General features: G+C 46.9%; 2 protein-coding genes across 2 annotated transcripts in view; both read right to left on the bottom strand.

Moving 5' to 3' along the window:
* Positions 1-5,007, bottom strand: part of AIF1L (allograft inflammatory factor 1 like) — a 23,567-nt gene extending 18,560 nt beyond the window's left edge. Inside the window, exons 1-3 of the mRNA XM_063144743.1 lie at positions 4,924-5,007; positions 4,237-4,721; positions 3,806-3,867 (exon numbers count right to left, since the gene is read on the bottom strand). Of these exons, the coding sequence (XP_063000813.1) occupies positions 3,806-3,867; positions 4,237-4,267 (93 nt within the window). The 5' untranslated portion in view covers positions 4,268-4,721; positions 4,924-5,007. The remainder of the gene's footprint in view (positions 1-3,805; positions 3,868-4,236; positions 4,722-4,923) is intronic.
* A 6,256-nt stretch (positions 5,008-11,263) lies between these two features.
* LAMC3 (laminin subunit gamma 3) lies at positions 11,264-59,321 on the bottom strand. Its single transcript, XM_063144717.1, has 28 exons — positions 58,910-59,321; positions 52,510-52,814; positions 51,692-51,822; positions 45,651-45,817; positions 45,050-45,238; positions 42,973-43,090; positions 41,852-41,950; positions 40,792-40,928; positions 37,341-37,457; positions 36,182-36,386; positions 35,015-35,127; positions 33,261-33,479; positions 30,949-31,137; positions 29,504-29,749; positions 27,813-27,966; positions 27,337-27,479; positions 25,864-26,042; positions 24,168-24,312; positions 22,334-22,539; positions 21,870-21,946; positions 20,115-20,249; positions 19,003-19,147; positions 18,117-18,269; positions 17,182-17,284; positions 16,088-16,287; positions 15,139-15,285; positions 13,908-14,007; positions 11,264-11,639 (listed from the first exon to the last, which is right to left on the bottom strand). Exons 1-28 carry the CDS (start codon positions 59,280-59,282, stop codon positions 11,389-11,391), a joined length of 4,746 nt encoding a protein of 1,581 aa, XP_063000787.1. The 5' UTR covers positions 59,283-59,321; the 3' UTR covers positions 11,264-11,388.
* Between the last annotated feature and the right edge of the window lie 11,991 nt (positions 59,322-71,312).

Here is a 71,312-nt window from a genome sequence, read left to right as displayed (position 1 = left end):
AGATAAGGAGGGTAGGAGGCTGCAGACAGGAAGGGGGGGGAACCACAAGAGGCCTTGAAGTACCATGTGTGAGGATGGGAGCATAGGTTGCTTTTTCCTTTTTTGGCCTGGCAGGCAGCTGTTAAAGACTCACAGAATCTCTTCCAGCAAAAATGAGCCACGTGTAATGCTTATTTGTAGTTTTGCAAATAATTGGGTATCCTTGAGCCTGCTGGTACTTCCCTGTTGGGCATGGATGGTGCTTGGTTTATTTTATTATTATTATTTTGGCTGCTTGGCAATCCATTTTTGTAGCATGATGTTCATACAGTCATAGAACAGTAGAGTTGGAAGGGGCCTATAAGGCCATCGAGTCCAACCCCCTGCTCAATGCAGGAATCCACCCGAAAGTATCCCTGACAGATGGTTGTCCAGCTGCCTCTTGAAGGCCTCTAGTGTGGGAGAGCCCACCACCTCCCTAGGTCACTGGTTCCATTGTTGTATTGCTCTAACAGTCAGTTTTTTGTATGTTCATTGTTTGCATGGAATAAATGATGAAGCTAAGGATAGAACAGAACAGAATCTGGGGTGTTAGTACTGGCAAGACCGGTTTCAGATCTCTGCACAGCAGAGAGAGAAAGAAGTCACCCAATGTCACAGAGGGAGAGATGAGAAAGGAAGCGGGGCATTCCACCAGCCTCACTATAAGAGACTTCATTTTTCCTCTTCCTTCCCCATCGCTTTCTCCTTGTGTGCCGTGTCTTTTTAGATTAATGTAATAAATAAATAAGTAAGTAAGGTGGTCTGGAGTGACGCGGCTGGATTTCTCAATGGGCAGACTGGACTATGGACATCAAAAGGAAAGAAACCTCATCTAACACAGCCTTCTGGCAGCCAGAAGGGAAAACCTTCTGGTTTTGGATTCCAAGTCCCATCCACCCCAACTAGAATGGCCAATGGCCCCTAGCTTTCTTTTGGCAATAAAATAAATAAAATAAACCCACTCCCCAATTAAAACTAGCCGCCCTAGAGCTGTAAATGCCCTGGCGAGAGGCACACAGCAAAAATATCCAGAAAACGCCAGAGAGACACTGCAGAAATCATGAGCGTGCTACATCTGAACCAGAAATGGGTGGGAATGAGACGCTGAGAACATTCAGAGATTCGAAAGCAGGTTTTCCCACCCCTGGAGGGGGTTGACACCCAAATGCGAGCTGCTGTTGATGAGTTTTTAAGAACGACGGTGGGTATTTGGAAATCAGCTTGCATTGCATCAGCAAGAGATTTTAGCAGCAGCTGCTGCTAGTGGCAAAGAATAAAAAACAGGAGAAAAGGAGAAACATTTCCCATTGTCTCCAAAACAAGTCGCTTTGCATTCTGCATTTTAAAACATGTGCGGAGTAAGAATCCTGAGCACGCTCAGTGTTTCTGGGGTCAAACAGGGACCAGAGTCTCCACCCGGACCCACCTACACAAAATCATAACCTTCTACTCCCACATCAGTGCACGCTGCCTGCATTCCTCTGGCTACTTTCCAGATGGCAGTTTATGTCTTGTAAGTGGTAATAAGCCTCCACGACCTTCTAAGAGTAGAAACTTAGTAGGTGCAGTTGATACGGAAAATCTCGCCTGCTCAAAAGCTTCACGCTGCTACATTTCGCTGGGGTGGGGTGGTTCTGAATAAGGCATGGGAGCAGGGTTAGGAGAAAAAAGGTGGCAACTGTAATAGTAAAATCAGAAATAAACACCCGTGAGGCCGCAAGGCTGTGAGGCCAGGTCTACACCAAGCAGGCTATAACATGGGGTGACCGTAAGAAAAGGAGGACAGGGCTCCTGTATCTTTAACAGCTGCACGGAAAAGGGGGATTTCAGCAGGTGTTATTTGTAGGCATGCCGCACCTGGTGAAATCCCCTCTTCATCACAACAGTGAAAGCTGAAGGAGCCCTGCCCTCTTTTGTATCTGGTCAAGCTAGGCAGAGCTCCTGCAGCTTTCACTGTTGTGATGAAGAGGGACTTTCACCAGGTGCTGCATGCAGACAAATGACGCCTGCTGAAATCCCCCTTTTCCGTGCAACTGTTAAAGATACAGGAGCCCTGTCCTCCTTTCCATAGGGTCACCCTACCCTAGATGGTCCAGGGGAAGGGGCGTGGCTTTCTGGGGAACCCCGGCGGAGCAATTTGGAATACCAGGAAGGCTGGATAGGATCCATACTTCCTGTGTTCCTCTATTCCCATGTAATAGAGCTTTTTTCCCCCACTGTAGGCAGTTTGGTATCTGGAAACAGAGGTGGGAATTTGCACATGGGGGTGGGATGGTTTCTCTGGAGCTCTGTCAGGGAATTAGTAGGGCAGAGGTTCACCTCCAAGTGCTAGAATGCCCCCCCCCGGCCCGGTTTCCATTAGTAGCACCCTTTCACAATGGCTACGGCTGTCAAAGGTGCAAAAACTCCATACCATTTTGAAACCGACGTGAAACCGGCTTTTGAAACCGACGTGACGTTGACTATGTTACTTTCATTTCATTTGCCCTCTTTTATCCCCTCCCTACATTTGATTTATGACCGGATTTCCCAGCCCAGTAACTTCTGGATGTATTTTTTTTTATTTATCTGTCTGTCTATCTATCTTCTATTTATTTATTAAAACATTTGTATCCCGCCCTATGTCACTGGGATCTCAGGGCGGCGTACAGAATTAAATCAGAACAACGCAAAACAATAGATATACACAGCTCAACATGTATGAAAGCATTAACGAATTAAAACCAGTAGCAATGTTTAAAAGCGGTAAGAATTAAAACAATTCATGTTTCAATACTTAAAAGGCTGTCACACAGAGGAGGGCCAGGATCAATTCTTGATCATCCTAGAGTGCAGGACATGGAATAAGGGGCTCAAGTGACAGGAAGCCAAATTCCGGCTGGACATTAGGAAAAACTTCCTGACTGTTAGAGCAGTACGACAATGGAACCAGCTACCTAGGGAGGTTGTGGGCTCTCCCACACTAGAGGCCTTCAAGAGGCAGCTGGACAGCCATCGGTCAGGGATGCTTTAGGGTGGATTCCTGCATTGAGCAGGGGGTTGGACTCGATGGCCTTGTAGGCCTCTTCCAACTCTGCTATTCTATGATTCTATGTGCAGCCTTGGAGAATTTCAGCCTTCCAAGACTTTAATAAAAAGCCACGTTGTAACTCAGCGTTGAAATGAAGCCAGGAATGGTGCCAGTTGGGCCTCCAGGGGGAGGGCATTCCACAACCGGGGTGCCAAAACAGAGAAAGCCCTGTTGCACTATGGATTGCAGTACCATGCCTATCACCCATACCTTGTTGGGAGTTGTAGTCAAAAACGTCTGAAAAGCACCAGATTAGAGAAGGGCACATTAAATTGTGATCACACCCCCACACCCACCCACACCCACCCAGGGGACAGGAGTATGAACATTTGGAGAGCTAGTGTAGTGGCTAAGATGTTGGACTGGGAGTCGGGAGATCCGGATTCTAGTCCCCACTTGGCCATGGAAACCCACTGGGTGACTTCAGGCCAGTCACAGACCCTCAGCCCAACCTACCTCACAGGGTTGTTGTTGTGAGGATAGAAATGGAGAAGAGGATTGGGTATGCCGCCTTGGGTTCCTTGGAGGGAAAAAGGCGGAATATAAATGTAATAAATAAATAAACAAATTAGGCAATGTAGAAAAGTAAATAAAACCCCACTATTACAAGACTGAGGACCATAGTGCAGAGGGAGATTGAAAAACCAAAGCGATAACATTCATTAATCTCATCAGAAGAATTGGAGTAGAAAAGAAGTCACCATTTGCACCCACCTTGTTGATTTCCTCCAGCCGCCCTTCCTGCTTGGCTTTCAGCAATCCATAGGCTTTCCCCCCTGCGGAAAGAGAGAGTATTAAAGACACAAAAAGTAAGGTGGAAGTGTGCTCTGTGTGTGCCCAGGAGCAAGCGACAGTGGTAGGACTCGGAGGCAGGTGCCCGGGCCCCCACAATCAGGGGTAGGACTTGGGGGGCAGGTGCCCGGCCCCCCACAATCATCAGAACCAGCAGGAATGGAGGGAGGGGGGAGGCAACACACAGGGCTAGCAGACCACATTTGGAAGCGATGCGAAGTAATGCACATTACTATCTAAAGCCAGGACGGCGTGACGGTGCGGGCCTGCGTATTCCTTCAAACTACGAAGTTCAGAGTTTAAAAAATTGTCCTGCTGCTCTGCTGCGCCGCTGTGCCGGTGCATTGACCTACCTTGATATGTGTTGTTGAGCATCAGGGACATGTTGGAGGCGCCGGTGGGGAGGCCGGGGAAGGGGGTCTTGGAAAAAAGCAGACCCCCGTGCCGCGCTTCTCTCCGGCTCAGCCCGAAGTGGAGAGCGAGGGAGGGAACAGCACTGGTGCGCTCCGGCTGCGAAGTCAGCTCAGCTCCTCTTCAATGGAGCCCATTCATGAACTCCCCAGCGTCCGGCTCTCAGATCCCTCTACTGGAAGAGGCTGAAGAATGCAACCAGTCAGCACCCCGGAGAAGGGCCTCAACCTGTTGCAAAGCGCGGCTGGCAGAGTTAACCCCTTCCTCGGTTATGCACAGAATCTGCTCCTGGTTTTGCTTCTGCATGGGGTTGCCAGCTGGCCAGAGAAAGCTGCCTGGCTCGCTCCTGTGCTTTTGACAGCAGCTTGAGCAGGGCAAATTATTTCTGTATTTATTGCATTTCTATACCGCTCGATCGCTGAAGCTCCTGGACCGAGATCCAAGGAGGGGCAGATTTGGGGGAAGAGAAAACAAATGTTAGTTGTGTGTTTTGTAACTGAAGTAATTCTCATGACATTCTAAACAGGTGCAGTGTGTTTCCCCCCCTTAAACAGGTGCAGTGGGTTCCCCCCCACCTAAAATTACCTACCTGCCACATGGTGTTTTTTCTCTCTCCTAAAATTACCTACCCAGTGATTTCTCTGGTCCTCTTAGGTTCATGTTTCGATGAAGTGGGGATTTTGTAAGGCATTTCGGGAGACAAAGTTGTGCCATGTTTGGAAACGGTTGAACAAGGAAATTAAAGATTAACACCGAGTTAATTTTTTTAATGAGCGCTGGCGTTTGTGCATGAAAAGGCAAGCCATCCGGGAGCAAACCAGGACTAAACGAAGCCTCTAGGAATATTCACATTTAATGAAATTAAGAAGCGATTTTTTAAAAAAGAAATCAACACACTCGGGCTGCAATCCTATACATACTTGCCTGAGAGTAAGTTCCATAGAATACGATGGGGTTTACTTCTGAGTAGACGTGGATCTGATTGTGCTGTTAATGGAAAGAGATGGGCCCTCCCCACTTTCCCAATGAAACCTTCTCCTGCTTTATCTGTGGCTAGGCGTCACTTGTTCAGGGACCCAACATGGCTCTCAGCTCGGGTTGCCAACTTTTGAACTGGTCCCTGCAGCTGCGCCTTTAAGAACAGTTTGGTGGCAGGAATTTAGTTCCATGCCATGCAGGGCTTCAATGGATCTCCTCTGCTTTTCGAACAATTCTTAAGGGCCCCTTTCGCTTGTTGGTGATTTGTTTTTGACGGGATGGATTCCAAGCACCTGTTTTGGAAGCGACTTCTGGTAGCCCTCAGGTCCTCCCAGGTCTGTGTTTCCGTAGGTCGTTACTCATGAATCAGAAAACAAAAACAAAAAAAGGAAACGCATCACGAAAAAAAGAGAAAATGCATCAATGAAAAAGAGGAATTGCATCACCAAAAAGGGGGACCGAAAAGGGCAGTGATCCAACCCACAGGTGCTAATTGGAGTATCGGGAATTGTGTGTTTTTAAAGTCCTGGATCAGGGAACCACCATTTAAATTTTCCACCATGCCCCGGTTTAAAGGAAATTGCACTCTGCACGTGTTCATAGCCCAGATTCTTTCTCTTTTATTAGCCAAGCCTGGCCACCAGCAAGCACTAAGCCACTGCATTATTGTTTTCAGTGTATTCTTGTTTTCACATGCACTCTCTTCCAATGACCCCCACCCAGCTCAGCCCAAGCCAAGGTGCTGAATCACCATTTGGAAGCCCCAAACCTCCCATTCTTCAGTGACCTCCCTCTGGCGTCTCAGCCAGGACAATGAGGCCGTGCTCTCCACCCAGCCTGGCTCATACATTAACACGGCCTCTAGTGGCTGAGTCACCGCCTTCCTCTGGCTCCTTTCAGGGGACTCCTGTTCCTCCGATCTGGACAATGGTGCAACTAGATAAGTTTAGACCCTGGACTAAATGAATTTATGGTATGTGTGTGTGCATTAAGTGGCCAGGTGCATTACTTCAGTGACGGAACACACATAACCCCTCCTGCCACCATACCATGCTGTCTAACTGCATCTACGTGCCTCATACATTAGAGCAGAAGTGTTGGATGCAGTAGAGCAGTGAATCTGGTCTGGGTTTCGGTGAGAACCGGTCAGAACCAGCTATCCAAGGTGCTTCCATTGGAGTTTTGGCTGCTTCGGACTGAAATCTGGAGCGAATTCACCGCCCCATTCCCATCAGAGCCACCAGCCGCCACTGGCTAGACCAGACTAGAATGCCAATTAGGTTACACAGCCCTCCATTTGAGTGACCCCCGCTCTGAAAAAAGCCCCTCTGTTTGTCAGCCCTGAATAATAATAATAATAATAATAATAATAATAATGATGTTCTGAATACATGCAATTTTACTTTTAAACTTGCTTCAAATCGGGCACCACCACCACGATGCTAAACATGTTTTTTTGGGAACGGACACCATTTTGTTGCAGAAACGGGTTATGTATTTTAAACGTTAGAAAAAAGAGTAGACCAAGCCGCTGTAGCCATGTACGTGCCTGGCCACCTGCTCCCCCTTCCCACAACTGTAAACTGTTTGTACAAAATGAGGAAGAAAGAAAGAATTCTGCAGGGTCCGGGGCCCACCCCGGTGAGCTGTGCCTGGCCAGGTATGGAATCAGCGTCCTTCCCCCCCCCCCCCACACTGCTCCATCAGCATTTTGCCACTGCTCTCTGCATAGTCATTTCCCAGAATGCCCTGGGACAATTCTTCAGCAAGGCATTGTGGGGAATTAAAAGGAATGGGCAGCTCCCAGTCCCGGCCGGCTGTCTCCCTCTCCCCTGGGACAAGCATCAGAGCCAAAGGGGCAGCCTCCCTGCCTACTAATCCATGTGGGACACAACCCTCCAGGGCATTTCTCTTACGCATGCCCTGTCGAAATGAACGCAAGCCCGGGATTTCAAAGAGGCAGAGCAGGGAAACTTGCTGCCGGAGGATCGTGGTCCATAGGTCTCGTCTGTGGGTCTTCTGTACAATGGTCCTTTTGAGCTCATCCCAAGAACCAGGGGGCTTATGATGGGGATACCTGATGCCCCTACATCAGGGATGGGCAGAACTTTTGGCCTACAATGTCCATGATCCTTCCCCATTGGCTAAGCATCATGGGAGTTGTAGGCAAAAAGCAAAAGACATCTGGAAGTCCGCCACAATGGCTCACCCTCCCCACCCTCCCCAAATCAGATTTTAGAATGCAGAGAGCTGAAAAATCCTGGCAGCATTCCAGCCAAAGGTCACTGCTGGAAGAGGAGGAGCGTGACCTTGGGTTCTCCAAAGCTGGGGACACAAGGAGTGATCTAGCCGGATTCCAGAGCATTAGCAATTTCCTTGGGGGAGGCCCAACGTAACCGAGAAGACACATATCAGCACACTGGAATCCGTTTGCCGGATAATCTGCTTTACCGCCATTTGTTTGTTTTGCTCTGCAACACTGTTTGTTTTTTTGGAAAGCTGCCCTTGGAACGGAGGAAAAGCAGAAGTAGGAAGGTGCAACCGCAGGCTTTGCTCCGTGAGGCATTGCATGGAAGTTCTATTTTGTGTGTGTGTGTGTGTTGGAGTTTTGCCCAAACCATGAAATGCCAGCGGTCCAGTTGTCCGAGGTCTTAGGTGCCCTTTTGCCTAATCTCAAAGCTCTTGCGGTAGATTGTAGTACCCAGAATCAAGTCATATGGGCCATGCAATGGGTGGAGAACCCACAGCTCTACAAAGAGTAGGAACACAGGAACCTGCCTTATGCGGGGTCACACCAGTGGTCCATCCAGGCCACGGCTCTTGAACCAGTCGGGAAGAGTTCTCGGAGTCCGCTTTCCTGCAGTGGGACGGGCCAAAGGCAAAAGGAAGTGCCGGGCAGGGCAAAATGAGCAAAAATGCTGGCATATTTCAGCTTGGAGCTCTTACGGCCTGTCACTAAACCTTAGGAGAGGCATTTCAACCTTTCAGAATAGAGGGCAAAATGCACTAAAGGTAGAAAACCACTAAACAGTTGGTGGTCAGAGAAAGAACTAGGGAGGAGAGAGGGCCTTCTGAGCTGTGGAGGTCCATTTTTGGTCCCTGGGCCAGAGCTCGTGCAACCCTGGAGTAGATAGTAAACCTAGATGGACAGTAGATAATAGACAGACACATAACCTAATCTTCTGCTCTTTCTCTTTCTCCTTCCATACTTCTTCTCCGTCTCCATCTCCTTCTCCTCTTTCTTCTTCCTCTCTTTCTCCTTCCATAGTTCTCCATCTCCTCCTCTTTCTTCTTCTCTTTCTCCTTCCATACTTCTTCTCCATCTCCGTCTCCTTCTCCTCTTTCTCCTTCCATATTTCTTCTCCATCTCCTCCTCTTTCTTCTTCTTCTCTTTCTCCTTCCATATTTCTTCTCCATCTCCTCCTCTTTCTTCTTCTTCTTCTCTTTCTCCTTCCATACTTCTTCTCCATCTCCGTCTCCTTCTCCTCTTTCTCCTTCCATACTTCTTCTCCATCTCCTCCTCTTTCTTCTTCTTCTCTTTCTCCTTCCATACTTCTTCTCCATCTCCGTCTCCTTCTCCTCTTTCTCCTTCCATACTTCTTCTCCATCTCCTCCTCTTTCTTCTTCTTCTCTTTCTCCTTCCATACTTCTTCTCCATCTCCTCCTCTTTCTTCTTCTTCTCTTTCTCCTTCCATACTTCTTCTCCATCTCCTCCTCTTTCTTCTTCTTCTCTTTCTCCTTCCATACTTCTTCTCCATCTCCTCCTCTTTCTTCTTCTTCTCTTTCTCCTTCCATACTTCTTCTCCATCTCCTCCTCTTTCTTCTTCTTCTCTTTCTCCTTCCATACTTCTTCTCCATCTCCTCCTCTTTCTTCTTCTTCTCTTTCTCCTTCCATACTTCTTCTCCATCTCCGTCTCCTTCTCCTCTTTCTTCTTCTTCTCTTTCTCCTTCCATACTTCTTCTCCATCTCTGTCTCCTTCTTCTCTTTCTCCTTCCATACGTCTTCTCCATGACATGCTCCTAGCATTGGACGCAGGTTCTTTTTTATTTTCTCTGCATTTTAACACTTAATTTAACTTAAATTTAAACTTTGCTGTTTTAATTCCATTTTTTAACCTATATCAATTTTTGCTGTGTGGTTTTAATCCTGGTTGTGCTTTTTATATTGTATTTTGTATTCGTGTTTTTAAATTGTTGGTTGTTTTTATGCCTTTCATGGCTTTAATTTTTGTGAACCGCCCAAAGAGCTTCGGCTATTGGGCGGTACAAAAATGTAATCAATAAATAAATAAAGCTGAAGCCCAACTCTAATATGAAACTCAATTCAGAAATGAATTGATTGGTGTTCTCCCACCAATCAGCTTTGTGGGATGACCCCTGGGTTCTTGTAATATGAGATGCGGTCCATTCGCCAATTAAAAACCAAGAGGCATCTGTCAAAAGTATTCACAACACACCGTGGTACGATCTCAAGTCCTATATTTTGTAAACCAAGACCAAACTTTCCAAAAGGATATATTTGAGAATGCTTTTCATTCAAAAGAATCTCATTGGAATAAAACCACCGGCTGGAAAATGCTTGCCCGTCGTTGCCGATGGAGTAAAAAAGCCAGCTTGAGGCCGACAGCGCTAGATGGTTGTTCTGCCAGCAAATGCCAAATGGAATGTGGAAGGAGAGTTCCAAATTCCGTTCCAAGATCACCATGATGGTTTAGGAACATCTGAAGCTACCTCTATACAGCCCATTATTGTCCACACTGACTGGCAGAAAGGGCTCTCCGGAGTTTCAGGGGGTCTTTTTTCCTACCCTACCTGGAGATGATGGAAATCGAACCTGGGATCTTCTCAGGGGCTCCACCTCTGAGCTACATGAAATGTTTGAACATAGCAAGGATGGGAAAAGAGTGGCAAACGTTGTGTATAGAAGACTGTTTCTGCAAAGCGGTGGAATCACTTTCAACACACACACACACACACACACACACACACACACACACACACACACAGAGAGTTCTGTGTCATTAGCTCTGATCCAACGAGTCAGTATCTTTACAACAGTGGTGTAGGTGATAGAGAAAGTGCCAGTCTTGAAGCCCCCCCCTCTCTTTTCCTTATTCCATCTGCTCCTACATAGCCAATTAATGGGGGCACTGAAATGGCCTAGATCAGGTTGTGATGAGTATCTGGGTCCAGTCAATTTCACACCACTGGTCTAGTCAATTTCCAGCTATGGGCAACTGCACGTTTTCTTTTCCCTCCTAAACAGGTTACATGTACTTTGTTTGTTAAGAAAAGCTTAATAAAAAAAACCTTTCCCACACTTCTGAGCCATAGGAGTTGGAGGGATGTATGTTACCTGCCGTGGACGCCTGTCCACTAGATGCCTACAACAGTTGCACCAAAACCATGTTTATTTCAGTAAGTGCAAATAACAGTACTGGGGAACTAGTTTCCCTTCTTCTACAGATCTTCATTTGAAGTTCTGTGAACAACTACAAAAGCACTTTTAGCCACAGGATCCAAAAACTGTGTGCAGAAAAGCCACAGGGTTCAGCTTCCTGAGAATCTTAACTTTTAATTTTGTTTAAAGTTTCTAGTCCTTATTAGCTGGAGGAGGGGGGAAGCCTGAAAAGGAGTCTGGACAATGACTGCTGAGTTGGGGTTAGGTTTCCAGGCAGGGATTTTTGTTAACAATGTGGGTTAACCCCCACAGTGTCTAAAGCTATTATCTGTACACAGCCAAAATGGTGTAATAATAATAATATCTCGATCTGCCAGCCCGTAACTCTTTTCGCAGTGCCGGTCACAGGAACATCTCCTAAAAGGGAGGGTCACTACTTTGCGCGGCCATTACGCCCACTCTACTTCATGTACCCATCGCACTGAGGCAGTGGAGGCTGGTGACTCTAATATCAGTGGGTCGGTGAATCCGCTCTGGGTTTTCAATCAGAACTTTCAAGGAGCTCTCCAAGGTGCTCCTTCAGAGTTCTGATTGGTTCTGAATGAAACTCCGAGCGGATTCACGGACCCACTGACATGGGAGTCACCAGCCTCCACTGCGCTTCGATCTTCGGTCTTTTGGACGGACCGAGCTCTGGACGGCTTGACCGGCTGCTTCACTTCCAGCTTGAGCATCCTTCGGGCAAGGTCCGGAGAATCGCCTCCAGGTTTTGCTTGTCACTCCGGATTTCCTCCAGGTCCGTCTCGAAGGCCTCGATCCGCTGCTGCTGCTGCTCAGCCTCCTCTTGCAAGGTGCTCAGCTTCTGCCCGAGGTCCCCAGACCCCGAAAGACGCACCTGTAAGCGCTCCAGCTGGACTCGGCCCGCGTCCAGCACAGCCTCCGACTGGGTAGCTTCATCCAGGTTGCCTGGGGGGAAATAAAATGCGTGCCTTATACTTGATGTGCGGGTACACCACTGCAATGGCATCCCCAGGTCCAACCTCCACAAAATGTGATTGCATATAGTTTTGTGAAGCTTTGAGGCCTATAGAAGCAAAGTAAAAAAAAGTCAGGCCTTAGAGGCCTGGATTTTTCTGTTGGGAGGAGGTGTATTGGGTCCAGGTTATCTGAAAGACCGTAATCTCCCATACGATTTGATTTGATTTATTACATTTATACACCGCCCCATAGCCGAAGCTCTCTGGGCGGTTTACAAAAGTTAAAAACAGAGAACTTTAAAAAGTATACAAAATTTAAAAACATCAAAAACATAAACAGTATAAAAACAACGGTATCCATTTAAAAACAACAGTTCTGGGCTCTGCCCTTGCTCTGAGATCTTCTGGGGAGGCCTTTCTCTCAGTCCCACCAACATCCCTGGAACGCCTGATGGGTCCATGGGACAGGGCCTTCTCGGTGGCTGTTCCAAGCCTCTGGAACTCCCTTCCCAGGGAGGCTAGGTTGGCTCCCTCTGTGCTACAGTTTCGGAGGCAGGCAAAAAACTTTTTTGTTTTGTTTTAGCGGGCTTTTGGAACTACGCTGAACCTGTGTTAATGTCCTGGATTCCCCCTCCTAATCTGTTACTGTTTTTTTTTATAATAATAATAATAATAATAATAATAATAATAATAATAATAATAATAATAATATATTTTTAATTTTACTGCAGGGTTAATTTTATTTTAACTTTTGTAAATTTATATGCATATGTTTTAATTGTACATGTTTTAATCTTGCAAACCGCCTTGGGTCCCAGTACTGGGAAAAAGGCAGGATATAAATAATAATAATAATAATAATAATAATAATAATAATAATATTGCTGAGATCACACACTCCCATCATTTGGCAACTTTTGTAACTTCCACGGGTTACTGATTGCAACACCCAGATGAACGTTCACTCTTTGGTTTTTAAAATCCCTTCTTTTCTTTTCTTTTTAAAAAAATAGGGGTGGGGAAGGAAAAGGAAAGAAAGTAGCAGTGATCGATTTTAAAAGTGAAGGCTTCCCTCTAGTGGTTGTGACTGGAAGTGCTGAGAATTCCGCAACGAAACTGCTGGCGGCTTCTGGGTCACACAGAGCTCCTAGTGCTCTCAATCCAGAAAAACTTTGTGCATGTGATACTGGGAATGAGATTGAGAAGGGGGCATACTGCAGCAGGTGAGCTAGCCAGAACCGGGTTTTTACATGCTCAATGTGTACACGCTAAGTTCAGAACAAGACCGGGAGACAAGCATACACACTGTGCAATTCTAACCACTCACTCTAGATCTCCTTGCCAGAAAATAGAGAGTCATAATATTAATACACATTGTCAGGGTTCCTTCTATGACTTTGACTCCCCGAGCAACTCTTTCAGGATCCATGGCTCCTTAAGAGGCTTTAGTTGTGGAGTGGATGACACTTCAGACACTTGTGGCATAACACAACAGTTTGCTAGTAAAGTAAAACAAGCAAATCACAACTCAGGCCACAGCTAGACCTAAGGTTTATCCTGGGATCATCCAGGGTTCGCCCCTGCCTGAGCACTGAATCCCCTGTGTGTCACCTAGATGAACAGGTTTGACCCCTGGACGATCCAGGGATAAACCTTAGGTCTATGGCCTCAGTCAATAGAACTGAGTGATACAAAGGTATTAAATCAAAATAAGAGTTACACAAAAGCAAGTTCTTTTACCCTAAGCTACACCTTTCTTTCTGCTCCTTCCATAAGCTCTGGTCTTTTTCTGTTTCTGGTCTTTTTCCTGGCTGGCTCTCTCACTTTTTAATATCCACTTCCCCTAAAACAGAAACTATAGTTCCAGCTTTGAAGAAATGAAACTCACCCAGGAATGAACCTTAACTGGAGAAATGAAACTACTCTGCCTCAGGAATAACTCCTCCCAACAGAAAACTCCAAGCCTCCAGGCCTGAGTATATTACCTTGCCTCTATAGGCATCAATCGTTCACACACACACATATACATCTGACATCACAGCTTGCCTTCTTAGAAATGAGTGTTTCGTGACGGGCCGTGCCCACTGTGGCAGCCATTTTGAGAATGGGCAAGCCCCTCCCATGGCGGCCATTTTGCGAGAGCGCCCACAGCACTCTCAACATTCCAATTGTGCCCTCTGACCCAAAATGTTCGGGGACCTCTACAACACACCAATGGGGGTCGTGGGGGAGAGGGGGGAGGCGACATGTTGCTCACCTAAGTTGGCAAGCAGGTTCTTGAGAGACTCAATGTCCGTCTGCAAGGAGTGCTGCATCTCTCGGAGGCTCAAGGAGATATTGTTCACCTCCACCGTAACCTTCAACGACATGTTACATGCGTTAGTTGCGTCTAAATCGCACACAACCAGTTTGCGGCCTTGCAGATGTTTTTGAGCTTTATCACACCAGCGTTATACTGTGCAATCACTGCGAATTGCATGCAAAGGACTCAGAAGTTTTCCACCTTATAATCTGCTTTGATTGTGAAGTACTCCCAGGCATCCTGCTTTAATTGTGCTATAAAGCCAAAAGATTCGTCGTATTTAGCCCCTACTTTTTGAGCGTATCATCCGAGCCGCCGCTGGGGCGCAGGAGCAGGATTTTAAAGAAATGCTTACATCTGCGTAAGCGTTAAAGCTAAAGACACCAAAATTGGCACAGTAATAGATATTAGGAAGAGCTTTAAGCATACCCAATTTGAATTGAATTGGGTCATCCGTTGATTTTTTAACAATTTTTTTACATTCCCCCCCCCCTTAAACTCACTTCCTGGTATGCAAAGGATCGCTGTCGCCCGGTAGCAAAAACAACAACAACCGTGAAAGCTTAGCGCTACGGGGATAATCCGAGGGAAGCAGGGATGTGGGATGAAGCTCTTTGACTGCAATGGAATTATGGAATGATCTTTTGTGAACCACCTAGGGAGCTTCGGCTATTGGGCGGTATAAAAATGCAATAAATAAATAAATAAATAAATAAATAAATAAATGATCTCCCCACTCAGGCCTGCTTGGCACCAACACTGACGTCTTTTGGGCACCATTTTAAGACGGCCTTCTACTCCCAGGCATTGAATGGCTTTTAGTGGCCTACGGTGGGGGATTTATGCCAGCCATCTAAACATGCCTAGTATTTTTTTTCTGAAATGATTTTTAGTTGTGTCAGTTGTGTTTAAATGCTGGATTTTAGGCCTTATTTTATCTTGTGAATGGTTGTGAACCACCCAGAGAGCTTCCTGCATGCAAAGCGAGGGTTTTACCCCTAAGCTACGGCCATCTCCAACTGTATGGGGAATCAATCCATAGATATGCTCTCGTGTTGTCACAGCACACGATAAGGATGTAAACAAACAATAGTTCGGTGGAGAAAGAGGAGGCAGATTCAAAGAAGAACAAAAACCGGGGGGGGGGGGAGCGCCCCCTGGCTGATGGACAAGGAACGTCACTGACCATGCCGGATTTGCCAAGCTCGCTGCCTAGTTTTTCGGACTCTTGCTCCTGCCTGGAGATTTCTGCCATGGTCAGAGCTACTTGTGCCGTAAGTTTCCCAGCACGCGTCCTCTCCCGCTTGGCATCTCTCAGCATGTCCTGGGCCGCCTACAGGAGAGGAGGACAAATCACAGGTGAAAAAGGAAGGCATTAGAAAAGATTTACAAAGGTGACAGTAGCATAAATAGCTTCATTAGGGCCATCTAAATTGTCAAACTGGAGTGAGCAAAGGTTTGAATTCCTCCTTGAACGTAGCATTCCTAATCCTGATTGCCTCCTCCCTGCAGGTGACATTTGCTCAGCCTGTATATTTGTAAAGAAAGTCAAATATTACAAAACGCAGCCTCCTCCCAAAAGGAACTTCTCGCAATCCTCTTCCAAAAGGAACCTCTCACAACCTCCTTCTAAAGGAACCTCCTGCAACCTCCTCCAAAAGGAACGTCTCACAACCTCCTTCCAAAGGAACCTCTCACAACCTCCTTCCAAAAGGAACCTCCCACAACCTCCTTCCAAAGGAACCTCCCGCAACCTCCTTCCAAAAGGAGCCTCCCGCAACCTCCTTCCAAAGCAACCTCCCGCAACCTCCTTCCAAAAGGAACCTCCCGCAACCTCCTTCCAAAAGAACCTCCCGCAACCTCCTTCCAAAGGAACCTCCCGCAACCTCCTTCCAAAGGAACCTCCCGCAACCTCCTTCCAAAAGGAACCTCCCGCAACCTCCTTCCAAAAGGAACCTCCTGCAACCTTCACCCAAAGGAACCTCCCGCAACGTCCTTCCAAAAGGAACCTCCCTCAATCCCCTTTAAAACCCGGATAAGTGCTGAATCTCTGAAAGTTCTCATTGCTCAGAGAAGTGGAGCGACTGTGACAATATGGTTTGGCCTCAGTTCCCCCAGATATCTGCCGTCCATACCTTGGCACCTTCCTGGGTGACTGACTCTCCATCGCTGGCAATTTTCTGGGCCTTGGCAGAGACTGAGACCGAATCCCCCAGCACTCTCCGCGCTTGCCTGACCTTCTTCTGGGCCTCTGTTATCGTCCTGCCTTGTACAACAGCCATTTTCCTGCTCAGGGTGTTCTGGCCCCTGTGACGTGCCACCACCTTCTTCATCCCTGTTGACCAAGGAGTAGAAAGAAAAAGTTTGGTTATCCTTCAAGCTGGAGATGAACACAGCCCACGTTCCGATTCATGCCAGTGACCCAACTGATCTATTTATTTATTTATTATTTATTTATTATTTATTTATTACATTTCTATACCGCCCAATAGCCGAAGCTCTCTGGGCGGTTCACAAAAATTAAAACCATCATAAAACAACCAACAGGTTAAAAGCACAAATACTTTTTTGTAGCAGAGGTTTTAGAGCGAGGGTGGAGAACGTGCTTCAACCCGAGGGCCAGATTCCATTCCAGAGGAGCCCTCGGGGGCCACATCCCAGTGGTGGGCGTGGCTGAAGGCAACAGGGGCGGGGCCAGAAACACCAGCATATTTCATCTTAAAGCTCTTCCTGCCAGTCACTGAGACCAAGGAGAGGAGTTTCAACCTTTTAAAATGGGGGGAAAACTGTACAAACGCAGGGAATCCACCAAATGATTGGGGTGGGGCAAAGTGGGTGGAGCCAGGGGAAGGAGGTGTGGCCACCTGGGGAATTCCAGAGAGACAGATTGGGAGCCCAGGCCTCAGGTTTCACATCTTCGCTTTAGAGCATGCATTATATACCCGCTGTATGGCAGCATGTTTAGAGTCCTGAGTGATTCTGACTAAAACCCGGAGCGGATTCATCACCCCACTGATATCGGAGCCACCACCCTCCACTGGTGGGACAATCCAGTCACTGTGGAGAAATTCTTAAGCCATTCTTTTCCAAATGGACGCCCACGAGATGCGTTGGACTGCAACCACTATCATTCCCAGCCATGCAGGTTGGGGATGATGGTGCTTTGCAGCCAACACCCCTGGAAGGCACCTGGCTGGGGAAAGCCGGCTTTAATCAATCTCTTGTTTACCATTCAAGCTGTTTAGCAACGACTTTGCTTCGGAGACCACCGTTTCCCCGTTCGAGACCGACGAAGCTGCCAGTGCGTGGGCATCACTGGTCCGTTGCCAAAACTGTGAAAAGCAAAAAGGCAGGATTGAGGCCATGCACGCACTCATGCTTAGCTAGAATATAATTGCTTCCGTGACTCATGTATTTGTATGCATTCCTCAAGGCCTGCACCAGTCCTGGGTCTGCTTATGTGGGCTTATTTGCTTTTAAAAAAATTTAATACTATTTCTCAAAAGTATTTTTTATCCCAACTTTCCATGAAAAGACATGCCCGGGGCATCTTACAAACAAAGGACATTAAAACCATGACATCTCAAATGATCGATAATTAAAATTATGGATATATAAAAGACCAATAAACTACTGAATAATGAATCATTTTTTAAAGAGAGAGAGAGAGATCAGTCAGCAGATAAAAATCCTTTGACCAACATCAAGGAGATTAGAAATAACATTAAAAATCAATGCAGGATTTAAAGTATCCCTGGCAGTTGGCTGTCCAGCTGCCTCTTGAAGGCCTCCAGTGTGGGAGAGCCCTCAACCTCCCTAGGTAACTGGTTCCACTGTCGTACTGCTCTAACAGTCAGGAAGTTTTTCCTGATGTCCAGCCGGAATCTGGCTTCCTGTAACTGGAGCCCATTATTTTGTATTCTGCATTCTGGGATGACCGAGAAGAGATCCCGGCCCTCCTCTGTGGGACAACCTTTTGAGTATTTGAAGAGTGCTCTCATGTCTCCCCTCAATCTTCTCTTCTCCAGGCTAAACACGCCCAGTTCTTTCAGTGATAATTGATAATTGAGTTTCGGTTTGCGAATTGCTTTGAAAGTGTGAAATCGGGTAAGTTCGCCTTCAAATTTCTCCCCGCATTCCTACCCCAACGCCCAGGTTATTTACCTGTTCCAGCTGCGTCATCCTCTGTAGCTCCCCCTGTAGCTCAGCCTGTATAGTGAGGGATCCGTTGGCTACCAGCCGTTCTCCCAGGTCTACCAGCCGCTTCGATTCATTGGCAGCCTGATTAAGCTTTTCTGTTTGCTGCACCAGAGGGCGCTGTAGGACCAAACACCAGAGCCGTTGGGTTTGTGTATAAGCAATCGTCCAACCCAAGCAAGACGGTACAGAGACAGCACTCAGTGTCTCAGTGACACACAAAAGACAAAACATCTTACGGTCAACAAACCTTCTTACAATTTAAGTGCTATCCTGGTCACCACAGGTGACAAAGAACGTAAGAAGAGCCCGGCTGGATCAGACCAAGGATCCATCTAGTCCAAGTAGGACATTAGTGCAACAGCACCCTCCCACCCATGTTCCTCAGCAACTGATGCATACAGGCACACTGGCTCTTATACCAGAGGTTGCACTTAACCATCAGGACTAGTAGCCCTTGACAGCCTTCTCCTCCCGGAATTTGACCGATTCCCTTTTAAAGCCATCCAAATTGGTGGCCATCACTACATCTTGTAGTAGTGAGTTCCATAGTTTAACTATGTGCTGTATGAAGAAGTCCTTCCTTTGATCCGTCCCACCAATCAGTTTCATGGGATGACCCCTATCCACTTCCTATACACCAGGCGTAATTTTGTACGCCTCTGTTATGGGTGCACCCCTCACTCACCTTCTCTCTACGCCAAACCATCCCAGGTGTTGTAACTTTTCCATGACTAGCGCCATTCATTTCAAGGGGTCAACTCTAAGTTGGTTTATCATTGGACACTACCCTACACGTTCAACCATCAACTAAGCAGAAGGAAGACCGGTCCACGGTCTTGTCCCTGCTCACCAGTTCCAAGGTGGTGACCCTTGAGAGGTTTTTTGCCATCGCCACGTTGGTCCGATGGATGGAAGCAAAGGCTTTCTTGGCTTGGGCTGTAGATTCTTCCATCTTGGAGCCCAGCAACCCCTGTGCGTTTTGGATTCTCTGGTACCTTTGAGGAAAAGCAAGAAACTGTGAATCAATGGGGTGAAGAGAAAAAAATGGACCATCTTTGTAGGACAAAGAGCAGCACAGCCTGGAGAGGGATTTCTAAGGGAGGTTCCTCAGAAAGGCTTATTTATTTATCATTGCATTTATATCCCACCTTTTTTCCTCCAAGAAACCCAAGGCGGTGTGCATAATCCTCCTCCTCTCCATTTTATCCTCACAACAACAACCCTGTGAGGTAGGTTGGGCTGAGAGTCTGCGACTAGCCCCAAGTCAGCCAGAGGGTTTCCATGGCCGAGTGGGGACTAGAACCCGGATCTCCCGACTCCCAGTCCAACACCTTAGCCACTACACCACACTGGCTTTTCTGCTATTTGGGATGCAACTCTCAGGGAAGTTGGATAAATCTGTACCAGATTCAAATGAGTTTAGATTTCTATGACTTTGTCCTGGGGATTCCACAGCAGAACGGTTGGCGCTAATTCGCGTTAGCGCTAATTCGCATCACCACAAGCCCGCAGTAGCACTCCTGCACGTTAGCGCAAGTAGAATGAAACTCTGTTAAAATGATCCAATTCCGTCAATGAGCGGACCATGAAACGAAAGACGCCTGGCTCTCCGCGAAACACAGAGGGAACGGATGTAATGAAATCTGTACATCCCAACTCCCAATCCTGATTTCAGAGCTGCTGAAAGCAAAATCCATGCTTAACAGCGCTCTGTCTGCTCCCCACCTCTCTCAACATCCAGCGGGTGCAGCTCAGTCGTTTTAGACGCTGGGCTTAATGTTCTTTAGATGTTGTAGTGAGTTGGACCTGCTGCTCTCTGGGGGGTTACTTGGTGGATCCCCTGAATTTTGTGGGGCCCTGAATTTTGGCCTCAAGGTCCAATCCTAGCTGGGGCATTGTCCCCATCTGCTACACTTTGCCCAATGATAGGGCCAGCCCGAGTCTCATGCCCCCAAATCTCACCTCTCTTCCATCTGTCTCCTGAACTCCACTGTAGTATTGTCTTCTACAATGCTCCGCAGAAGGAGATAGCTTGCATTGGACACGAGCATCGCCCTTTGGGCAGTATCCTCCAGCAAGGCTGCCGCCTCCGAGTGGCTGTGGAGAGAAGACCCCCAATACAGTGATTTCTGTAGCTCCCGTGGCCTCTCGCCCGCCAAGATCCATATGCAAAAAATGGAACGGAGGGCACCCCACAAAACGGAGTATGCCTTTTAGGGGGTGGTACCGAAAAAAGCCAGAATGGGTTTTCTCCCCCAGGGGAAAAACAAAAATCCTCTCCAACTTTTTTCCTTGGCTCGGTTTTATGGGGAACAGGGATATTCTCCCAAATGTCTCTGGTGGTATGAATACTCTCCAATAGTCCCGTATTCAGCGTTGATAGTTTCCAAATATTAGGTAGCAGCAGTCAGCTTTTATTTATTTATTTCTTTACAACCGGTGGGCGGACCTGGCTTTGGATGGGTTGAAAAAGCCCTTTGTGTGATACAGCAAAGAATCATAGAATCACAGAATAGTAGAGTTGGAAGGGGCCTATAAGGCCATCACCCTCCCCTGCTCAATGCAGGAATCCACCCTAAAGCATCCCTGACAGATGGTTGTCCAGCTGCCTCCTGAATGCCTCTAGTGTGGGAGAGCCCACCACCTCCCAAGGTAACTGGTTCCATTGTCGTACTGCTCTAACAGTCAGGAAGTTTTTCCTGATGTCCAGCTGGAATCTGGCTTCCTGTAACTTGAGCCTGTTATTCCGTGTCCTGCACTGTGGAAGGATCAAGAAGAGATCCTGGCCCTCCTCTGTGGGACAACTTTTCAAGAATTTGAAGAGTGCTATCATGTCTCTCCCTCAGTCTTCTCTTCTCCAGGCTAAACATGTCCAGTTCTTTCAGTCTCTCTTCATAGGGCTTTGTTTCCAGACCCCTGATCATCCTGGTTGCCCTCCTCTGAACACGCTCCAGCTTGTCTGCGTCCTTCTTGAATTGTGGAGCCCAGAACTGGACGCAATACTCTAGATGAGACCTAACCAGGGCCGAATAGAGAGGAACCAGTACCTCACGTGATTTGGAAGCTCTACTTCTATTAATGCAGCCTCCTGTCTAAAAGAAGGGGCTAGACACTCCTAGATACGGTGCACCACTTCATTCCCCAGTGGGAGTGGGGAATATTCTGCTCTTTCACAGCGGAAAGAGAGAAAAGCCATATAATGCTACTTCTCGGCCTACTAATCCCACTTGGCTTCAAAGTGTGTCGATTGCAAAGCTATGTGCCAGTTAGGGAAGCCAGCCCCTAGTGGCTAAAGATGTTACTGTGGGTTTCAACCGCATAGACACATTTAAATCCATTAAAAATAATTAGCGTGTTTTCAAAAACAAAACAACGGCGTCCTACATACCCCTAGGGTCCCTTCGGTATGCATGCAATGTTTCAGGTGCGTAAGTTATACAGTTTCGGAATAACGGAGCTGATGGATAGACAGACGTTGTATCCTTAATTATATTTATATCCCCTCTGCTTATTTCCTCACAACAATCCTTGTAACTGGCCCATGGTCATTTGCTGATCTTTGCGTCCGAGTGGGGATTTGAACCTGGTTCACCCCATTCTGCGTCCAGCTCTTTAATATCTACATCCCGTTGGCTCTTTCCCTAAGACACCAGAGCCAAAACCACGCAGTCCCAAATGGGAACTGATAGATCCAGCCGTGAGTATAAGAAAACATACCTCCAGGCCAGCATCTTCGAATCCAGTGCACGGCTGCTCCAGTTTGTGGGCTGGTGCGAAATCTCAGGAGGGAGCTCCTTAAAGGGAGGGAGGGGAAAAAAAGTCATAGGACTGTCGCTCCCCTCCCCTCCTTCTCCCCATCTTCGCACTCCATTTCGTGAGGGGGAAGGGGGCAGCGAGCTCAGTTTCCTGTCTCTGAGCTCGGAGCCAAGAAACTGAAAAACTCTACATTCCCCAGACGCTGTATAAAGGACATAACATCGCTCCCTTGTTCTATTCATTATGTGCCTTCTCTTGTCATCCATCTCCGGGCCTGGGGGAGCTTGGGAAGATTGTGCGGCCAGGGTTAACATCTTAAGATGGAAGCCAGGAGGCGGGCTATAATTACACTTAGCAAAGGGATTGGTGGATTCATCCACGGCCGTTAAATAATGAGACCGAGGGACACCCCAGAGTCGCGGTACCATTGCAGTCAGTGTCTCGGAAGCCAGCTGGATTTCTCGATGCGTGGACTGCAGGGAGGACTGGATGTCGGAGAGGAGGATGCAGGCCTTGGTGCCTCCGTAGCCATCACAGCCAATCATCCCACTGGTGTTGCTCAGCCGGCTCTGTGCATCACGGACCAATTTATCCAGCTCGGCGATCTCTCCAAGGAAAGCCGCTTTGGCACCTGTATCAACAACACGACTAGGGATATCTCAAGCACCCGAAAAAGTCCACGAGTCTGACGAACTCCCTGTGTCCAGATCCCCGGACACAGTTGGGCACTCACGGTGTGAACGTGGACAGATGAATGAGCACTCGTGGGTCCCTGGTGAGTGCTTGGCAGCCCTCCACCCCCATGGCTGAAATAGCATGTTTCCCCCACCCCCCGGCCACTTCAGTGGGGACCTTATGGATGCCATGAACGTAGTGAGGGAGTGCACAATTCCTGGGGCCTCCATGGGGTGCACAATATAGGCTCCGGAAATGGTGCACAATATAGGCTCTGGAAAGTTTCCCATTGTTGCAAGGGTAAAGGCGCAGACTCTCCATTGAGGAATTTACTCCTGCGTAAGCATCCCCATTGTGTGAAGGTCCCGTTTATGCAGCTGGGGAAAGTGTGAAATTTTGGCAGTTTGGATGCATGCCTGCCCAGCCTTGGAAGAATTTCGTTTGACCCGAGGAGAGGGTGGAGCGAGCATCCTATGGGGCCAATTTGGGTAAGTCCGCCCACTCTGCCGAGTTTCCCGGCCCCTCAAGAACAGCATATGTTCTGGCACATGGACACGATACACCCAATCAGTGAAACTTTATATGCAGGAAATTACAGGAAGCTACAGGAAGCCAGATTCCGGCTGGATCAGGAAAAACGTCCTGACGGTTAGAGCAGTACGCCAATGGAACCAATGACCTGGTGAGGTTGTGGGCTCTCCCACACTAGAGGCCTTCAAGAGGCAGCTGGACAAGCATCTGTCAGGGATGCTTTAGGGTGATTCCTGCACTGAGCAGGGGGTTGGACTTGATGGCCTTATAGGCCCCTTCTAAGTCTACTATTCTATGATTCTATGAAATCTGATATCAAAAGCTTAATGGTTACACACCTCTGGAACCTTATAGCTGCTGATCAGCTATAGGCTCCAAGAAAATCCAGGATGGTCAAAAGCTAATAATTACTACCGTGACGAGATCCCCATCAACGTGGTTTGCCAGCTCCATGGTCCCGAACACAAGGGAAGGTCAATCTATGCCTGGGTTCCAAACCAGGACAAGGGAGGGCGATGATTCCTGACCTACTCCTAAACATGGCCCGTTTCGGGGTCTTTCACTGAGCCCGCACATCTGGAAGTGGGCCAGAGTAAAGCCAGTTGTGGAACGGGGAAGTACGGTAAGGTCCAATAAACTTTGCTGGCTCTAGGGTTCAGGGGCCATGGCAAGATGCCCTCAATGGGTCCCCTCCCTCAATGGGTCCCCCTCCTCACTGCCATGGTCACCAGCTGCTCCGGCTCCTCCTCCTCCTCTTCCTCATCATGGCTCCCACTGGCTTGCCAGAGAGGCAAAAAGCTGATGAGCCAGGAGGCCGCGGCGTCTCCTGCTCCAACTTTTCACCACCTCCATTGTCTGGGCCAGAGCAAGAGGGAGGTGGACAAGCAGGTTGCCATGGTGAAGAGGCGGAGCAAATCCAGGGTGTGTGTGTGTTTGCCAGTGGGCCCTCGGCAGGTGCCCAACCATACCGACCCATGCCTCTGGCCCTGCCACGTCCCCTCGCGATCTCTCCTTCGCTCTAATTGGCTGGATGGGAAAGGACCGTCTCCTCACCTTTCAGCAGATAATGGCCATGGAGGTTGTCTCCTCGAGCTGCCTCCTCCAGCACAGCATCGTAATAAGGCCCCTTTGGCTGGCCGCAGTTCGGTTTCTGCAACCGTGACTCCATCTTGGACAGCGTGGCCTTCAGCTTGTCCACCTGCAAGGGAAAGAGGTTGACATGGGGGCAGCTTTGGGGGAAAGACAGGCGTAACAGAGAAAAGGCCACCCGCAATGCGTCCCTGAGCTCAGCTTCACTGGTAGGGGTATAGCGGAGCCAGGATTACTGAGGAGAATGAGATGAGAACTGGGTTTACTTGGGAGAACCAGGCTTACTGGGGAGAGCCAGGCTTACTGGGGAGATCCAGATGAGAGCCAAGCTTACTGGAGAGAACTGGATGATGTTAGGGGTGTGGCTAAGGCCCTGATGGTATGTAGCCTGCAAAGAGCCAGGTTTGGGGTACGGGGTCATTTGCCTCCCTACCACAAAACTGTTCCCCAATCCTGATTTAAACAAAAGTATTTGGAGACTGCTACATTCATCTGCTGTGTTTAGCCTGGAGAAGAGAAGATTGAGGGGAGACATGAGAGCACTCTTCAAATACTTAAAAGGTTGTCACACAGAGGAGGGCCAGGATCTCTTCTCGATAATCCCAGAGTGCGGAATAACGGGCTCAAGTTAAAGGAAGCCAGATTCCAGCTGGACATCAGGAAAAACTTCCTGACTGTTAGAGCAGTACAACAATGGAATCAGGTTGTGGGCTCTCCCACACTAGAGGCATTCAAGAGGCAGCTGGACAACCATCTGTCAGGGATGCTTTAGGGTGGATTCCTGCATTGAGCAGGGGGTTGGACTCGATGGCCTTGTAGGCCCCTTCCAACTCTGCTATTCTATGATTCTATGACTGTTAGAGCAGTACGACAATGGAACCAGTTACCTAGAGAGGTTGTGGGTTCTCCCACACTAGAGGCCTTCAAGAGGCAGCTGGACAACCATCTGTCAGGGATGCTTTAGGGTGGATTCCTGCATTGAGCAGGGGGTTGGACTCGATGGCCTTGTAGGCCCCTTCCAACTCTGCTATTCTATGATTCTATGATATATGCCCCCCCCAATTGTTGTGACTTTTCATTGTATCTGTGGGAGGGGAAGAGAAGTGCCAACATTTTGCAACTTGTACGCTGTCCTCCTGAGGATCAGTGGAACAGGATGGGGGTATATATTGAACTAACTCCCAGAGGGTAGCCATGTTGGTCTGTTGCAGCCTTTCTACAAGAGGCTTTTGTTGGGCACTCATCATTGCTCACTGACAGTAGTTTGTGGGTCCTTTACACAAAGTCATCCTCCTCCAGGGCCTCTTCTGTGCTTTGCGACCAGTATCACATTTTTTTTAATTAATGGGGAAAGTGTAGTATTTCTACTGAATGGCTTTTAGAATGCAATAGAACTCTAGTGTAATTCCGCAATTCCGTTCCACCACAGCACCACCTAGTGGTTGTACAGAACATACAGAAAGGTAGAGAGAGAGAAAATCCAGGGGGTGGGGAATATGGGTAAAGGAACCAATTTTAATCCTGCAAAGAACCCGGAAGCAGAAGCCTTGGTAAAGATGCGGGTTAAAAGCTTTATGTAGAAAAGCCGTATAAGGCGGACTGGCAAACTAACCGGCTGATTAAAGCGAGCAAGTTAAGTAGGAGAAGGGGGAAATCGTACCTCCTCCTTGACGAGACTGTAGCAGAGCGGGCACTCCTGGCACTGTTGGCTTCCAGGGTCATAGAAATAGTTTGCTTCACACCGATCGCACTTGTAACCCACAAAGCCTGTTTTGCAAACACATGTGCTGTTCTCATGGCATTGGAGGGAGAGAGATCCCAGCTGGGAGCAGTTACAGGCTGGAAGGAAAGAATCGTTACATGTGCATCTGCCATTATTCAAGCCACACCCCACTTCTACCCAAACACGGTCTCTGAACTTGCACAGGATTCAGAAGACTGAATGAAAAATCACAATACCAGCTCACAATGAAGGCACCCACTAACTGACAACTGTGTAGGAGGAAAACGAGCCACCTGCACAAGTATGAGACCATCTTCTCATCCACTGTTTAAAGATATCTATCCTAGTGGCCATCCCATGAGCTCAGGATGTCCGTCGCCAGGAAATTCATTTCTTTTTTTTGGCTCAAGGGATTTTCACGGCGTGTACGACGATTTGCTTCTGTGAGCCAAGCCGTGGGCTTTTCCCTTTTTTCTATGCAAATTTTGGAAGGTTTCGCAATTCGGCAAGTTACAGGCGAATTTGGGAAATTATGGTGGAATTTGCACAAATGATGGCCAAATTTGCTCAAACTATGGCTGGATTTGCATGAATTGTTGCCGAATTTGCACAGATTAGGCAAATTTCACCTTAATTGGTGTAATTCGTGCACATTCAGCCATAATTCCCATAAATTTGCCACAATTTGCGCTCATTGATTAGAAATTTGTGCAAATTTCAGACCCCCCCCCCCAAATTCACAAAATTCCAGGAAAAGCCATAAACTGGCCCAACTCGCTGCAGATTTGAGTTTGGTGCTGCAGCAGGAACTGAAAAAAAAGTTGGGGGGGGGGAAGGCAAGCTTTGGAAAATGTGTTGAACACCTCTAAAACAGATTGCTCCGAGATCCCTACCATGAGCTAATGCTACATTAAGTGAAGAAGTACTTCCTTTGGTCCAGCCCAAATCTACCATTCATTGGTTCCGTTTGGTGACCCTCAGCCCAGGTTCTACCATATATAAAATGGAGAACAGTTGTTTCTGCATGACTTCACCTTATTACAGATAATTTTATCTACCTTTTTCATGTCCTCTGTGACTGATCTTCCAATATTTATTTATTTATTTATTTATTGCATTTATATACTGGCCCATAGCCGAAGCTCTCTGGGCGGTTTACGAAAGTTAAAAACAGTAAACATTAAAAACAAATATACAAAGTTTAAAATCATAAAAAGCATAAAACCAATAATATCTTTATAAAAACCTCTGCGGCACCAAACTCAGTCTGTAGCGAGTTGAGACAGTTCATGGTTTTTCCTGGAATTCAGGTGTTTCACAGTGAAACCCCCACTCCAAATGCAAAACAGACCCCCCCTCCTTCAGCCAGGAGACAAAATATTTTCTTGTCAAGGCAACTGAAGATGTTACCTCGACAACCTTGGAAGGAGAAACCGAAGAAACCAGCTTGGCATCGATCACATGACACTCCTTCCACACCTGTATGGCAGACACATTGCCCCGTGGAGGGGTGGCAACGGCTGTGTTGGGCTCCCACCGGGTTACATTGGCAACTGGAATCAGGCAGAGAGAGAAAGAGAGGAAGAGGAACACATTATATATTTAACACAATGTGACTAGCAATGGATGAACGTGTCAATTGAAGTTTCTTATCTTTCCATCCTTAAGTTTGGTTCCTCTTAAATTTTGAAAATTTCTCCAGACTTAAGGTAGGTTCATCCCAATCCTTGATATTTTCACATAAATTCACGTGGAAATTCATAACCAGTTTCATGCACATTTCTCCTAAAATCGCAGGCATATTTGTACGTATTTCCCCCTGTGTTATATATTCCCCCACCTCACTTTTATCTATAGCTCTGTTTCCCTCCTCCAATTTCCATTACCTTTTGCAGCCCCTTCCGGCCTGCAGGTCAAAATAACCCTCCTGACACCAGCTGCAATCCCGGCCAGTCACGTGGGGAAGGCAGGTGCATTGACCGGAGACATCGTCGCAAGTTTCTGGACCGTGGGCCGAGCCTCCGGCGTTGCACTTGCAGGCTAGAGAGAGAGAGAGAGAGAGAGAAAGAAGAAGAAGAAGAAGATGAAGGAGAGAAAAAAATCTGACATAGGGCTACCTTTGTGCCTAGTCCAGAAACTTCAACTAGTTCAAAATATGGCAGCCAGGTTGGTTACCGGTACACCTAGGGGGGACCGCATCACACCAGTTTTAAAATCTCTTCACTGGCTGCCAATTAGTTTCCGGGTGGAGTATAAAGTGTTGGTTATCACCTTTAAAGCCCTACTTGGTTTGGGTCCAGGCTACCTGCGGGATCGCCTTCTCCCGTACAATCCGCCCCGCACACTCAGGTCCTCTGGGAAGAATTTACTCCAGCCAACAAAAACAAGGCTGACAGGTATTACCCAGAGGACCTTTTCTTCTGCTGCTCCCAGACTGTGGAATGGCCTGCCGGAGGAGATTCGTCAACTTAAGAGTCTTCCGGAATTTAAGAAAGCCATAAAAACTGATGTCTTCCGGCAGGCCTACCCAGTTGAATTTTAAGATGCCTTTTTTTTAATAATGTGCTGCTTTTAATAATGTATTAGTTTTAAATGTTTGAATTAGTTATATGTATATTATAGTGTTTTTATTTGTGTTGTACCCCGCCTCGATCCAGAGAGAGAGGCGGGTAACAAACAAATACATTATTATTATTATTATTATTATTATTATTATTATTATTATTACCACCCGGCTGGGTTACCAGCTCAGGACTCTGATTCACAAGCAGCTCATATTTGTCTTGGGAATATTGCAACCTCTTAGGCAGGGCCGGTGCCAGACTATTTTGCACTCTAGGCAAGGTGAGCTACTTTCACCCCTTCCCCCCACAAAAAAATACCAACTTTGATTTTTAAGAACAGTTATTTCCTGGAAAAAATAAGAAGCACAAAACTATAATATATGCACGTTCTACATCTGTAATGTAATGTGTTAAATTGTATGGTGTTTGATTGGAGTGCTGGTTGTTATACCGTAATAAACTTATTCATTCAAACTGGAAACTGCTAAATTTATTTTAAAGTGCAAGAAATATGTCATGCCAATTATAGCAAACAAATTGGAAAGGAACGTCTATGGGTCTAAAATGCATTATTTAATAGGAACGTCACCTCCAAATAATTCCCCCCCCCAGCAAACACGTGTGTGCACACACACACACTCAGCATCACTCACTCCAAACAAACACACGCATGAACATGCGTTCACTCAAAGACCCCATGCACCCCATTCACCCATACATTCTCTCTCTCTCTTCCGGGCGCGTTCCAGAAGTCCGAACGTGGAGCTGTCCCACCCCCACTCCAGCGTCCCTGGCTTCGCTTCGGCTGGGCGGGCGCGGGGCGCCATCTCGCCCGCCCAGGCCCAGCTGAATCCTCGGGCCGGCTCACAGCCAACACATGTGAGTACTGCGCTGTGCCCGGCGCCCCTCTTAGCTTGGCGCTCTAGGCGGCCGCCTGAGTGGCCTTTATGGTAGCACCGGCCCTGCTCTTAGGCATAACCTGGAGTGTGCTTTCTTCAGCGGTCTGTACTCACGCGCACACTTTGTTGAAGGGTTGGTGGCCAATGAATTCCCATAGAAGCCCTTCTGGCACCTCTGGCAGTGTTCCCCTGACGTATTGTACAGGCAGCGTAGACACCGGCCCGAAACAGTGTCGCAGTTGCCCACGGCGTTAGGGTCCACGTTGTCGTTGCATCTGCAGGGGCTGCAAAGGCGGACTGGACCGTTTCTTCCCAGGGGGTCCCCGAAAAAGCCGTCATCGCACAGCTCACAGAGTCGCCCTGGCACAGAACAAGCAGGAGGGGAATTTACATCGGCAGAGCACTTACACCAGAGACTGCAGATGGACCACAGCTTTTAAGAGCTGAAAGTATTTTGCCAAAGGCTTCGCTTTCTCCATTGTACATGGGTTATGATTGCTTCCAGGTTGAATGGGTTTGGTAGGCTTTTGACACAGAAAAGTCTGTCAGACCTCTTTCTCCCAGACATTTTAGGGACCTAGTTCTAGGTTATTATGGCTGTTTTATCAACTCGTGGTTTTTATTGTTTTGCATTGCATCGCATTGCATTGTATTCTTTGAAATGTTTGTAATGTATTTTATGTTTTTAACTGTGCTGTAAAACGGCATTTTAGTTTTAAACTGGTTGTAATCCAGCCAAAGAACATTAGTTATTGGGTGGATTAGAAATGTACTCAATAAATGAATAAGCAAATAAATTGATTCCAGGTGAATGTGGATCACCACGAACAGTGACCCTTCTTTCAAACCATGTTCAGCTCGGAGGAAAACCTGTTTGCTGTGTATATAACACAACAACAATGCTTTTGCCATAATTAATTCAGCCAAGAGAACCATTTTGTTCTGTTTTTGAGTTTGCTTCATTAAACCTCAATACACAATCTCTGGGTTCACACAACATGCTAACTCACCATGGGTTACCGTGATGTATGAATGCAGGGTGTTTTCCGCAGGGTGGGTTAACGTGTTGTCTGACTGCAGTGTGTGTTCCACAGGGTGGCTTGTACCCATGCAGTGTGGTTTAGTTTTCTCAAACAATCCAACTTGAGAACCCGTAACTGGGTTCACACAATATGGCTAAATCACTCAGTGTGGGTTGTTGCTAAACTGTGGGTTATCGTGTTGTCTGAATGCAGTGTGGCTTGTTAACCACTCTGAACAACCCATGGTGGGTTAGCCTGTAGTGTGAGCCCAGCCCATGGCTTGTTGTTGAATTGTTTAGGGTTACCAAGCCACACTGCATGGTTAAAGAGACCCCATCCGGTGGAAAATGTTCTGCATTCAGACGACATGGTAACCCACGTTTCAACAACGGGGCTGATTGAGATTCAGCATGCCTGCATTGAAAGATAGCAGGAAAGAGAGAAATACACCATTTGATTATCTACTATTCCTGGACTACAATGCTGTCTCCACCTCATGTACAAGCAGAGTACAGGGTCTCAGGTAGTTATACCCACCTCTCTGTCCTTCTGGGCAGTGTGTACAGACCACTTCTCCACTCTCTGGGAGGGTTGTGCAAGGTGACTGGCCGGGACAAGGGCAAGGCCTACAGTCGTCCAAGCGGCCAATGAAGGGGTTGCCATAGAAACCAGTGGCGCAACGTTCACAGGAAGGCCCTTCGGTGTTGTCCAGGCATTGGCAGAGGCCTACGGTGAGGGAGGGACAAGGCAAGCCGAAAGCCAGATGAAAACCAGTCAACAGCTCTCTTCGTACAGAATAACGTCACACAGAAACCAAGAGCCGCCATTTTGAGCTGGACCAATGGTCCATACTGGGCCCACCCATTCTTCTTGAGTGGAGGCCATGGAGATGCTCCCAAAAGACTGTATTGTGCCGTAGTTTATTTATATTTAGAGAAAGGTCCTCACAATAAAGGTGGAGGACAAAAGAAAGGAAACTTGTCAAGCTAAACACTTAGAATCATAGAACAGCAGAGTTGGAAGGGACCTATAAGGCCATCGAGTCCAACCCCCTGCTCCATGCAGGAATCCACCTTAAATCATCCCTGACGGATGGTTGTCCAGCTGCCTCTTAAAGGCCCCTAGTGTGGGAGAGCCCACCACCTCCCTAGGTCATTGGTTCCAGTGTCGTACCGCTCTAACAGTCAAGATGTTTTTCCTGATGTCCTGCCAGAATCTTGTCCAGCTGCCTCTTGAAGGCCTCTAATGTGGGAGAGCCCACCACCTCCCTAGGTCATTGGTTCCAGTGTCATACCGCTCTAACAGTCAGGAAATTTTTCCTGATGTCTGCCGGAATCTTGTCCAGCTGCTTCTTGAAGGCCTCTAGGGTGGGAGAGCCCACCACCTCCCTAGGTCATTGGTTCTAGTGTCGTACCACTCTAACAGTCCTGAAGTTTTTCCTGAAGTCCTGCCGGAATCTTGTCCAGGTGCCTCTTGAAGGCCTCTAGGGTGGGAGAGCCCACCACCTCCCTAGGTAACTGATTCCATTGTCGTACTGCTCTTATTCTTCCCAAGACAAGCTCCATAATTACCTTGCAACATAGCAATGATTTTATCCAGAGCCTTCTTTTGGCTGAGGAGCAGGGGGAGGGGACGATTTAAATAAGCAAAGAAAAATAAAGAAATAGGAGGGATCTCAGTTTTATTCCTACAACCTGATTGAAAAAAACACACACACAAAGATAGAGATAGGAAAGAAGCAGGGGAGAGTTCAGTGCGGATGCAATTCTCCCGACGGCCTGTTTAGTCCCACTGCGGCCAGCCCAGGGAGAAACGGGAACAAAGTCTGTGTTGTTTTGGAGGTCCCCCAGGAAATGAGTTGCAAGAGGAGTCTGACAATATGTGAAGAAAAAGAGTCAAAAGCAAAGAACGGGCGGCGTGGATGAGGGGAACGAGAAGGAAAATCAAATGACTAGGAAGGGCCGACATCCGAGGAGTGCGAGGGCTTGATTGGCGGAAACGAGAGCTGGAAGATCAAAGCCCCCGGACTTGTATCCAGGGTTTTATGCAAAACCAGAAAGGGAGGCCAGGCGTGGTGGAATTCCGTCATTAAAAAGGCAGGGTTTGGAGGCCGGGATAAAAGACTGTGCTGTTTTCCATTTGGCAGGGGGGGGGGGGGGAAGAAGCTTGTGAAAAACTTCCCTTCCACCGTCTCAGCTGTTTCCCAGCAAACAATCCAGATGTTGCAGGGGTGGAGTTGGAGATGATTGGGATGCCCAGTGGAGGCTGCTGGCAACGATGTCAGTGGGGCTGTGAATCCGTTCTGGGTTTCAGCCGGAACCAGTCGAGAGTCCTAAGGAGCTGTCCAAAGTGCTGAACCCTGTCTCCAAAGTAGGTTCAGCACTTCGGGGAGCCCTTTTAGAGTGCTGGCTGGTACCCAGAGCGGATTCACCGTCCCACTGCAATAAGAACCACCAGCCTCCACTGTGGCTGCGATGGAATTGGGCATTTGGGGAGAACCAACCAGGCCAGGCAGCCCACCTGTCCTCCTTAGTGCGGGAGAAGGGGCCTCCGGAGGTCAGTCAGACTCAGAATATGAAGAAGGAGAAGGAGGAGGAGGAGGAGCAGGAGGACTAGAAATTTCCAGCCAAGACGGGAAGTGAGAGTGGAGGTCCTCCAAGACGCTCCAGGAGTCAAGGAGGAACCTTCCCAGGAGCTTATCGGAGAGAATAAATAAATAAATAAATCCATGCTCTGGAAAGAAGCAAGCAGGGCGAAATGGGGCCTACCTGCATAATATGCCCCAAGCTCATACACATGTGGAAAAATGAATAATAAAATGCAGACGGAAAACAGAGGAAACCACTGACCGGTATCGGGGTCGCAGCTGCCGTGTTGGTTGCAGGAACAGGGGACACAGCTGGTTAAGGCTCCCCCCAAGGGCACCTCCCGCTTGAAGCCTGGGGCACAGGTCTCACAGAATTGCCCCACGTACCCTTGGGGGCATATGCATTCTTCGACCCACAGGGCAGGCGGGGAGAGGCCCGGGAGAGCAGAGACGACTCGGACCTCCTTTAAGGATATTCTGCCTGTGGGAAAGGGGAGATCCAGGACAAGTAAGGGGAAGGACTTCTTCACACAGCGCAGAGTTAAATTATGGAACTCACTGCCACAAGATGTCGTGATGGCCACCCATTTGGATGGTTTTAAAAGGGGGTTGGATCAATTCCTGGAGGAGAATGATCCATGGCTACTAGCCCTGAAGGTTGTGTGCTATCTCCAGTATTCAAGGCAGTAAGCCTGTGTTCATCAGTTGCTGGGGAACATGGGTGGGAGGGTGCTGTTGCACCATGTCCTGCTTTGTTGATCCCTAGCCAACGGCTGGTTGGCCGCTGTGTGAACTGAGTGCTGGACTAGAAGGACCTTCGGTCTGATCCAGCAGGGCTCTTCTGATGTTCTTATGAGAGTTTCAGGGGAACCGAAGCTGAACTCAGACACAGCCGGGGATATTTGTGGAATTGGGTCTTGATAGGAACTGCTCCCATTTGGACTCATGAGCAGATCAGAACCTAGGGGATCCAGCAAATGTTCCGATGAGTACTCGGCTCAACAAATAAACAAAGATGCATTTTAGGGCACGATCCTATGTGTGTTTAGACAGAAAATAAGTCCTACAACTCCCAGCCTGCTCCAGCCTGCCATGCTGAGAGTTGTAGGACTTTTTTTCCTGTCTGACCATGCATAGCGTTGTGCCATTAATGTGTTTTCTAATACACTAAAGACAGACAAACGTCTTCGCAGACTTCATGTGGAAAAGCTGATCTGCTTCCATACAGCATGCCAGTTGATGTGGAGCTCTCCACACCTGGCAGAACTTTTGCCGGGCTTTCAAATCTGATGCCAAGAGGGACATTGGAGGAATTCACAAAATGAGTTTGGGTTTCTATGCATCTGATCTGCGTGTTCCACAGAGGGCCGGCTTTTTGCTAGTTGTGCATATTCTGCAGATTTGCAATCCAGATTTTCACATTGGGGGGAGTGAGAGGGGACTTGTGCTGATTCACATTAGTGCTAACACACTTGCCCACTTGTGCAACTACGCTAATGTGCAGTAGTTAGTTCACATTAGCGTTAAACCTCATTAACCAAGATCCACATCTGCGCAGTTCTGCAACTGCAGATTTGGAAACCACTGGAAACGAAGCCCTGCAAAGCTTGCAGACTTGCAAAGGGTGTAGCAGAAGATTGGAGGATGAAGCGGAAGAATGGAGCCCTCCCAGGGAAGCAGATCAGCTGATCAAAAAGTAATACACTCGGAGATTCTTGCCAGTGTTTTGCTACTGTTGGTGGGTGGACAAATCTACGCCTATGATGTTTCTCTGCAGCTTCCAGCCATTGATTCTAGTCCTGCCCGCTGGAGCAACAGAGAATAAGGGCACAATCTTATTCATGTTAAGACAGACAAAAGGCCAACCACTCCCAGCATGCCCCATGGCTGGCTGAGGCATGCTGGGGGTCGTAGGCCTTTTTTCTGTCCAAACATGCACTTTACGTCTGCTCCATCTTCTGCTTGACAGCCTGTGTCGGGGAGCCATTTCCCCGTCCACCTTCATGGATGACTTACCTGATCTGTGGCTGCATTCGGCCTGGATCCGAAGCACTGTCAGGTTGGAGAGCAGGCGCTGGAATTGGAAAGCGGACAGAGCAGGCTGCATCCCTGCTTCTGCCTCATGAAGCCTGTGAGAGACCAGTCCGGAATTGGAAACAGACAAAGAAGCAGGCTAGAATATTAACAGAGATCTGCTCACCCTTCTAGATCCCAGCACCTGACCTTTCAGAGGCCCACTAGACAAATCTCCAGTACTTGCCAGAGTTAATTGAACAGCACTGAAGTGAATTGAACTGCCTTGTGTGGTTATTTCTTGAATTATCCCCCCCCATCTATTTTATATTCTAATTTAATTTTAATTATGTTACACATTACTAGCGAATGAAGCTGGCTTTGCACGGGTTGGAATAGCCCTTTGCCTGACGCAGCAAAACCTTCGAGCAAAATTGCACCGCTGTTACAGCTGACCACATTGTGCCCACCCTAAGTGAAGCCATGGCCACTGGCACCTCTAGGCATGGTGGACCTCTATGGCCCCCCGAGGGAGGGGTTTGTCCACTCCATTCCTTTGAGGGGGTGTGTGTCTGCCTTTTAATTGGCTCTAAAGCCAAAATGCCTTGATTTTGTTGGGAATATTGCAACCTTGTCTGCAAGTTGCAGGAAGGGGGAAGTATTGAAGCTAGTTAATTCATGATGATTTTGGCCATTCTAGCCTTAGTCTCTCTATAGCCTACAGTGTGGTTTCCTGTGACTAGCTCCTCCTTTCCTTCAACCTCTCTCTCTCTTACTTCCTCCATTGCTGGGAACACCTGTATTTGCTCTCTTGCTCTGGCCAGTGTTACAGAACATAAGAAGACTTAACTTTGAAAGTATATTTATTTATGTATTTATTACATTTTTATACCGCCTAATAGCCGAAGCTCTCTGGGCGGTTCACAAAAATATGCTATACCTGTAGTGCTATGCAAGTTTCTATTACAAGTAAACTCTTTTACCTTTCTCCACTAAAGAAGGGTGTGGGATCCTTTTTAGCGTTGTGCACACGTGGGACTGGTAAATACTCATTCTGTTCTACCTTTTGGTTTTTCTCTGCTAACTGCCTGTCTAACAGGCGGCATCATTACCAAATAATTCCCAGCAGATTTGTCATAGGGTGGTGAAGAATGGTGGAAAGGCGGATACCTGAACGTAATCATATGTCCTTCACAGTTTGTACCATTTCCGCTGCCTTCCACATCAGGGGAGGTGGCCGACACTGAAACGCCGCCCCCTTCCAAAATCAGCCTGACGGGGAAAGTGGGAGATTCCGCTGCTGCGTGGTCTTCGATGTGGAAGAGCACGGAGAGGAGCTGACCGTAGCTCAAGCGCTGGTCATGCAGAAACATCTCTAAGAGTTGGGAGGGAGAGGAAATACAGATGGGAACTCATAGCTGAGGCAATACATTTGCGATGGAGATGGGTGTGTGTGTCCTATAAAGTCCTACACGGCTTGGGACCACAATACCTGACGGAACGCCTCTCCCGACATGAACCTACCTGTACATTGCGCTCAACATCTAAGGTCCTCCTCCGGGTGCCTATTCCGAGGGAAGCTCGGAGGATGGCAACAAGGGAGAGGGCCTTTTCAGTGGTGGCCCCCCAATTATGGAATGTTCTCCCCGATGAGGCTCGCCTGGAGCCAACACTGTTATCTTTCAGACCCCAGGTCAAGACTTTTCTCTTCTCCCAGGCATTTAACAGCATTTAAAAACGCTAAGTTTGTTTGGTTTTATTGGACCCAAGAACTGTTGTTTTTAAATGGATACCATTGTTTTTAAATTTCTGATGGTTTTAAATTGTGTATACTTTTTAATGTTCATTGTTTTTAACTTTTGTAAACCGCCCAGAGAGCTTCCACTATGGGGCGGTATATAAATTTAATAAATAAATAAATAAATAAATATGGCCATGTCAGCCATTATACTGGGAAATGGTGGGAGAGGCAGTGCGGTGTAGTGGTTAGTGCATTGGACTAGGAGTATGGAGATCTGGGTTCCAATCTCCACTCCGTGATGAAGCTCCCTGGGTGACCTCAGGCGGAAGATGGTCAGATCTGTCCATTTTGGTGTCTCCCGCTACACAAGGACGTCTACGAATTTCCCACTCGCAATGTTTTTTTGGGGAAAAAGGTCTAAGAAAGGTGGTCATGATGGTGAACATGCCTGCCCCCCAGATGCGTTGGAGTGCAACTCCCATAATTCTCAGGTCTCTCACAACATGCTAAACTCTAATGTACAAAGTGTTTTCTTTGAGGGGGGGAAAAATAATAATAACCACCTCTTCTCGTTTGTTCAGGTCTTACCTGGGGCCAAAAAATCAGCCGTGTCCTGTTCTCCTTGCTCCAGGGAGATCTCTCCTCTAGCCCAATGCAGTGGAACAGCTTCCCCATCTGGAGTTTCGGCTCTCCAGCCATCAGGTCCTGGTTTAAACAGTTAGACAGGAAGAGAGACAGAGACAGAGAGACATTGAGCTTTATCACACTAGCGTTATACTGTGCAATCACTGCGAATTGCGCGCAAACTAGGACTCCGAAGTTTTCCAGTTTATAATCTGCTTTTATTGTGAAGGACTCTGAAGTTTTCCCGTTTATAATCCACTTTGACTGTGAAGTACTCCCAGGCATCCTGCTTTAATTGTGCTTCAAAGGCAAAAGACCCGACCTATTTTGCTACTACTTTTGGAGCGAATCATTTGTTGTTCTCCGAGCGGCCACTGGGGGCGCAAGAGCAGGATTTGATACTTTTAAGCTTCACATTAAACAAATGCTTACATCTGCGTAAGTTTTAAAGCTAAAGACGTCACAATTGGCACAGTAATAGATATTAAGGAGAGCTTTAAGCATACCAAATTTGAATCGGATTGGGTCATCCGTTGATTTTTAATGATTTTTTTTTTTTACATTTCCCCCCTTAAACCGTTTTCCTGGTATGCAAAGGATCTTAGGAGCGCTGCCGCCCGGGGTGTGATTTAGCTAGCAGCAACAACCACAATGCCGACAGCTTAGCACTGTAGGGGATCTTTCGAGGGAAACAGGTACGTGGGATGAAGCTGGTGGTGGGGCTGGTGGTGGTGGGGCTGATATAAGAGAAGAAGATGTGGGGAGATTGTGGCTGGGGTGAGCAACAGGAGGGGTTACGGAGGCCTGCACAGTGACGCGATTCAGGTGGAGCAGGGAGGGGTTGTTTGTGTGCTTTGGGTGTGGAGTGCATTGTGCGCATGACTGGAAGAGTTTGAGGGGCTGATCCTAAAAGGGAGAGAGTGAAATGAGTGACTGGAGCAAGTGGATCTTGTGTGCTGGGAGAGTGCGGGATGATTAGATCAGCCATTTTGTGACCGTGCCCATTCAATTTTACTGCCAACCCTGCCGAGAATCTGCTTAATTTTTCCTCCTCCCTCCCCATTGCCTTTTCCTTGTGTGTTGTGCCTTTTTAAAATTATACGTCTGCAGACAGGGACTGCCTTGTTTACTGATTGATTATAAGCATATTATTATTATTATTTTGGCTAAGGAGCACAATAAAAATACTTTACATAAATTAAAATAAACTTTCTCAAAGTTCCAAAAGTGTCTGTGTGGAGACTGGTTATCAAGAATTGCGGAACTTGAAAGCCTCGTTATCACTGCATTTAATTGGTAGGGCAAGGAGGCCCTGTCAATTGCCCTGATCCTCTGGCAGAAGACATCACTGCTCCTGCTCTGAAGTAGTCCAGGAACACCCACACACACACACACTCCCCGCCTCCATGACAGTATGGTTCCCGTGGAGCCCAGTGGAAAACAACTCAGCTAGATGAGACAAAATGGTCAAAATCTGACCTAAAACAAGAAAGCTCATCAAGAGCTGATGAAATTGCACCTTTAACTACACGTGAAAATGGGATTTAGAAGAAAACACACACACACACAATTATCCAAGCGCCTTGAAACGTTGCCCTTAAGTGGCGAAGCTGAAACCATCTGGATCTCGCCCGCTAAGCAATTACATGGCATAAAGGCCGCGTCCAACGCAAACCGAGGGAAGGCATTAAAATTAATGCAGCAATTCTCGTTCTATTTTAACTATAATCACTCCAGATTTTAATAGGATGGTATTTCAGATCATCTCTGCATTTTAACAACACACACACACACAGACACATAGTTATGCCCAAGTCAAATGATTACATTAACAGTCAATAAATCCAAATGGTTACGCAGGGAATAATTAACATCAGAGCTCTTGCCCGCCGGGGTATGTGAGGATGTTGATGGTTTGCAAAACGGATGTGTCTTGGACCTCGCTGCAGAGGGAGATATACCACAACAGATGGGGCTACAATATTGTTCCAGCCCCGTCGGATCGCTGGCTGTTGGAGAAGATCGGAATGAGAGCTCAGCAGCTCCAAGCCAAGTTCACAAAGAGGTCTTGGCCCAATGGGGGAATGAACCCACATGGAGTCAAGAGCCGTGCCCGAGGAAGAACAGGAGGCAGAGATCAGCGTGAAGGTTTTATACCCCAACGCGTTCACGTTGGGCCACCAGCTGCGTTTTCTCTTTCTCCGCTGGACAGACGGAAGGCAAGCAGTCCAGCCTCATGCTGCTCAGAATGAAATAAATCCTAAGAGCAGATTTACACAGCTGCCTTTCCCCTGTCCTTGACGTCATTCCGCTTTGTGGGGACTGCGTAAGGCCGGCTGCCTCAGCCTGACACCCTGCAGACGTCTTGGATCATGGCACTCTCCCCAAACTACACTTCCCAGGATGCTACAGGGGAAGCTGTGGCTGTTAAAGGGTTAAAGGCCGTTCAACAATTGCAACTTTGCAGTGCAGCTATTAGTTGGGATGTTGGGAAAATCCATTCGGGTTGGTGGTGGAGTTTGATGGGGTTCCCTAGGCTCACACCAAACTTCAGTTTGGTTCCTGCCATGGCACCCTGACTCTATCTTCAGCAAGTCAGGTAAGTTCGTTTTCCAAGAACTTTGCACATTTGAAGCTTTTGAATTTGCGCAAATGATGGTCAAATTTGCTCAAATTGCTCAGAAAATTGCACAAATTGCAGAATCGCCTGCTCCTTTAAAAAATGTGCAAAGGTTCCTGGAGTTTGGAGAACAGCCTGCAGCTTGGCTCACAGATGCAAAGTGAGTTGTACATGCCATGGAACTCCATCTAGGGTGACCCTATGGAAAGGAGGACAGGGCTCCTGCATCTTTTACAGTTGAATAGAAAAGGGGATTTCAGCAGGTGTCATTTGTAGGCATGCAGCATCGGGTGAAATTCCCTCTCCATCGCAACAGTTAAAGCTGCAGGATCCCTGCCCTCTTGACCAGATACAAAAGAGGACAGGGCTCCTGCAGCTTTAACTGTGGTGATGAAGAGGGAATTTCACCCGGTGCAGCATGCCTACAAATGACACCTGCTGAAATTCCCTTCTCTACAACAGTCCTGTCCTCCTTTCCATATGGTCACCCTAGGATTGGGACCCCAGGAAGGCTGGGTTTTGTCCCTGGGTCTGGGGCCGTACAGTCCTGTTCAGAAAAAGCACTCTTCAATCGCAGGATAAAGTGTGAAAACGCAGGTTTTTTGGGGGTGGGGAATGCAGGTTTTGGAAATGCGCAATTTCAGAAGGGTGCACTTGCAAACCCAAGTCAGGAAATGGCAAACATTTCCAGAGAATTGCCCTCCTGTTCGCAATCAGGAGCGCATGATTTGTGAACACGAACTAAATCCTCACATATACGTAGTACATATACCAGTAGAAATCTTTCCCAGCTACCTTGGTTGAAGTCAGAGAAGATGTGATGAACTCCATACTCTGGAGCGGCTGTGCATGCTGTTGAATGGCCATAGCAGAAGCAGCTGGTGCAGCCTGTGGGATTATGAAGCTGTAGGTTGAAGCTACCAGGTTCGCACCTGAACAAGAAAAAGACCTATGTCAGGCAGCCTCATGGACGAGACCAATTTTTATTCAGAATTTATGTTTCTAATTCATCATTACATTTATGTCCCCCTTTTTCCCCCTTGCAAGGAACCCAAGGTAGCTTGCATGGTCATCTTCCTCTCCAAGTTATCCTCAGAACATGGATTTTGTTGATGCTGTGTACTATAGCCTGGGTTTCTGGTTCTGCAATGGGCCAGAAGTTTAGCAGGGATCAGGTTAGCTCAGGCTTTTCAGGAAAGCATGATAAGAAGAGATCAGCCTCACAGAATGCTTTGAGTGGGGCTGAAAGTCAGACAGGATTGTCTGCAACAAGGAGCAGATCAAGGCTGAATCTTAACTAAGGGTTTGGCCACATTTAGGCTAGTTGAAAAGCAAGACTGGAAGTGATCAGTATCATAGAAAGCTCTGAGTGGGGCTGGAGGCCAGACAGGATTGTCTGCATGTTGCACCAACAAGGAGCAGATCGAGACTGAGCCTTAAATAAGAGTTTGTCGGAGTTTATGCTAGTTTATGCCACCTCAACACTGACTGCAGCTTTGGCTCTAGCTTGTTGCTGAGACAACATCCTCCTATTGTCCTAGTGGTGAGTTCCAGCTAGCAAGCCCACTGGGAGCTATCCAAGGACCTGTTTTCTTGTACCTTGACCTGCCTCCTTTGGCCAGACCGCATCTGCTTACTCTGATCTTGCCTACCATATGGGACTTCCTGCCTTGATCTGATTGCTGCCAAGAGCTACCAGCTTCCCCTGTAAGCCTCTGGCAAACACAGAACAATACATACATCCCTGCCCAAAGGAGCTTAAAGTGTAACTTTGAATCTGGGAGGGAATAGTAGAGCGAAGGGACAATAGGTCATGTTTGCAGGGTATGAAGACAAACCCAGACATTTCACTCACCTGTTACACAGGTACCCTTCCACCTTCTCCTTGCACGTGCAGCGTCCTGTATTTGGGTCACATTGTCCCACACTACCAGCTGCATCGCAAGCACAAGGCCTGTGAAAGAGGAGTCGAAGGAAAAAAGCTGGAACGTTGCAGTTAGAGCTGAGCCACCATTTCACAGGAGACGTTTTTCCGAGGAAGTCCCATGTGGGTGCAACCAGTGGCGGCTCTGGGTTTTGGAGGGCTTGCTTGACAGTAAGCCCTCCGAAAAAAGCCCTATGAAGAGAGACTGAAAGAACTGGGCACATTTAGCCTGGAGAAGAGAAGATCGAGGGGAGACATGAGAGCACTCTTCAGATACTTAAAAGGTTGTCACACAGAGGAGGGCCAGGATCTCTTCTCCATCATCCCAGAGTGCAGGACACGGAATAACGGGCTCAAGTTACAGGAAAACAGATTCCGGTTGGACATCAGGAAAAATGACTTGACTGTTAGAGCAGAATGACAATAGAACCAGTTACCTAGGAGGGTTGTGGGCTCTCCCACGCTAGAGGCCTTCAAGAGGCAGCTGGACAAGCATCTGTCAGGGATGCTTTAGGGTGATTCCTGCATTGAGCGGGGGTGTGGGGGTTGGACTTGATGGCTTTATAGGCCCCTTCCAACTCTACTATTCTATGATATTATTATTATTATTATTATTATTATTATTATTATTATTATTATTATTATTATTATTATTCCCACCTTTTCCCTCCAAGGAACCAAAGGTGGCATACATAATCCTCCTCCTCTCCATTTTATCCTCACAACAACGACCCTGTGAGGTAGGTTGGGCTGAGAGTCTGTGACTGGCCCAAAGTCACCCAGTGGGTTTCTGTGGTCAAGTGGGGACTAGAACCCAGATCTCCTGACTCCCAATCCGACACCGTAGCCACTACACCACACTATCTCATCACAAGGGCTGAAGTAAATTTCAGCTGCCTGTCCAGCCAGCTTCCATGCGCGACGTAGGGACAGGGCGCCATCTTGCCCTTTGCCTCAGGCGGCAAAATGTCTTGGGCCGCCCCTGCTCCTAACACCCGCCACCCGAGGGGGTTGCCTCGCCCTGCCAAACGGTAGGGCCGTGTCTCTCTCACCTGCAACCGCCTTCGCTGAGGGAGTGGAATCCATGCCGGCAACGCTCACACTTCCAGCCCGCCACTGTGTTTTTGCACTCACAGGTGCCAGAACTGTCACACTGGGGATTCAAGGAGCCTGAGGAGACAGAAGGGTCAGGAAGAGGCTGGTGGGGCAATGTGGCCACCTGAGGTGAAGGACGTGACCTCCCCTCATTACACACGCCTGACCGGACCGGTGGGGACAAGACAGGTGCGGAACCTCCTTCAGCCAGAGGGACAAATCCTATTCTGGAGCAGCTTTTTTTTAACCCCACCCATTCCAGTGGTGGGTGGGGCTAGAAAAGGGGGCGGGGCCAGAAAACCAAAAACTACCAGCATGTTTTAGCTTAAAGCCCTTCGTGCCATAACTGAGCCTTAGGGGAGGCATTTGAAAAATTCAATTCACCAGAGGATTGGCGGTTGAGGGAACGGGGTGTGTGGCCACCTGAGCCCCCCAGGAGGGACGGAGTTTCAGCACCCCTGCTCTAGACATTTTGAGTAGCAGGGGGGCTTTTGCAGAGTGGCAAAATCAGAGGTCTCTCAAAAAGTCCAGTTTCTTTTGGTTTTATTTAAAGTGCTGTTGGAACCATGTCTGGTTGACAGCTGGTTGGCCACTGGTTGGCCAACAGAGTGCTGGACTAGATGGACCCTCGATCTGATCCAGCAGGGCACTTCTCATATGCTCTTGCATTCTTAAGGATTTTCACACCGTTTTTCAGTTAAAAAGGCTCCCATCCTGACGCCCATAAGATCAATGATATGACCCAGATCTCAAACCATTACGATTTCCCCACGGTGATGCCGTATCTCTCCCTCTTGCGCATTTATACTTCATAGGATGCACAAAGACATTTGTTGTGGTATTTTAGATAATGTGTAATGAAAACCAGGAAATAACACTATGAAAGCGGTATATGGAACGTGTAAGGTGGCCCCACAGTTATCAGTGCATTTCAATACTGCTATAAAGCAGTAGTGTTGATCCAGCCCTCAGATTTACAGTCATTATTATTATTATTATTATTATTATTATTATTATTATTATTATTTATTTATTTATATAGCACCATCAATGTACATGGTGCTGTACAGAGTAAAACAAGTGCTTGTTTACTGGTTGTTTAGACATCGTGACCCTCCAGTTTCGCTTCTGTTTTTAAACAGCACTTTCGGCGTGTGATTTTTGTGGCAGGGAATATGCAGTATTATTTGTGAGAGCAAAAGGAGGAGAAGAAGAAGAAGAAGAAGAAGAAGAAGAAGCTTTTTCCACTTGTGTATTTGTGCTATTCTGCTATACCACAGTGCCACCTAGAGGTTATTTATTTATTTATGTATTTATTATTGCATTCTGTATATATATCCTACCTTTTTTCCTCCAAGGAACCCAAGGAGGTGTACATAATCCTCCTCCTCTCCATGTTATCCTGACAACAACAACCCTGTGAGGTAGGTTGGGCTGAGAGTCTGTGACTGGCCCAGAGTCATCCAATGGGTTTCCATGACCGAGTGGGGACTAGAACCTGGGTCTCCAGACTCCCAGTCCAACACTTTAGCCACTACACCACACTGGCTCTCCAACACTTTAGCCACTGCACCAAACTGGCTTATATAGCAGGAAAGGAAACAATGGATACAATGATATTAAAAGTGTCGTGTAGAAGAGCTCACTGACTCAGATCCTTGGTCCATCTGGCTCAATACATTCATTTGCCAAGTAGGAAAAATAGCTTGGTGTGTGCCTCAGCCTGGGCTTGTGGGAAATAGAAACCCCCAGAGCAAGAGCGAGTCTTGGGGAATTCTCAAAGGAGCTTAGGAACATGCGAAGCTCCCTTATACCTTGGTCCATCTAGCCTAGTTTTGTCAACACGGACTGGAAGCAGCGGCTCTCCAGGGTTTCAGGGATGAGTTTTTCCAGCTCTACCTGGAAAAGCCTTGGATTGAACCTGGTTGCCTTCTGCATGTAAAGCAGGGGATCTGCTACCGGGCCACGGCCCCTCTGGTTTGAAGATACCTGGAAGCTCTTGGATACTTTGCCATGCCTCAAAAATGCCCCTACCCGCTGGGTTACAATTGCAGGGCTGACATGCCGTCCGGACATCCCAGCGGTAGAAGTTCTGGCGGCAACGCTCACAGTGCGGCCCTTCGGTGTTGTCCCGGCAGTTCTGGCAGTGTCCACCGTGCCCCGTGCGCCGGTACAGCTCCCAGTCGTAAAAACACTCGTCCGACCTGCCGCTACAGTTGCATGCTGGGTAGAAAAGAAGGAAGTCAAAGGGGCTGAGAGTCAAGGATGGGTCACATCCCTCGTTGCCTGACTTTAGATTGTATCCTCCTCGGGCAGGAACCCGTCCAAGTTAATGTCATTTGCTTACAGTACAGCGCGAAATGCCGTATGATCTGATGCCACGATATAAATGAAAACACCCCCAATGACTGAAGAAATTAAAAAAGGAAATATATCTCCCACAGCCATGTGGTCTGAAAAATAACCAAGCCTCCCCTCAGGAAAGTGATCCCCTCCCACCCAGGCTTCAGGTACATTTCTCTTTTGCCCCTTCCTGGGAACAGCCAAAAACGGATGGAGTGGAAATATCGGCGGAGCATTCACTGCAACTGACCGCCCCTGCTCACTGTCTCCGCTGCTGGAACTTGTTACTTACGAAGACACTCATTGGCCGACTCGGCGGTGCCTCGTGCCCACGGGCGGTTGTGATAAAACGGCTGGCATGAGTCACAGTCCGCCCCAGTGGTGTTGTGCTGGCAGAGACACACCAGCTGATCGTCTTCGTCCGGGATGCATTCGCTGGCGTGGCCGTTACACTTGCACCTACGAGAGAACCACAGGAGGCGAAGACACACCCCTTCAACTGTAGGAGTCCTTCTACAATATTGACCACCTCTAAAGTTGGATGGGCTGCCTTCAGTCTCGTATTGCCTACTGTCATTATTATTCATCAAGTGCCACTTAGAAAAGTACTGACAGCTTTGCGTTTTCAGTGTCTGCCCTCTGCCTATCTAAAGGGAGGATTCAATAACACCCCCGTGCACCAAAGACTCTGCATCTGTGAGTCAGGGGAAGTGGAGGACATTCAACATTATCTGTTACGATGCCCTTTATACACATCCCCTAGACAAAAATTTCTTGATTACATTCTTCGTTATCTTTCTAACCGACCTTCCCTTGAGCAAATCTGCATCTTGCTGGCTGGCAATAAAAGGAAGTGAGGCAGGTGGCTACCAGGAGCAGGGCCTCCTCTGCTGTGGCACCCCGGCTGTGGAATGAGTTCCCTAAGGAGGTTCGCTTGGCACGCACACTACATGCTTTTAGATGCCAGGTGAAGACCTTTTTATTCTCCCAGTATTTTAACAGTCTATAAATTAATTTTAACTTTGCTGTTTTAAATTTGTATTTTTGCATTGCTGCTGTTTTTATCTTGGTTGCGCTTTTACACTGTATTTTATATTATGGTTTTATACTGTTGTTTTATACTTTGAATTGTCTTAATTTTGTAAACCGCCCAGAGAGCTTCGGCTATTGGGCGGTATAGAAATGCAATGCATACATATATACATACATACATAAATATTTATTACTGCTCTGCTTGCAAAATTTGCCTTGGCTGCAAGTCAGTTGAGAGCCAGGCATCAAGACCATCTAAAAGTTTCGTAATGGGGGAGATGGAGATTTTGTCCTTTTTATATTGTGAACCGCCCAGAGCGCTTCGGCTATTGTGCGGTATAAAAATGTAATAAATAAATAAATAAATAAATAAATAGCACCCCACTGGGGAGCTCTTAATTCATGTTAACGTGACTTTGCATTTTTATATTCTTGTATTTTTGTTTACTACTTTTATTTGATTTAAAATTATTTTTTATTCCATTTACTTTAGCTCATATTTTTACTTGTATTTTATTTTGCTAACTACCGCATTTCTTCGATTCTAAGACGCCATCGATTGTAAGACAGCACGCTGATTTCAGTACCACCAACAGAAAAAAAAAGCTTTGATTCTAAGAAATAATCAACGCACCCGCGATTCTAAGACGTACCCCGTTTTTAGAGATGTTTATATGGGGAAAAAAGTGCGTCTTAGAATCGAAGAAATACGGTATGTGAAATTGTGATGGCTTATCGCTTTTAGCAATAAAGATTTCATCCATTCATTCATCAAGTGCCAAGCTCTTCTGGCATGTTTGACTAAAGAGAAGTCGATCTCTAGGTAAATAGCATTTATTATGCGAATTGATCAGTCTGACAGTGGCTCAGGTTACAGACTGTGTCATCCTATGGTCATCTAGTGCTAACATCTCTGAATTAAGTGACACAATACTCAATAGACTACATGAAGATCTCGGAGGCAGAACAAGAAGAAGACCAATCAAGACAGGGAGCAGGTGAGGAAGCTCCCCAAGACTCTTCAGGAGTCAGGAAGGAATCTTCCCAGGAACAAGTCAGAAGTTGGGTCAAGAGGACCCTCCCTGAAGGTGGAGTCTGGTGAAAGCCTGTCAGGCATGGCGGGAGACTATTCATTTAATTGATAGGCAAGTGTCTTGCTTCATTTGGCTCCTAGCCTTCACAGCTGCTTAGCCTAGAGAAGAGAAGGCTAAGGGGAGACATGATAGCACTCTTCAAATACTTAAAAGGTTGTCACACAGAGGAGGGCCAGGATCTCTTCTCGATCCTCCCAAAGTGCAGGACATGGAATAACAGGCTCAAGTTACAGGAAGCCAGATTCTGGCTGGACATCAGGAAAAACGTCCTGACTGTTAGAGCAGTACGACAATGGAACCAGTTACCTAGGGAGGTGGTGGGCTCTCCCACCCTAGAGGCCTTCAAGAGGCAGCTAGATAGGGATGCTTTAAGGTGGGTTCCTGCATTGAGCAGGGGGTTGGACTTGATGGCCTTCTATGACCCTTCCAACTCTACTCTTCGATGATTCTATGTTATGACCACTCCTCATATTAAGGAATTTCATTCATTCCTCAACCTGGTGCCTTCCAGAAGGTTTTGACTACAGCTTCCAGCATTGCTAACCATTGGCCATGCTGGCTGGCCTAATGGGAGTTGACGTCTGGAGGTCATCTGGTTGGGGAAGTTTGTATCATGGCATTAAATTATGTCATTTTACACGTCTCCTCACCGTCCTCACTGAGCAAATGTGGAGAACAAATAAAATAAATTGCTATCACTGGGGGAACATTCAAGAAGGGAAGTTTGAGAGGCCAAAACGTATCTCAAGCATTGTCTTTGCATAGACTTAACCGTGACCCCAAATCCCAGGACTCCCTGTGTGGGGCAGTTGTGGGGGGTCACTGTCTCTGAGGGTGGCCTATTCCAAAGATAACAAGATGCAGCTGCCTGGAACGGGAGACGTGGACAAATCCAGCATGGTCCTGGCCGTGCTTCCACAATGGCACCCTCGTTCCCCTCCTTCCTGGTGTGTTCTTTCAATTCAGGATGTTTCAATTTCAGTTCAGCCTTGATAAGGATTTCCCCAAATCTACAAACTTCTCTCTACGTGGGTTAGAAAGAACTCGATTTTTTTCTTAAAAAAAGACTACTGTGGGCGAAAACAAAACTGACATCTGTTCAGAGGAGGCTGGTGGCTCTCATGTCAGGGGGGCTGAAATTCCACTCTGGGTTTCAAGAAGAACCAGCCAGAACTCTGAAGGATCAATCCAAGGTGCTGAACCTGGTTTTGGGACAAGCTTCGCCCCCTTAGATAGCTCCTTTAGCATTCCGACTGGTTCGGACTGAAACCCCGTCTGGATTTCTAGCCCCAGTGATGTCAGAGTCACCAGCCTCCGCTGGAGTGGTCCCTCCAGACTCAGGGCTTTGAGTGTTTAGATCCAACTTTCCCAACTTGGTGCCCTCCAAAGCATCCGGACCTCAACTCCCATCAGCCTTGTCAGAATAGCCAGTGGTAAGGAACATTGGGAAATGTGGTCTGAGAAATACGGAGACGCCCAAGTTGGTTGAAGTACAGTGTAGTTCTTAATAGTCAGGGTTTGTATCCCTGTGTATTCAACCACGTTTGTAATGCTGAATGAGGGATTCTACCTCTTTCCCTCCCTGACAGACATTTCATCTTTATCAGCTATACAGTAGGTGGGTACATCACGGTTCTCTCCGTGCTGGTAAGACCTCGGCTTACCGAATTTGGGACACGTAGATGAGAATTTTGTTTCAGTAACTTTGGGGCCAGAGTTTACCAAATTCTTCATATTCAGGAGAAAAAGAGCTTGCAGGTTTTGTTTTGTTTTTAAATTAGAATGCAGGAGAACGTGAAATGGGTAGTTCTGCTTATCCTGGGTTTCAGCCCTGTAGCTGAAACTCGCAGAGAATCAAAAGCAAAATGAGAGTACAGAAGGAGGCATGTTTGCGATTAAGGTTACCAGGAAATACCTTACGCCCCCTCGTTTCTCTACCGGGAGCAGGCTGCTTTCCTTATTCCACTTGCAAAACCCACCAAACCTCATTCAAAACATCCCAGGGTATAAAAAAGCAAGGATCAACAAGAAAATATGGTATAAACCTCAAAAACCAGGAGGATTGGGACAAGTTAGTCGTGGATAACTTAAGTCCCATTCATTTCAATGGATGTACTCTAAAGGAGGACTTTAGTTGGATCTAAACCTATTTATCTATTTTATGAATGGAAGATGAAGGGCTGGATCCAGATATGCTTAGAGTCGATCCATTGAATTCAATGGGGCTTAAGTTAGCCCCCACTGATTTCAGTGGGTCTGTTCTAAGCAAGACTAAGGGTGCTTCCAGATAGGGAGGGGTGACTGAGCAGTGTTCAAGACCGAACGTTATCTTGACGCCCATCTTGGCCCAACGCCTGTCCGTGTTTGCGACCGCTACTCGCTTTGCGCAAACAGGAAAGTTGCGCAAATCCAGCAGCGGTCGAATGGGAGATTTGCACAAATTCCCCCAACGCTGTGCAATTTTCCTCTATAGGCCAAAGTGGGGGCAAATTAGCAAATCAGCGCGAATTGGGCTGAGCACTGGCAATGAGACAAATGCGAGCACGTGTTCGACAATTTTGCAAACACGTGTCTGCGCCCGTGTTCGGAACTTCGAACAGGGCATGCTCACATGTTTTGGAAACAGAAATGAAGTTCTAAGACATCTCTACTTGCAGATGGGTCGTTCATAGTGATGGTGTCAAGGGTAGGCATGACTGGGCATTTGCTGAAGTTCCACATCGCAGCAAGGGCCCACTGAGAAGAGCCCCTGGGCTTCCTCCTCCTCTTCACCATGGCGACCTGCTTGTTTTCTGGCCTCTCCCTCTTGCTGAGACAACAGAGGTGGTGAGAACTAGGAGCAGCAGATGCTGCAGCCTCCTTGCTCCCTGGCTCTCTGCCTGCCGTGCAAGTGATAGCCATGATGAGGAAGAGGATGAGGAAGAGCAGCTGGCAACAACCCCACTGCATAGGTAGACTTATTGAAAGAGGGACCCACTCAGGATATGCTGCCATCCCACCCCACCCAGAAAAAACCTGGTGCTGTCACTTAAATGTTATCACACCATCGCCTGGTCTTTTCTCCACCGTCCATGGAATATTGCTTATATGCATGCGTCCAGACACTATTGCCTCCCACTCATAATCCTCCCATGGTTTCACACCACCTTTTCAGTCTTTTTTCTTATCTTTGCCTGGAAGCACCCTAAATCTGCATCTAACGCATAATCTAGATATTAATTACTATAATTCATTTAATTTTATGTCAATCAGGATGTGATGCAAACAGTATGTACTAGGCAAAGATTTAATGAGCTTAAACGGTGAAAAGGTAGTTTTATGTTTATTCCTTTAAATTGCATTTGATTTCATTTTATTGCCACTTTACTTAGATTCTTTAATTGCAGTTTAATTGCACTTTAAGTACACTTTGATTACACTTTAACTGCACTTTTATAGCTGTTTAATCATATTTTAACTACACCTTCGCTCCCAAATCAATGATGGTGAAGTCAACAGATGAAGAATTACATCTGTTTGTATCACTAGCAAGGCTTTATATGTATGCTGGTGTGTATTTTATATTGAACATATTGATGTACTAAATTAGTTTATACTGCCGTTGATGATTCATTAATTTTCTTAAATGATTAATTTGCTAAAATTTGATAATTGAGATATGTAACACATATTCTTTATATGTAATATTGTGTTGTTTGTTTGAAAACCCTCTAGGACTGCTATCCTATATTCCCTTATAAGGCATCCCAGGGACCATAGGATATGGTTGTGTCCCGTCCCCCCCCCCCCATGACCATACAGCTACAACTTTATCATGGACCCATCCTCAGAGGATCGCAAGATACCAGGATTCCAAGATGACCTGGTCACAGAAAGGCATTAGAAGGCTTCCATTTCCCCCCAGGATCCTGTTCATTAGCAAGACTCAAAGGGTCAGCTTCACTGCATCCAGACAAAGTCGCACTGCTGACCTTAGATTCTGAGAAGTCAGGCCACAAGATCAGTAACCTACCCCACCACTGCCAAATGGTCACAGCCTGAGATTTCTAAAACAGGCCTCAGTCAGTATGCAAGATGGGCCAATGAGCCTAAATTCAGCTACACTCCTATTTAAGTCTCAGTCTTGCTCTGCTCCTTGTTGGAACAACATACAGACAACATACAGCAACCCCCAAACTTGGAAGATGTCCTCCCTCTCCAGTCTTACCTGCCCCCTACAGAGAAGTCTGAGATGGCATAGTAGTAAGACTGCAGAACCTTGGGATCCTTGAAGATGTCGTCCCCAAAGGTATTGAGCCGGTCCAGAGAGATCAGCAGATCTGTGCCCGTCACCCACTCCTGCAGAGGTTATAAGACCACTGTTGGTGCACCGGTGTGCTAGGGCTGAATGAACACTTGCAAAGAGGGGTTTACAGGTCTCCTGGGTCTCAGGGCCTGAGAGAGGAGGTGGAGGCTGTTAGCTAAGGGGAGAAGACACTAGGTAGACAATGCTGAGACAGCATCCTTTGTCTTGCCCTAGGAGGGAAGGAGGAAGATGGATGAGGCTCACTTATGTGGCACATGCAGGAGCTCTCGGACATGCTGGACGAATGCACAGCTGCCAACCCCCTGGGGAAATTCCCTTGTTATCTCCAACCTGTGACTGGAAATAACAAGGGAATTCCTCTCCCCCTTCTCCCAAAGTGACCAGTTACAAAAGAGGGCAGGGCTCCTGCAGCTTGAACTGTTGTGATGAAGAGGGAGTTTCACCAGCTGCTGCATGCCTACGAATGACACCTGCTGAAATTCCCCTTTCTAGAAAACTGTTAGAGATACAGGAGCCCTGTCCTCCTTTCCATAGGGTCACCCTAGGAGTGGGGCCCCAGGAAGGCTGGGTTTTGTCCTTGGGCCTGAAGACCCACTGTCCTGATGTATCACCAACCCAAGCCAATGAGCTTCCTGGGTGGGTGAAGCCTACCCAGTTCCCATTCAGTCTGGTTGGCAGATTTCCATTAAGTGACCGTTCATCTCTATGGAGATTTATACCTGGAGAATGGAGCTCTGGTCAAAACTGTAGGCACTCGGCCGGCCTTCGAGGGTGGAGAAAGCCACGTTGCCGCCACTCAGCGGGGAGATGTCGCTGAACTCGGCCGTGCAAAAGGCCACTTGCTCATCTTCGCCCGGCCGCAGGTATTGGCGCTCCGGCTTGCCGTAGGTCTTCTCGCATGACGCGCTGTAATACTGATACGGGATCCAGGGGCCATCAGCTCGGCTCCGTTTATAAATGGCAAAGCTTTCCGGGCGGCTGGTGTGAAATTTCAACCGCACGTAGGTGATTTCGTAGGACTTTCCTAAAACAGGAAGAAGGAAGAGCAAATAATGAAGACCAATAATTTATTTATTTTTAAAAAACAAAAAATAAGGGTAGAGTTACCATTTGACACATTCCATTTAAAGCTGTTTCAGTTGACTTACTAATAGTCCTTAGGCAGGGATGAATTGACCAACGATGGTTTCTTTCCATCTTTATTTTTCCAGTCTTAGGTTCGGTCTGAATTTTTTGTTTCTCAGTTTGCATGAAAATTCACCTGCATTTTTTGTGCACATTTCTCCTGATTCATTGCCTAATAATATGGACATGTTTTGCAAGCAATTTTCATAGTATAGCATTTTAGACATTATTTCCATGAATATTGCATTTTTGGGTGTACATTTCCATAATATACACATTTGTGTACACAAACGGTTCTTTGCCGATGGACACCCCTCTAGTCCATTTCCTGGACAGCCTATTGCTGAGCCCAACTCACATGCTTGGAAAAAAAATAAACACACACACACACACACACACACACACACAGAGTCAAATCCACTTTCCCCTCTATCTTTTAGATCTAAAATTGAATGTTTATTTCTCCTCCTCCGTCGTTTTCCCTAGACCAATAAACAAATGTGTTTCATCCAACGAAAGCATTGCATTTCAGCTGCTCCGGGGCTGTTTTCTGCCAACAAAACATGAAACGGTCAGCCAAAACAGATTAAAGCAGCTAGAATCGCAATGTCATTATATAAATCGGCGGTTTTCAAAACAACTTGCCCTCCGGGGACCCTTCCCACATTAGGTTGGTCGGCCGACAGACCTTGGAACTTTCCAAGGGATTCTGAAGTTGTCTGTCCTGGGGTGCTTCTATTACAGGTCATTTAGAGCATTGGCAGGGACGCCGTAGTCTTGCCGTCCCTTCAAAAGAATTGACATATGTTCCAGCTGTCCCGCGTTGGAATCAGAATACTGAGCTGGGCAGATATTTGTGTCTGTTTGAGCAAGGCAGTTTTTATTGTTATCGAAAACTGTGTGGGTGGGTGTGGATATAGCCAAATCTTATGTGTAAAACACATTAGTATAGACCAGAGGTTTGGAACATCAGATCTGGACTTCCCCAGTTGGCCACACCTCTTCCCCTTGGCCACACCCCCTTTTTAACCGTAGGGCAATTTCCCAGCTTTTGCTGTTTAAACCCCATTCTAATAAGGCTCAGTTACTGGCAGTAAGAACCTTTAAGTTAACATATGCTGGTATTTCGTCCCAACCCCTCCGAATTTCAGCTGAAAGAGGTTCAACGCCCTTGGTAGAGATTAATGCACGTGTGTAAGAACTGAACTAAAAATGGACGAGAGAGATTCGAAATTCGAAAGCGAAACATGGGTTGGGGAGGAACAGGCAAGAAGATGGCCAAGAGCAACTGGAGACCGTTTGAAGACGGTCAAAAGAAGATGGCATCAGCGACTCATTTATTTCCCCTAGAATCCAGGGTCTGGCCTAGGTTTGACAGTCAAGTGCCCCCTTCTCTGCTCACTCCTACAACAGTGGTGAGTCCTAGCAAGTTTATTTATTTGCTACGTTTATAACTCACCGTTTCCTCCCAAGGAGCCCAAAGCGATGTGCATGAGCCTCAACCTCTCCATTTTATCCTCACAACATCCCTGCAAGGTAGGTCAGCTTGAGTGCCAGTGGCTGGCCCGAAGTCACTCCAATGAGCTTCATGGCCGAATAGGTGTGTCTAGAACCCAGGTCTCTTTGAGTGCCAGTCCAACACTCAACCACGACATCACACTGGTTCTCTTGTTTATTTAAGGGCAGGTGGCTGCCAGGCAGATGGGAGCTGCCATTTTAATTTCCCACAATCCCACTGATGTAGCATCACTCTAGGGCATTGTGGGGAAATAAGATGGCTGCTCTCAGAGCCAGAAACCTGGCACTGATTGGAATGCTGAAAAGCATATTTATTTATTTATTTATTTACAAGGAAGTCCATTGCAGATATCAGGGGTGGGTCCTGTCAGGGAGCTGTCATCCCAGCAGCCACCCAAGGGTGAAGCCGTGATCAGCCATGGCGAGCAGAAGCCGTCTGAGGGCGATTAATCCAGCATTAGTATATATTTTTTTTGAAGTCCCCAACCCCACCGTGTTTAAATGTCAGACACAAGGGAAGGAATCCTTCGAGAACTCCCCATTTTTTCCATCAAGAAACTATTTACGATGAAAAACGCAACACAATTAGCTCACGTCGTTTGAGAGCTCAGACGATAATGAATCCAAAATGTTGGAAAAAGGCGATTATTCTGGGACTTAGTGGAGGGAGAAGAAAAACACACACCAAATACAAAGACTTAATTGCACCCATATGGATAATGTCTGCAAAGGGGCAACGTAAGAACACTGTGTACGTGTGTGTATTTGTGTGTGTGTGTGTGTGTGTGTGTGTGTGTGTGTATGTGTGTGTTGAGTTCTCCAACAGCTACCGCAAGGGTAGATGTTAACATCTGTCGTGGATCACCGTGTAAGAGACCAGCAAGAAGAAATTCTTTTGGCTCCATCTCGCAGACGTTGTTTACGTCTTATGCGTGGGGGGGAATTGGCGCATACCCGGAGAGTGGACAAAGAAGCAAAACCCCTCTGCAACTGTTTGGCAAATGTCTGAACCAGGAACCTACAGAGCCTCAGGCCGGAGATCAGAACATGCGCCACCAGCCAGCTACAGCCAAAGGAAGAGACTACAAGGTGACCAGTGAGGGCAGACGCATTTATCAGCATCCGCTGGAGCATGGTTGGGTTGTCTTTGCATTAGGGAGCCTTGTGGTGGATCGCTCAAGGGTGCAAGGCAGGGCAGGATGGGAACATTAGAAGAGCCCTGCTGGATCAGACCAAGGGTCCATCTACGCTAGTACTCTTTCCACACTGTGGCTAACCAGCTTTCAACCAGGGAGCCACAAGGAGGACATGGTGCAACAGCACCTTCCCACCCATGTTCCTTAGCAATTGGTGTCCATAGGCATACTTCCTTAGATACTGGAGGTAGCACACAACCATCAGGGCTAGTAGCCATGGATAGCCTTCTTCTCCAAGCATTTATCTAACCTCCTTTGAAAGCCATCCAAATTGGTGGCCATCAGCATATCTTGTGGTAGTGAATTCCAGAGTTTGTCTATGGGCTGTGTGAAGAAGTCCTTCCTTTGATCTCTCCTAAATCTCCCACCAATCAGCTTCATGGGACGACCCCTTTTGGGTTTATTATTCAAATCTATATTTGTTCTACCCCGGATGGCTTAAGAACATCAGAAGAGCCCTGCTGGATCAGACCAAGGGTCCATCTAGTCCAGCACTCTGTTCACACAGGGGCCAAACAGCCATCAGCCAGGGATGAACAAGCAGGACATGGTGCAACAGCACCCTCCCACCCATGTTCCCCAGCAACTGGTGCACACAGGCTTGCTGCCTCGAATACTGGAGGTAGCACACAACCATCAGGGCTAGTAGCCATGGATAGCCTTCCCCTCCAGGAATTGATCCAACCCCCTTTGGAAGCCATCCAATTGGTGGCCATCACCACATCTTGTGGCAGTGAATTCCATAGTTTACCTATGCACTGTGTGAAGAAGTCCTGAGTCTTGGGGGCAGGGGCAGCAGAAGGTTCACGAGCATCTGATGAACCAGACTCACGTGAATCTGTCCACCCCTAACACGTTCTGGTCTAATTTCTCCAGAAACGCAAGAACTGCAGTAGGCCAACTTCTTCACAGTAGTTACCAAAACAACAACAGCAAGCCCACCTCTGTCCCTAAACGTCATGACTCAGGATTGCCAGAGAGGCTCTTCTTCTGAAACATGGCCTTCCCTTGAGGCATGGGTCAATGCCAATGGAAAAAAAGAAGAAGTCTGGTTGAACGGAGGTGTCGGAGTCTGGAACGAGGCAGCCTGGGTCTCCACTCTCCCTCCCTGTCGCCTTTCATCCCGAGGCGGAAGCCCCATCCAAACGTCCTTCAATTTGGAACAGATGTCGGCAGAGTCACAGGGGGTTGGGAAACGAGCAACCTCTCTCAGAGACGGGGCCGTCGCAACCTCTCCTGGGCCGAAGGGCCTTCATCTCCCTTGGGGCATAGTGGCCGTGGCTTGAACCTCCCGCCCCCAGCCCTTCCCAGTTTTGCCAGCTGGATCCACTGGGAAGGGTAACGACCCAGGACCCACGCTCAACAGAGACGCACAAAGAATTCCTATCCTCGGAAGTGCAGGGTGGCGGGTTATTTGTTTAGCGCCCGTCAGAGGTTATTCTGTAATCCCACAGAGCTGAGATTCGGGAGGGCAGCAGGATATAAAAGATAATGAAATCGTTCAGAGCTAGCTAAGCACTGAGGGGTTTTTTTTTTACGGAGCAAGGAAAACAAACAGAAGAAGGTTCTGCACGAGGCGCTTTTTAACCACCACAAATATTGGGACTCACTCAATATTGAGAAAGATTGGGAGATTTTAGCAGTAAAGATTTTTTTTTTAAAAAAAATCCATTTTTTGGGGGCTAGTGACAGATATTAGTTTATGGGGCACTATTTCGTACCATTCTCAGCTATTGCCACTGGAGTCCATACAGATCATTCTGAGAAGAGTTTATGTTTCTGGCTAATTCATCACCTCTACATGCTGGCTGCTTATTGTTGCAAATAATTCAACATGACCTATATACTAGGTGTACATGCCGAAGGCCTGAAGAAGAGCCAAAACATTTGCTAATATCCAACTGCGCTTTCCCAAATGTTAAATGGAACGGTTCCCATTTAAAACATTCATGATAGGTAAAACCTAGCCTGTGAATGATAAGATTCTGGGTAAACTCCAACAAAAGTTTTCTTAGAGTTACCCCCTTCAAAGTTTAAGTTTTGAAACTTGTGTTTTAATGAACTATTATTGTTTTTAATCAGGTTTTATTGGTGAGTGTAAGCTGTCTTGAGTGTCATTTTTGGTAGAAATATGGGACACACACACACAAATTAAATAAATAAATAAAGTTAGTCCTAGACTTAAGTCCCATTCATTTCAATGGGTCTACTCTAATAAGGACTTGCATCACGAAGAGTCGGAAGCGACTGAACGAATAAACAACAAAAGTTGGGGTGGACCTTTTTTTATCATGACATCCAAATGCTTTCTAGCACAATCCTATACATGTCGCCCAAAAAGTAAGTTCCATTGATCTCAATGGGTTTACTCCCAAGTAAGTGGGTGTGGAATTGCAGCTTGAGGTTTGGTGGTACATCTGAAATTGCGTTGAGTTTTGAAGGCACCAAATGTGAATCAGCTGGTCAAATGCAATGGTGAAAATGTACCATATTTTTCGATTGTAGCACACTAATTTCAGTACCACCAACAGAAAAAAAAACCTAAGACACACCCGCGATTCTAAGACGCACCCCATTTTTAGAGATGTTTATATGGGGGGAAAAGTGTGTCTTAGAATCGAAGAAATAGGGTATATGAAGTACTTTTGAGCACTATCGAAATGAGTGTGGATTCTCACAAGGGATTCAAGCTAACATGACCTCTGGTTTTGAGAGATTTGTCCAATGATTAGGACATGCTCCTTCATTTCAGAACATTCCTGTCCCATAGAGTAGATCCCAAAATCATAGAATCATAGAATAGTAGAGTTGGAAGGGGCCTACAAGGCCATCGAGTCCAACCCCCTGCTCAATGCAGGAATCCACCTTAAAGCATCCCTGACAGATGGTTGTCCAGCTGCCTCTTGAAGGCCTTTGGAACAAAAGTATACATCAGGGTTAAAGAGCATACAAAAAGGGAGAGATCTAGCAGAGAAATGACGCTAGCTGAAAATGCACGTTTTAGGGGAAATCGAGTTCAAGAAATGTGCATGAATTTTCATGCACACGAAAACCAGCACACACAAAAATTGCCTATGTATTTTCACATGGACTTAAAACAAAACAAAAACATTCACCATCTGATGCATAAACGAGGGCGAAACAAGCATGTGTTTAAAAAGTGCGAAAGTTGCACAAAGTGAAATGGACAGATTTGTCAGTTTCTACGAAAGCTGGGGATTCTTCAACCCCCTTCTCGGAGGGAGGGGACCCCAGGTGAACCCGGGCTGACTGCACTTACCCAAGTGGAGCGTGATGTTGACAGGATTGGGGTACTGAACCCCGAAGGCCATAGACTGGCTTTGCCACCAGGTGGGCTCTTCCTGGCTGTGGAAGTCGGTCAGGGAGGAGGAGTTGTGGTGGAGCAAAGCGTCGCTGGCGTCACAGCGGTGGCACAGTGTGCTGGAATCCCTGGTGCCCATCTGGAGGCAGAAATCCTCCGGTGGGGAGCCGCATGTGTTCGACACCTGAGCTTGCCTCCCAAACGCCGCGTTCTCAAAGGTGGGCATGCAGCGCTGGGCGTGCCCTTCTGCGTCGTAGCAGGAATCCATGGCCCCCATGGACAGCCGCAGGTCCAGGAAGGCCAAAGCCAGGGACCAGAAGAGCCGAGCCATGCTCACGGAGGATCTGCCGAAATGCCTCTGCACAATCCCAGCCTCGAGAGACGCCCGTGGGTCCCTCCTCCTATTCCTCGGATGGTGAAGTGAATCCAGCAACATCGGAACTTTTCTCTCCCAGTTCCATCTTGTGGACAGAGCTGGAAGTGGCTCTCTTCAGATGCACTTGGGGATTTCGACACAGGCCTCCCCCACGAGCCACTTCAGAAGGCCGCCCGGACGTTGGTTCGGTGTGGGGAGCCACACCTTCCATATGGGGAAGGAAATGAAGAGGACAACAACATCAAGAGCTCAGAAGTTGCCAGCACATCGATCAGTCAGTAGAAAAATACTTTCAGGATAACACAACCATGATCCGACCTGAGCCTTGCAGGGTTATCACGGATCATGTTGGGGCAAAAATCCGCCTGGGCCCATGAGGGCAGCAGATGTGCCAGGGACAGGCCTGTGCCTGACTGTTCTTGAGCCCTTCAGAGCAGTCAGGCATGGTTCCACCCTGACCTGTGCCTTTTCTTTGCCTATTCCCCTGCTGCGTTAATGGCAATGATTGTTTTATACTGAATGCTTTTATCTGCTTATCCATTATTTATTGTTTTGTACTGTATGCTTTTATCTGAATGCCGCTCTGAGATCTTAATGATATAGGGCAGGATAGAAATGTTTTAAATAAATAAATAAATAAATTTAAATAAACGCAGCGGGAAAACGCGCAATTTCCCCAAGCCTCAGGAAAATACGCAGTTTCTCCAGCCTTGGGGAAATTGCATTTCTCACACACTGGTGGGGTCCTTAAAGGCACTATTAACAGGGCCTTTAAGGGGCCCATCAGTGGGGGTGGGATGGGGTAAGAAACACAATTTTCCAGAGGACCTTTTCTTCTGTCGCCCCCAGATTGTGGAACGGCCTGCCGGAGGAGATTCGTAAAATTAACTCTATGTGTGATTTTAAGGCAGCTTTAAAGACTAGCCTTTTCCGGCAGGCCTATCCAGATCAATGTTAAATCATGAATTTTTAAGATGTATTGATTCCTGTTCTAATGTTGTTCCCCGCCTCGATCTAAAAGGAGAGGCGGGTAAGAAATAAATTTATTATTATTATTATTAATTTTATTTATTTATTACATTTCTATACTGCCCAATAACCGGAGCTCTCTCAATTTCCCCAAGGTGACCCCCCCGGGGCGAGTTCTCTGTTCCCTACAGACATACTATGTATCTTTAACTTTGTCTTGGCCTTTTAACCTAGCGGTCAGTGGTGGGGCAACAAACCGAGAAAAAAGATTCAAAAGGTACCAATGATTAGGGTGACCCTATGAAAAGGAGGACTGGGCTCCTATCTCTTTAACAGTTGCATAGAAAATGGAATTTCAGCAGGTGTCCTTTGTATATATGGAGAACCAGGTGAAATTCCCTCTTTATCACCACAATTAAAGCTGCAGGAGCTATGATAGAGTGACCAGATTTAAAAAAGGGCAGCTTTAACTGCTGTGATGAAGAGGAAATTTCACCAGGTTCTCCATACATACAAAGGACACCTGCTGAAATTCCCATTTCAATACAACTGTTAAAGATACAGGAGCCCTGCCCTCCTTTTCATAGGGTCACCCTATTTTTGCCTTTTCTCTGTCTAATAAGAAGTACTTCCAAAATATGAAAAATATATACAGGCATGCCAGCCTCGTTCAGAAAACTTACCAAATTTCCTCTCTGAGATCATTTACAAACGCAACACCAGCAATTTTTGCTTGTGTAAGTGACAAGGGAACTGTCATTTTAAAGGAATAGACACAAATACGTTGTAACCATGAATCCACTCACCTAAAATCATTATAAATCGAGGGCGAACCCCGCAAAGTTAATATTTGATCAAGATATCTGTTGATACATGCATATATCCAGTGCTGATATACAATTGTCTCATCCAGAAAGACTACTAGAACAACACAACCCAATGCTAGAAAACTTTCAGAGTAAACAGGTCAATCCAGATGTGTGTTCAAACCCTCTGGAGATACTGAACTAATTGTGTGAACCCAGAAAGCCTCCCTTTTTAAAAGTACATTTAAAGTAGCTGTATGATTGTAAAAGTAAGTCTCCAAGTTCCGAGTGCGAATCTTACTTTTATGCTCTGAAATTCCGATTCTTACTGCTCTGGAAGTTTGTCCTACATAATATTTAGAGCAAGGTCATTTAAGGATGCAAATCCTGTGATCTGAATTGCAGTTAGTGAAGGAACTTAAAATACGTTTGTAATTGTTGATAGGGTTGATGAATTCCTTTATTTTTTAAGCTCCACCAGAAGCAACCACAATGGCCGCACGGAAAATGTCCTGTAACACCCTGGAGCATTTAAGCATTCTTTGCTCCAATATACACATTCTGAGGATGCATTTTTAAATTGGAGAAATCCATGGCGAAATTCAGAGAAGCAGGAATTTCGAAGCAGAACTGGTATGCCGTGGCAGGTGAACACGGGGAAGTGTCAGTGGACCCCCGCCGGGGTGTGGGCTCTCGGCCCGTTCCCCACCATGCCTAGCCCTGGGGCTAGCCCTGGGCTGATCCTTCCAGGACTCAAAAAAAAATTGGAACTGTGAAAACACCCCCCCCCCAAGTTTTCCAGTCCCATTGACAAGTCAAAAAAAGGGGGGAGCTGAATTTTGAGGGTGGGGCAAACTCATAATTGCTCATCCCAGCTCCTTATAGCTGTTGAGTGACCATTGTTTTCTTTCCCAGAATGCTTTGGGGTTCTGTTGTGTCACAACACAGTTGGGGGGAGAAGCGCCGGTGATGTGGGCTCCCCCTGCCTTCAAAAATTCGACCGTGAAAATGCAAAGGAGGGACTGTGATGGGTTCTGTCATCTTTAGCCAGGACACCGCTCCCCCCCCACCTCAAATTAATGGGGCTGAACTTCCGGCCGACTGAAAAATCAGCTCAGTGCTGTGAAAGAACACACTGTGCCATGGGCAAAATTGCTCCCAGCATTCAAAAAAGAAAAGAAAAAAAGAGTCATCTCTAGATGTCTCCGATTCCTTTCCGATGGGACAGGCGCCATCACGAATGGCATGCAGGGACAATTTCCTCCAATAGATGGCAGAAGTGGAACGTGGCCAAACTCGCCTGCAAAACACCCGTAAAGCAGAGGGGATTATTTGTAAATTGGGAGTTTGTTTCCTAAGAGGAAGCACTAGGTCACCGGAGTACCTGAACAGGAACCCAGGGGAGTTTGCATGAAACGGAAAGCCAACCCTGGGGAATTCGGTTCGTTTAACCTCCTTTTGTATTGCACAAGTTTGTTACACGGGGTGAGTCGCCTGAACCTAATACCACGCCCATGAGCTGTTGGTGGAAATTCTGCAAAGCGCGATGGGTCTTGTCTCACTGGGCCAAGGCAGAATCAGGGTTAACTCCTTGAGATAATAGCAGATGTGCAAGGGATAAAATGAATCGCCTCCAACTCTGTTGAAAGCAAGGAATGGTGTGGGGGAAAGAGTCCTATATGGACAGGAGGATTTAAAACGCTTCTCCTAAGGGTGCAAGCTTAGACAAAAAAATAGGGCTGTGAATGGATCCCCCGTACCCACTTTGGAGGCTCCAAATTAACCCTGATCTGGCTTAGCCCACTTTGGCCTGAAGCTGACCCACTCTGGATCCAAAGCCAAAGCTAGATTCAGATGTAAAGCACATTGGAGGCATAACATTGTGCACGTTTGCCATTTACAGAGGATTTTCATTACGGAAACAGACGACTCGCCATTTTTAAACTGGCGATTCCCTTGACGAAGGGCGGATGGCTGCCAATGGTTGCGATGGGTCAAGGTGAAGAGCAAGGATCTCATGCAGCTTCACAGGTACAAGTGGCAGGGGTGTGAGCAGGGGCAGGCCAGATGGGCTGAAGTGATCCAAAGTGCTTCAGACCCAATCAAACCACTTTGGGCTGCTTAGGCCTGTATTCATCCCACTTCGGAACTGCAGCGATTCGGTCCGAATCGGCCCGCTTCAAATCAGGATTCGGAGCCATAACAGTGCAGAGCTCTGCAAAAAAAGTCTTACAACTCCCAGCATTCTCCAGCCAGCCGTGCCAGGAGCTGTAGGACTTTTCCTCTCTCTAACCGTGAATAGGATTGTGCTTTAAGAGCTTTAAGTTATAATGTGCTAGTATTTGGGGGGATTTGGCCCTGCCCGTTTTTGGCTTCAGCCCAGCGCACCACCGGAATGTGGTTTCCCGAATGCTTCTGTGAAGTGGAATTTGCCCAAGAGCTGAAAGAGATTCCACACCTACGCACGCCACCAATTCTCGAACCTGGTGTCGTTTGACTGTATTGGACTGGGGAAAATGCGTAATGGCGAAAATATGTAATTTCTGGAGCCTCCGTGGTTGTGCAACAACAGACGCTCCGGATGAGGGTGGAGGGGCTCATGATTTTGTTGGACACTCACTGAGCCTCAAAAGAAGCTCGCGTGGCTGGGCTGGATGTGTGTCCAACAAATTGGACATGGGTGAGTCTGTTCATCCCTACCCAAATTGGACATGGGTGAGTCCATTCATCCACATCCATCCACACCCACACCCACACCCACACCCCCAATATTCCCATTTCTCAAGCCCTTTCTACCTACAGAAGAAATCTCCTTTTTCTGGTGACATCAATGAGGACTAGAGACTTGCTGCAAAAGAGAAGCTTCTGCCTCCCACCCCCTTAGTATTTACCAACGGACGTGCGCGCCTGCGCATTGCCGGCTGAGAGAGAATGAGTCCATCCTTTTACATCAGATGAACATTTCTATTAAAGGGCAGTGTATAAATATCCGCACTAAACCAGCTAGCTCTTAAAGCAATTTCTCCAGGCGCGTGTCCTTCTTACCTGCCTGTTGTGTTCTCCCCGGCTATTCCCACAAGGACGGCTTTGTGGAACCAGTTAGGCGAGAAGGCCAACTGCTCCGGCACGGCTTCCCCAAGGAGAGCGGGAGCAGCAGTCCAGCTGCGTCTCCATCTTTGGTTTTTTTAATCACTAGACTCACCTCTTCACCCAGTGCAGCAGCGTGGAAGAAGAGCCGGTTTGCACAACCAGCGGTAAAGCAGATGCCGGCAGCAAAAGCAGATGTACAGAGAGGAGTGCCTTTTTTTCTGACAGGTTTCTTGCTTTTATTAAAACATTCTTTGTAAAGAGAATGACTGTAGATAGTCAAAAGAACATAAGAAGTGCCCTGCTCGATCAGACCAAGGGTCCATCTAGTTCACACAGTGGCCAACCAGCTGATGACCAGGGAATAACAAAGCAAGACATGCTGCAACAGCACCCTCCCACCCATGTTCCCCAGCAACTGGTGCACGCAGGCTTACTGCCTTGGATACTGAAGGCAGCATATAGCCATCAGGGCTAGAAGCCATAGATAGTCTTTGCTTCCAGGAATTTATCCAACCCCCTTTTAAAGCCATCCAAATGGGTGGCCATCACTATATCCTGTGTTAGTGAGTTCCATAATTTAACTACGCACTGTGTGAAGAAGTCCTTCCTTTTATTTGTCCTGGATCTCCCACCAGTCAGCTTCATGGGAGGACTCCATTGGGTTCTAGAACTTTGAGAGAGGGAGAAAAAATGTTGTTTATAGTATGCTCAGGTTGTGCTCCCAATTCTGTGCCCCCTCCTATCCCAGGAACTCACACTGCAGTTCCCAGGGGTCTTTAATTTCATACCACCCTGATATAAATCTATGGGGTGACCACAGTGTAGGCTGGTGACTCCATATTCAGTGGAGCCTTGAATCTATTCTGGGTATCAGCCAGAACTCTAAAGGAGCTATCCAAAGTGCTGAATCTATTTGGGGGACAGGGTTCAGTCCTTTAAATAGTTCCTTTAGAATTCAGGACTGAAATCCAAACAGATTTACATTCCCACCAAAATTAGAGCCACCAGCCTCTGTTGTACGACTGCACCGTGCACGGTTCCACTCACACCACATCAAAAAGGTTATTGTAGAGTTGGAAATGATGCAGAAAAGAGCATCTAAAATGATCAAGGGGATGGAGAAACTTCCCTGCAAGGAAAGGTTACAATATCTGGGATTGTTTTAACTTAGGGGGGAAAAAAACAAGTCAAGGCAAGACAGACTTGGTACAGGTATATAAAATTATGCATGTTGTGGAGAGAATGGATAGGGAAAAATCTTTCTCCCTCTCCCATAGTGCCCTGCTGGATCAAACCACGGGTCCATCTAGTCTAGCACTCTGTTCACACATAACACTAACCCATGGCTTATTTAACCCATGGCTTGTTATTCTTCCCACAATTTGTCTATTGTGGCTTTGTTTCACAGGAAACCACATTGTAGGCTATAGAGTTTCTATGGCTAGCTAAGGCCAAAATACCCGAGAATTAAGTAACTGCAACACTGCCCCCTTCCAGGAACTTGCAGAGAAGGTTGCAATATTCCCAACAACCACGATTGCTGTTTTACAACTAGGCAAGCCTTACACTATGACAGCCATTTTGTGAGAGCACCCACAACACTGTCAAAATTCCAAATGTGGCCACCAGCCCAAAAAACTTTGGGGACTCCTACAATAGCTGAATCAATAGAATTTTCTGGTTGTCCGTTTTGATGTGTTGGAGATTTGGACCATCACAGCCTGTTTTGGGTGGGTGGGGGAAACCCTGTGTTAACAGAATATTGAGGATATAGAAAGAGACGGCGACAACAGGTTAGCAAAATACTTTTTTTTTTTTTGGACAGGATAAAGCCTTTATCAATAAAGTGGTTTTTAGCATCTTGCATTGTTTGCTTGAAGTGTTGATAACTTATATAAGTGTGATGAGAATTGGTGGATCATACTTTAGGATTAAACCTGTCAAATTTGTGCTTGACAGGGAGAGGGGAAATGTTAGTTTAGGGATTATTTGGATTATTCTGTTTTTATTCTTGAAGTTAAGATTTGGAGTCCTGAAGGTGAGCATTAAAATACCCGCCTTTGCTTAATTTTGCTGGCAAAGTAAAGACCAAACATTACAGGCATTTTAAAAGCAAGATGTACAAGAATTTCATATTCTTGGCCATTGCCCGCTTACTGATTTCTCCCACTTTGAACTATCCTCTTGCTGTCCTGCAATGGCTGAATCAGACTCAGCGTTGGAGCAAATTAAGGGGCAATCCAAAAGGCAACTAAACAGGTGAGTGGTCTTGCACATAAGATGGGATCAGGCAAAGGCAGGAATGGTCTAAATGCAAGCAAAAGTCAAGACACAGCTAAGCAGTAAGTTATCATACACAGTTTAGAAGCAGAGCCAAACAGGAGCCCAAGGGTCAGTAGAACAGAAGTTCAATCACAAAGCAGTGTCCAGAAAGTCAGACACAGGAGCTGACTGGCCACATCGTTCCAGCACTAGCTAGGCTGAAACTGAAGGCTTATATACCCAGAGCTTTCTGAGCCTCACCCAGGGCTCAGCTGCAGTGTGTTACTTTTCTTCTGGCAAAACTCCTACTCAGGAGAAGGGCCTTGCTCCTGAAGAGTCCTCCTAAAACACTCATTAGCCTGCTTCTTGAGGCAGTGATACCATCGGGGAGGGGGTTGCCCAGCCCCTGCTGCAGAGAAGGAACTCCTCTCATCCTGCAGAAATGGACTAGCAGTGATATCCTCTGAGGCCCCACTCTCCTGTCTGTCTCTGGGAGCTCTTGCTCCTCCTCCTAGGAGTATTCCACCACCAGGAACATGACACTTGCTGGACTGATAAAACTGTGTTTGACCTTTTGCCAGTCCACTGACTTGCCAACGTGTTTGCCCCATGGTTAGCCCTAGGCTGAGCCTGACCGGGTCACAGCAGGACATCCACCCATAGGACACCGTTCCCATTGGGGAGGATGCCACGTGGGTGAAGCATTCCCAGCTGAGCACTTCTCCACCTGCTGACTCAGTCAGGGTGGATTTGCTCATGTAGCATCCTCTGTATAGAGCAGAAGGGTCCCAGCTGGGTTGATGACCTACCTGTGGCATCAGCCAGGAAATAAATGACAAAGACGGAGTGACGGCCACCAATTTGGATGGCTCTAGAAGGGGGTTACAGTGTAAAAAGAAAGGGTGTTGTCCTTAATAAAATGTACAACTATCCAGATTCAAAGGGTTAAGGGAAAAGACAATTTTAACAAAATTTTATCACATAAATACAATTCAACAACTGTATTCAACAATTAAAGTGCACTGACATCTACTGTATACATCTGATTGCATTAATGTTGTACAAGAATACCAAAAGAGAAATAAAAAATAACAGGTCAAACACGTTTCGACCCCGGGGTGTCTTCTTCAGTGACCCCTGCAAAGATTGAAACATACAAAAACACTCATTTTAAACTACTATACTAAGGGTGAAGAGAATAGCAGAAAGATATGTAACCCAAACTGAGCCAAACATTTTAATATATTGCATAGTGCCTTGACCTACCAGGCTTCACAGAGCTCCTGTAAAATGTACTTGTACGGGCTGTGTGAAGCCTGGTATTATGCAATCAGATGTATACAGTAGATGCCAGTGCACTTTAATTGTTGAATACAGTTGTTGAATTGTATCTATGTGATAAAATTTTGTTTAAATTGTCTTTTTCCTTAACCCTTTGAATCTAAAATTTGTTAAGGACAAATTCCTCAAGGAGAAGACAAATTCCTCAAGGAGAAGACAAATTCCTCAAAGAGAAGACAAATTCCTCAAGGAGAAGACAAATTCCTCAAGGAGAAGACAAATTCCTCAAAGAGAAGGCGATCAATGGCTACTAGTCCTGAAAGCTATACGCTACCTCCAGTATCAGAGGCAGTCTGCCTATGTATACCAGTGGCTGGGGAACATGGGTGGGAGAGTGCTGTTGCACTCATGTTCTGCTTGTGGGTCTCCCATGGTCAGCCGGCTGGACCCTAGGCAAACAGAATGGTCTGATCCAGCAGGGCTCTCCTGATGTTCTTCTGATGTCCAGGGTGGGCTGATTTTTTGGGCTTCCGTAAACAGCAGCAGAGCATTGTTGAGAGGTGGGGGCTGATATCATGTTATTTTGTGGCTATGAAATGTACACCCTGCACTTCAGTCACATAAACAGAGTGGCTTACACTATAAAATTTAAAAACACACAATAAAGCAAGAGCAGCAACAAAATGTTGCAGCATGGAGTGGCCCTGTGAAGTGTTCCAATCAATCAGCCAGTCATGTCCTCCGCTACAAGGTTCCATCATTCAGCTCAAAGAGGGCTGGATGGAGGGGGTGGTCATCCAGCAACCCCCCCCCCCCCCGTTCTTACTGCATCTTATTGCACACACGGTTTTACGGTGAGAGTTCTCACATTCGATCCCTAAAGGCAATCTAAAAATCATTTAAAAGTACATTTAAAAACTAAACGAATAAATTTACCGATTGTTCTCCCACTGCTCCGTAGAGTCACAGCAGTGCTGCCAATATATTCTGATTGCATTTCTATTTGTTGCCACCGCCTATGGCTAGGGCCCCCTTACAAATAAACCTTCGTTTTGATAGCAACGGATACCTATTGCACACATTTGCAAAGTCCTAAATGCTCTGGGGATTTAGGATCTAGTTAAGAAAAACAAACATCATTTTTTTGGGGGGAAATGTCAGCTCTCCTTTAAATAAGAGATGGGGGGGAATTAATGTGGGTGGCAGGCATCCCTTAAGTTTTGTAAACAACAAAAGGTCACTTACGGGATTACCTAGTCCCAAATGAACAGGGGAAAGATCTCTTTCGACACTCCATAGTGTAAATGATCTTTGGTGCCTTTACGGCCATCAAACTTTGGCAACAAAATACTCTGCCAATTCAAAATATTTTGCCTTGAGATGGGTGGGAGAAGCCGTGGCACCTGAAAGAATTGCTTGGACTAGCTATTTTTCTTTGCTGCTACCACTGACTGTAAGAGGGAAATTGTATGGAACTGCTCCTAATGTCAGATTCAGAACAGTCTCAGCGTCCTCCCTCCCAATCTGTAAAATGGGTTTAATCATACTGATTAAGGTGACCATATGAAAAGGCGGATAGGGCTCCAGTATCTTTAACAGTTGCATAGAAAAGGGAATTTCAGCAAGTGCCGTTTGTATGCATGGAGTATCTGGTGAAATCCCCTCTTCATCGCAATAGTTAAAGCTGCAGGAGCCCTGCCCTCTTTTGTATGTAGTCATGCTAGGCAGATCCACATGTATCAAGAAGCCACACCAATAGGGTGACCATATGAAAAGGAGGACAGGGCTCCTGTATCTTTAACATAGAAAAGGGAATTTCAGCAGGTGTCATTTGTATATATGGAGAACCTGGTTCATCACAACAATTTAAGGTGCAGGAGCTATACTAGAGTGACCAGATTTAAAAGAGGGCAGGGAACCTGCAGCTTGAACTGGTGTGATGAAGAGGAAATTTCACCAGATTCCCCATCTATACAAATGACACCTGCTGAAATGTCCTTTTCAATACAACGGTTAAAGATACAGGAGCCCTGTCCACTTTTTCATAGGGTCACCCTACACACCAACAGCTTGAATTGGTAACTTGGCACTGTGGGTAACAAGACTCGGGGGGGGGTGCAACTAGGTCATAGCTCCTCAACTTAACCAACCGTATTGTTGTTAGAATGAAATGAAGAGAAGGAAGACCATGTAAGCTGCCTTGTGCTCCTTAAGAACATAAGAAGTGCCATGCTAGATCAGATTGAGGGTCCATGTAGTCCAGTACTCTGTTTACCCAGTGGCCAACCAGCTGTTCACCAGGGACCAACAAAGCAGGACATGGTGCAACAGCACCCTCCCACCCATGTTCCCCAGCAACTGGTGCACACAGGCTTACTGTCTCAGATACTGGAGGTAGCACATAACCATCAAGGTCAAAGTTACCTGCAGGATCGCCTTCTCCCGTACAATCCGCCCCGCACACTCAGGTCCCCTGGGGAAAAATTACTCCAGTCAACAAAAACGAGGCTGACAACCATTACCCAGAGGACCTTTTCTTCTGCCGCTCCCAGATTGTGGATGGCCTGCTGGGAGAGGTTCGTCAACTTAAGAGTCTTCCGGAATTTAAGAAAGCCATAAAGACTGATCTCTTCTGGCAGGCCTACCCAGTTGAATTTTAAGATGCTTTTTAATAATGTTAGTGTGACCATATGGAAAGGAGGACAGAGTATCTTTAATGGTTTTATTGAAAGGGGAATTTCAACAAATGGCATTTGTATGCATGCAGCACCTTGTGAAATTCCCTCTCCATCACAACAGTTAAAGCTGTAGGAGCTATACTAGAGTGATCAGATACAAAAGAGGGCAAGGGTCCTGCAGCTTTTAACTGCTGTGATGAAGACAGAATTTCACCAGGTGTTGCGTTCACACAAATGGCACCTGGTGAAATCCCCCTTTCAATACAACCATTAAAAATACAGGAGCCCTGTCCTCCTTTTCGTATGGTCACCCTAAATAATGTGCTTTTTAATAATGTATTCGTTTTATATGTTTTAATCAACTATATGTATTTTACGGTGTTTTGCATTTGTGTTGTACCCTGCCTCGATCCAGAGGGAGAGGCGGGTAACAAATAAATAAAATTATTATTATTATTATTATTATTATTATTATTATTATTATTATTATCATTATTATTATTAGGGCTGGTAGCCCTTGATAGCCTTCTCCTCCAGGAATTCATCCAACCCCCTATTCAAGCCATCCAAATGGGTGTCCCTCACCACATCTTGTGGCAGCGAATTCCATCATTTCACTCTGCGCTGTGTGAAGACGTCCTGCCTTTCATTTGTCCTGGATCTCCCGCCCATCAGCTTCACGGGAGGACCCCGCTGGGTACCAGTCCTTGCAAGAAATAAAAAGACAAGATAGTACCGCACTAGAGGCCTTCAAGAGGCAGCTGGACAACCATCCGTCAGGGATGCTTTAGGGTGGATTCCTGCATTGAGCAGGGGGTTGGACTCGATGGCCTTATAGGCCCCTTCCAACTCTACTATTCTATAATTCTATGATTCTATGAAAGAAACAAACAATACCA

Source organism: Elgaria multicarinata, chromosome 19 (genome assembly GCF_023053635.1).
Source record: "Elgaria multicarinata webbii isolate HBS135686 ecotype San Diego chromosome 19, rElgMul1.1.pri, whole genome shotgun sequence".
NCBI classification, from domain to species: domain Eukaryota; kingdom Metazoa; phylum Chordata; class Lepidosauria; order Squamata; family Anguidae; genus Elgaria; species Elgaria multicarinata.
This window is presented reverse-complemented; position numbering and strand designations above follow the sequence as displayed.

Excerpts from the sequence above, each read along its gene's own strand:
- LAMC3 (XM_063144717.1), bottom strand. The coding sequence starts at position 59,282 with ATGGCTCGGCTCTTCTGGTCCCTGGCTTTGGCCTTCCTGGACCTGCGG. Across the intron at positions 21,947-22,333 it reads CCGAGACACTGACTGCAATG|GAGCTCCCTCCTGAGATTTC; the intron begins GTACCGCGACTC and ends CCTCCCTTTAAG. Across the intron at positions 18,270-19,002 it reads GGGTCACCACCTTGGAACTG|CGCCCTCTGGTGCAGCAAAC; the intron begins GTGAGCAGGGAC and ends TTGGTCCTACAG.